General features: G+C 39.0%; 2 protein-coding genes across 2 annotated transcripts in view; one reads left to right on the top strand and one right to left on the bottom strand.

Annotated features, from left to right (window-relative positions):
• LOC123240754 (sodium-dependent phosphate transport protein 3-like) overlaps positions 1–2,831 on the bottom strand; it is a 44,740-nt gene extending 41,909 nt beyond the window's left edge. Inside the window, exon 1 of the mRNA XM_044668465.1 lies at positions 2,734–2,831. The gene's annotated coding sequence lies outside the window, so the exon portion shown is untranslated. The remainder of the gene's footprint in view (positions 1–2,733) is intronic.
• Positions 2,832–13,888: 11,057 nt separating this feature from the next.
• On the top strand, positions 13,889–47,899 carry LOC123243193 (vomeronasal type-2 receptor 26-like). The gene is made up of 6 exons (XM_044671387.1): positions 13,889–14,103; positions 16,720–17,011; positions 22,866–23,663; positions 27,716–27,937; positions 29,063–29,189; positions 46,986–47,899. The coding sequence occupies exons 1-6, from the start codon at positions 13,889–13,891 to the stop codon at positions 47,897–47,899; spliced, it is 2,568 nt and encodes an 855-aa protein (XP_044527322.1).
• The last annotated feature ends 24,190 nt before the right edge of the window (positions 47,900–72,089 follow it).

Raw genomic sequence — 72,089 nt, 5'->3', positions numbered from 1 at the left:
TATTCCTTTGTTTGGTTCTGGGCATTTTCTTTCCCTTTTCTGGAATGGTCTCTCTCCTCATCTCTGCCTATTGGCTTATCTGGTTTACTTTATTTCTCAACAAAAATCATACTTTCTATAGGAAACCATTACCAACCTCCCTCAATTCTAGAGCCTGTCTAGTCTGCTCTTCCCTATTTCCTATTCTTATGGCGAAAACCAGGGGAGTTAACTTAAATACTATATGTGGGTTCAGAAGGGTGAGTAGGAGACAGGAATGACAAAAGATGGGGACTTGACAAGTTAGAAATACTGGGTTTAACTGCTAAGGAAAATGTCTGTTGACAGAAGTGACAGTTAGACCTAACCGTCACCCTGCACCATCTAGTCTAGGGGCTTATGGAAACTAGCAAGTAAAGGACAAGAGTTTGTAACAAATTTAATTAAGGGAACTCTGGTAAAGGATGGGAATAGGGGTTTCTACACTTCCAGACTAAGGGCAAACCACAGGGTCAGGGGAGGGACTTATCTACACTGAACTAAACGTAAAGCAGGACAGGGCTCAGAGAATAGCAGGGCTGAAGTGGGCATCCTCACAGCAGAGTCCAGACTCACTCCAGTGATGTTGCAGCTCCTCCAGGACCACTAGCTGTACTCTCTCAGGTGGGTAGATTCTGGGAGCTGACCCAGCCTAAATTAACCTGCAACTCAGACTGGGATTAATAGTCTCTACCAAAATCTCCCACAAGTAGATGTCAGTCTTCCTTCAGGATCCCAGGGAATCAGGGTACAAACTCCACTTCCTCTGAGGTCTCCCAGGGTCAGTTACAACTTGTCCCAACCACCATGGAGTCTGTCTCAGAGAGAGAGAGCTACACTTCCTCCTTCCTCATTCCATTTGGAATTCTCAAGCCCTTCCTGCTAGGTCTCCTAAATAACAATTAAGTAATCCTCCTCACAACACTACTTATCCTGTTTATAACATCTTTGTACATATTAGCTTGCTATAATAATCTCAATTATTATAATTATATCATATTATAATTCTAAATATATAAATATTATTATAAACATGTAAATATTATTACATAAATTATATATTATTCATATAATATACTACATGAATAATATATAAATATTATTATAAATATAAGATATTATATATAATTATAATAATTATAGTTATAATATATTATAATATCATTATTATAATAACAATTATAATAATAATCTCAAGNGATAGATAGATAGATAGATAGATAGATAGATAGATAGATAGATAGATGGATGGATGGAAGGACAGACAGACAGACAGGCAGGTAGACAGACAGATAGACAGATGGACCAACAGATAGATGTATGGATGGACAGACAGATATATGTATACATACATACACACATACATACATACATACATACACACATACATACATACTAATGTGAAAAATAGTATGCTTTGATCAGCATCCTGACCCCGACAGTTCTTTCTCTGGAGGTGGATGGTATTCTTTGTCATAAGAAGGCAGAACTTCTTAATAAAAAGATGTCTAAATGTCGAACTGGCTACATTTTGAGCTTGCCTTTTTTGTTTTGTTTTTTTGTTTTTTTGTTCCCTACCATTGGAAGAGTTCACACAGAGGTGGGATAGTCATCTATAGGAATGGTGTTGGAAGGAATGTCTAAGAGGTTAGAGTCGCACGAATCTTAGTGTACAATTTAAATTCTAAATATTATTATCATTAATTATTTGGCCATGTGAAAGTAATTCTGAGCCTCAATTTTCTTATTTATAAATTGGGGATACTATTTGAATATTTATGTCACAAAGTTATTTGGGGTATCAAATTATATTATATGTTCTTTGTAGGCATCCCTCGATAATGATATTCATGGTATTAGAACTAATATTAATGGGGGCAGTTTGATGTAGCAGTTAGAGAGCTAGCCTCAAAGGCAAGAAGATGTGGTTTCAATTATTGTCCCTAATATATATTTACTGAATGACCCAAGATAAGTCACTCAACCTCTCAGTGTCCTAGGCAAATCTCTGAGAACAAATGTTGAGAGGAGAAAAGGAGAGAAGAGGAGAGGAGAAGAAAGCAAAGGAGATGAGAGGAGAAGAGAGTAAAGGAGAGGAGAGAAGAGAGTAAAGAAGAGGAGAAGAGAGAAGGGGAGAGGAGAGGAAAAGAGGGGAGAGGAAAGAAAAGGAGAGGAGAGGAGGGAGAGGAGAGAAGAGAAGAAAGAAGAGGAGAGATTGATGTGAATTGGTAAAAAGGAGTTTTCTTACCTGGAAGTTTTTTACCAACAAAACCACAGGTTCAGGCCTTCTCCCTATCTCTAAGTGTTATAAATGACTCAGATATACCCATCAGATTTGAAGATAATACATTGGATGCCACTGGATTCAAAACGACCTTGTCAGAGTAGACAGTTGGGTCAATTAGAACAATATACAAGTTTAATGAAGATAAGTGGTCAGTTACATGAAAAGAAAGCTATTCCCAAATACAAGATCAAAGAGATAAGATTACTCATAGTTCATTTGAAAAAAGGTTTAAATGGAATATAAAAACAACAGGAGTCAATAGGGTGCCATGGCATAGCTAGATATCACAGTAGAGAGCCAGACCTGAATTCTAGAGGACTTCAGTTCAAATCTGGCCTCACCCTTTGATTGGATTAAGAACAAGACCCAAGGCTCTTTGGCATAAGGAGAACCCCTCAAGACTTACTGGCTTCTGGGAAGATACTTGCCTCTTGTCCCATGTGACTCAATAGCTTCCAGAAGACTGGTCTGAGGTCAAGTCTGTCCAACCAGGGAGACCCAGAAAAAGTGAGATCACCAGGAGTATAAGTTAGGGATCAAGGAAGCAGCATATGCTTTCTTTTTGTCTTTTCTGGTGGTTCTTTTCCTAGGAACAGAGACACAAGGTGAGCTCAGAGCTCAGATTAGCTAGACACCCAGCCATGTGATTATGTGTATTTTCTTGAAATCTCCAACCTACTTCCACTATTTAATACATAATTATAAATTAGCATATAGCCTCCAAAGAATTTTCATCTTAACAAGTGCTTTCATCAGGTAGGAAGCTCCTAATGAGAAAAGTCTTGGCAGAAATGCAGATCGACAGTTGTTATGCAATTTCCAGTCTTAAGAGTTGTCTACAGGGTGTTCTGGTGGAAATTACAGAAATAGGAATGAATTTCAGTGTAGTAAAAAGTTGGTTTGCAGAGGCTAGCATGACCACATGCTAGAGAACCTTAGAGAGAGATTCTGGAGGAGCAACTACCAAGTGGGCTCTTCCTGTCTTGGAGCTGAGAGAGGAAGGAGCTGATCCCGCTGATGCTGTTTCACCAAGTCTGTGGGTGAGAGAAGGGAAACCTTCTGATTTCTTTGGGAGTACCTTTCCTCACCAGAAAAAACCATCCTGAAGAAGATCCTACAGACTCTCAACTCTGACAAAGAACATCATGATCCAGAGGCAGTTGATGATGGGAGGGTTGAGGGCCAGCCTCAGACCCAGCCCAGCAGGGCTGAACTCCAACATCCAGAGTTCATCTTTTTCATCCTGAGACCTGTCACATCCTGATAAACCAACCAGGGAGGATGTATAGTGTCAGGAAGAATAGAGAGGGCTTTTGAGGTATTGGCCAGAAGCAGGGAGGTGGCAGATAGCATCAAGATCTCCAAGACTCCACCTTGCAGTGGATTTAGAGGGAAGTGAGAGAACTAGTGATTAGGGCATCCTCAATCCTCAAACCTCCCTCCCTCCCTTTCAATTTATCAATAAACCTGTTAGTTTTTTCCAACAACTATTTGGAAGACTTAGTTGCAGCTGGCCCAACTCCCTTTCCAAAACTCCTCTTATTTTCTAATTCCCTACCCTCTGCACACTCTGTCTGAATACTGTTATCAGTAAAGGATGTAGATTGAATGCCTAATACACATCAGACCCACTTCTAGGCATTCAGTGCCATCCTCTCTTCATAATTCTTCCTGGCTGTCAGGTGTCTCCCTCAATCTCTTCCCCAACCAACTGTGCCCTCCCCAATTCCTTTTCCTCCTTTCCCCATGCCAATCAAAATTCTAGTTTCTAGTGCATTCACTTTGGTTTTGATCTGATTAAAGTAATCCACAGTTGGGACTAATGGCGGTAATTCTCCTAAGAGACCTTGGCCACTTGGGAAGAGAATACTTGGATAATAGGATGATTGTGTTTAAAGCTCAGAGAGACCTTAGCAATCAACTTCAATCCCCTCATTTTACAAACAGGGAAACTGAGATACGGGTTGTTTAAGCTGGTTGCTCAAGGTCACAGAGGTAATAAATATCAGAGCCAGAATTCGAAGTCAAATTCTCTGACTCCAAATCCAAGGCTCTTTTGACTACACCACAATGTCACAAAGGAGCCAATTCACGAAACAAAAGTTTATGCTTTGGAATGAGTGTCAGATATGTTTGTTGGGTTTTTTAAACCCTCACCTTCCGTCTTAGATTTCGTACTGTGTATTGGTTGCAAGGCAGAAGAGCGGTGAGGGCTAGGCAGTGGGCATTAAGTGACTTGCCCAGGGTCTAGGAAGTGTCTGGGGCCGGATTTGGACACCTGAACCTCCCCCATCTCTGGGCCTGACTCTCCATCCACTGAATCACAAAGCTGCTCTGGATATGCTTTTAATCAAGTCATTTTAGATTATCTTCTCTCTCAAACAAGTTCCCTCAATTCTTTTTACTTATTCCCCAAGGAAGGAAAGTACAAGGAATCAGCATGGCACTACTGATCCACCCTCACCTCTCCCAGAGGACCGGTCCAATCCAGGGCTTAGCCAATCTGTCATTAATTTGGAAAGAACATGGGGATGGGAGAACTAAGTTCAGCCATAAAAGATTAAGGACAAACCTAAAAAGACAAAAATAAAAGACAAACCTGAAGGAGAATAAAATGTTGATTCTTGTTCCTTCCACACTGAAGACCTTCTCACCATTATACAGGATTCTAGAGGCAAACAGATAATCAATCATGTGATACCCCAGATTTCATCAGAGATACTTTGGCCTTCATTCTTGAAAGTTAAAACTTTTCATTTTGCTTTGTAGTTAATTTTTAACTTCACTCCAATTCTTTTGACCGATTAACTGAGCTTTCATATTGATGCTTGGACTTTGTTTGGATGGCCATTATATTTCTAAATCATATAATATTTCTAAATATAAATCAATAAATATCTAAAATGAGCATTTTTTCATGTGGTACTATAATAATAAGTAATATTTCTATGGCACTTTCAAGTTTGCAAAGTGCTTATACATTTGCTATCTCAATTTATGCTCACAGCCTGGTGAAATAGGGGCTACCATAATCTCCGATTTGCAGATGAGAAAACTAAAACTGAAAGAGATTGAAATGGATCACTCTACTGGTAAGAGGCTGAGACAGGATCTGAACTCAGGATTCCTAACTCCAAGGCCCCTACTCTATCCACTGAACTACCTAGCTTTAAACTAATTCACAGGGGTGCAGCTGGGTGATCAGTGGATTGAGAGTCAGGGCTAAAAATGGGAGGTCCTAGGTTCAAATCTAGCCTCAAATACTTCCTAGCTGTGTGACCTTGGGCAAGTCACTTAACCCCCCATTGCCTAGACCAGTGATGGGCAAACTTTTTAAAGAGGCCAAAGGAAAGGAAATGCTCATCTGTCAGTCTGTTTCTGAGGCAACTCTTTCAAAGTTTCATTGTATTGTATCCTACTCATTGTATTCGTCAGATTAGGAATAATGTTGGGAGGTCAGATAGAACATTTCAGGGGGCCCCATCTGACCCGCAGGCTTTAGTTTGCCCATCACTGGCCTAGACCTTTCTTCTGCATTAGAACCAATACACAGTATTGATTCAAAGACAGAAGGTAAGAGTTTAAATTTTTTTTAATTAAAAAAATTAAAAACAAAACAAAAACTCATTCACTGCACTCCTTTGCAGTGGTGGTAGAGTCCATCTGGTTTGTCAGTAGGCAATCAAACTTTAATCAGGCCCTTAAACTTGAGATAAGACCACAACAAATTACAAGAGGTTGAGGTGGGCAATGGAAGGAAGACCCATGTGTTCAAAGCCATCCTTTTGGGAACTAGAGATCAGTGATAAGGGAGAAGGAGTTACAGCTGCCGAAGCAGATAGCTAACGTCTTAAGAAAAGAATTCTCAGCTTCGAGGTGGAAAGTATTTACAACAGCCTGAAATATAATTTCTAGAATGACCCAGTAGAAGTGGTCAGAGACAAGTCTTATTCTATGGCTTTATGAAGAAAGATCCTGTTTGTTCCCACCACTTCTAGACCTTCAAGGAAGGTACGTGTGCCCCTGACTGGTGCTCTTATGAGTTCTGAGGAATTGAATCTTGGGCTTTTCTGAGTCCAGATTCTACACTTAATCCCCTGTACCACCTAGCTGACTAGCATGCAATGCTTAATATTGGCGAGCAGCTTCAGCCTCCTCATTCTCCTAGACCTCCAGGGTCGTCTTCTAGGATCGATGGGCACGTAATAGTTTTAGGACATATAAACCTTTTTGTTGAGCTGAAAAAGGAATGCAAGCCCAACTCCCTCATGCTTGATCAGTACTTCCCACTTGATTGGTCAGCAGGGTTAGGTCTAGGAATTCTATGGTTCAGGTACTGGAATGTGGGATCTGGTGCAAAAGGGAACTCAGAGGCAAATTTAAGTTTGATGTCAAGAAGAAGTTTCCTACTATTTAGATTCATTCACAAGTTCCCAAATTATCTTTCTTCCATTTTCCCACTTTAAGCACAAACTAGATGACTCTTTGTCACATATATTATAATTGCAATTCCTTGTTTGGTTGGGTGGCTGCTAAGATGCACTGTTAAGTCTATCCTTTGCTCCTGATTCTGACTCCTGGGGCCAACACAGACCTGATCCATCTTCCATCTGAAAGCCTATCAAAATGCTCATTGCTATCACGTTCTCTTGGAGTCTTGGGTAAGCAGCTGATTCTTTCAACTGATTCAAATAGGTCCTCTCTGACTCTCTGCATATCTCTCCATCTCTCTCTTTATGTCTCCTCCTTCCTTCCTTTCCCTTTCCTTCCCTCCCCAATTTTTCCAGGTTATAGACTTTGGCTTTTACATCATCTTCAGTTTGCAATAGAGCCCTCCCTTCTTTACTTTAGAAGAGTGGCCAACATTTAGAAAGCCTTTACTACACGCCAGATACTTTTTGAAGTGGTTTACAAATATTATTGTATCTGATCCTCACCATAACACTGGGAAGGAACTGTTATTATTACCCCCATTGTTTGCAAATGAGGAAACTGAGGCAAACAGATTATGTGACTTGCCCAGGGTCACATAGTCAGTAAGTGTCGGAGGCTGGATTTGAACTCGGCAAGAGGAGTCTTCTTGATCCCAGGTTATATCAGGCTTCTGTTTCTGGTAAGAATAAAAAAGAACTGGGGCAGCTGAGTAGCTCAGTGGATTGAGAGTCAGGTCCTAGGTTCAAATCCGGCCTCAGACACTTCCCAGCTGTGTGACCCTGGGCAAGTTACTTGACCCCTATTGCCTACCCTTACCACTCTTCCACCAAGGAGCCAATACACAGAAGTTAAGGGTTTAAAAAAAATAAAATAAAGTGTGAAAATTTAAAAAAGAATAAAAAAGAATGAAAAAGAACTGCGACACGTCATCTGAACTTGACAGGATGGGCAATGTTCCAGACTCACTGTCCCTCACTTCTTCAGAGAGAAAGGTGTATTTCCCATTGTGTCCTTGGGGACAAGCCTTGTCTGACCCACTGTATGTGAGCTGCTATGAACATAGTTGCATGTGTGTGCATATAGGCACGTGTGTATGTGTGTCTCTGTGTGTCTATACGTGTGTGTTGCCATATGTCTATATGTCTGTGCATCTATATGTGTATGCATGGCTGTATATGTGTGTCTACATGTATGTCTCTCTGTGTGTATGTATGTCTATATATGTATGTGTGTCTGTATGTCTCTGCGTGTGTGTGTGTGTGTGTGTGTGTGTGTGTGTGTGTGTGTGTGGCTTCTGGATCCCTTTATCTGCTGCCTACGAAGGTCTACAATAAAAATCCCAACTCTGAGTGGTGGCCAGCCATTGCTGCAGTTGCTCAGAGACAGAATCTTCAACTTAAGAGGGGAATTGATGGCATATCATCTTTCTGTGTCCTCTTTCCACACTCCCAGGCAGTGATTAAGAAAACGATTAGCAAACAGTGTTTCAAAAGGTATCAGATCATCTCTTTTAGACATTAAGAGAGAGAAAAGGATATTTGTTATCATTTGATGATGGTTCCTTCCATGGGAAATCACTTTCTTCGATACTGTGGGAAAGTCAAAGTGGATTCACTCAAAGCATGCTACCTTGTAGCCACTCTACTAAAAGGTTAGTTATTGTGGCCATCCCTGTGTCCAGGTAAACACCAGTGGCTGCTGGGAATGTTGCATCATCCTGGTTAAGTGGAAAAGAGAGATCAGTCTTGCATAAGAGTGTTCTAAAAGAAATCCAGCTTAAGATCTCAGAAAGCATTTTTGGCTATCTTCTCCTTAGTCTAAAGTTTTCTCCTCTTGGCCAAATATATTAAGATAACCAACTATAACCTGAGGGGTTGCAGTACAGGCCCCTTACCAGAAAGACTATTGCATAAGGAAAGTAGGTTAAAGGATTATGTGCAAAACAGATTCCGAAATATTGATGCCACTTTACTAGCTGTGAGTGTCCTCGGATGATTCCTAGCTGTGTGACCTTGGACACTTAAAATCTTCTAATCAGTCAACTAGGGATAATAGTAGCACCTACTTCACAGAGCTGCTGGGAATATCAAATAAGAGAGCATATGCAGAATCTTTGGCAAACCTTAAGGTGCTACATGAATGCTAATTATTCTTTTTTTTTTTTAATCCTTAACTTCTGTGTATTGGCTCCTTGGTGGAAGAGTGGTAAGGGTGGGCCATGGGGGGTCAAGTGACTTGCCCAGGGTCACACCGCTGGGAAGTATCTGAGGCCGGATTTGAACCTAGGACCTGACTCTCAATCCACTGAGCTACCCAGCTGCCCCTAATGCTAATTATTCTTGTTGAATGACAATTTAAAAATAAAACTGAGTAGTTGATTGATCAACCGTTTTAGGAAGGACCAAAGGGACTGCCTTCCACGAATTATCAGTGATATGTTTTTGTAGTGTAAACTAGCACAAAAAGAAAACACATTTGAATATTAGTTGGATTGATTCACACACACCAAAAGAATAAAGGTGAGGACTTTTTTTTAATGAAAAATGGATAGAATAAAGAAGGGAAAACTAGTAAGAAGACCGAATAATCCACATGGATGATAATTAGAGTCTATATTTGAACGGTGCCTAGAAAGGAATAGAATGGAAGCTCCAACTCCAATATATGGCAAAGGGGTAGGTGATGTGAGAAATATCCTCAGGCACAGTGGAGAGAGGCAGAGGAGCAGCCCCTTCTGACACCCATGCCATAGATTCACCAAATGGTTCTAGGGCAGTGATGGGCAAACTACGGCCCTCGGACCAGATGTGGCCCCCTGAAATGTTCTATCTGGCTGGGCGACATTATTCCTAATCTGAAGAATACAATGAGTAGGATATAATACAATGAAACTTTGAAAGAGTTACCTGAGAAACATGATGAGCATTTCCTTTCCTTTGGTCCCCTCTCTAAAAAGTTTGCCCATCGCTGCTCTAGGGAGTTGATCAGAACTAAGTGGGGGCAAATCCGAGCATATTCAAGTACCAGAAAAAAAAGTGGGTGGTGGGAAATCATATCTGGAGTCCACGTGGAGAATAAAGCAGATAGTCATTGGGGCTCTACATGGTGTAATGAGGAACTGTCCTAGAGGGATGTTAGATGCTACAACCCACCTAGGAACTCCCCAGGGCCAGTGAAGCACAAAACCTCTTGGCTTATGGAAATAAAGTTTATTTTAAAAAGGAAATAAGGGAAATTGGTAGGTAGGACCCTAGCACTATTCAAACTAACTCCACCGAACTTCTGAGTCTCCTGAGTAAGGAGGGCCTTTTGTTTCTTCTGTGGGACCTGCTTACAGCTCTCTGTTCCACCTAAAAAAAGCCCCAACACTATCTGACTCGATCTCAATCTTTCCACTAGTGATTACCAAAAGAAAGGGAACAGCCTGGGTTTGGCTGCACTAAGTAACCCAAAGTCCAGATGAAAAATCTTTGGATTTCCTTAACCCAAGAGGATTCCTGGCAGATGGACCACTGGCAGATGATCTTTGTACTCAGGGAAAATAGTTTCCTCCAAATAAATCCTCTACATAGAAGTCAAAGATTTCTCCACGAAATCTTGACTCTCCGGGGAAAATCTCTTAGAGCAAAACACTCCTTCAGCTTGGTATAAATTCAGGCAGACAGTCAAAACCTACTTCCAGCTTGGTAAAAACCCAAGAAGGAAGCAATTCAGTTATTTTCAGTTCAGACTCCCACAATTCCTTTTCCTTCCTAGCATCCTCCCCCAGGGCTTGTATCAAAATTCCTTTCTTTTAACTAATCCTAGATACGAGTCTGTCCCTACCTTATATTCCTACAATAGTCCTGCTTTGGACATATGTCTGAGTTTTTGGAAAGACCTGAGAAATATTCCCAGGTTTCCAGTATTTGGAATCCATGTTCATTGGGGAAAGGGAGCCACTGACCAGTTTTTCATCATAGAATGTTTATGTGAACTCATGATCATCATAACCATTCATTTCTCTTTGGTTTTTGCTATAAAAGAAAAGGATGGAGAAGGGCTAGGTGGGGATGTTTCTTCCTATGAAGGCCCTTAAGCCAAACCAGAGAGATATCATGGCGAATATGTAGGTGTGGATGTGTGTGTATGGCAGAAAAGTGGGGAGACAGGAGTTTCCAGTGGAAATCTATCAGTGGCTCTCTGTTATATGTGAGGGGGTACATGTACATACTTTGTGTATTTGCAAAGGAACATCATGCTGTTTTTTTGTGTATATTTGTGTGTAGCATCCATGCAAATTTTCAAGGAGATATCCAAGTGTCTCTCCTTACTATTATACCTCTCTCCCCAACATATCATGTTCATTACCTTCCCCTTTCTATCATTACTTTTCTTTGGTTAAATGGGAAGCTGGGTGGTACAGTAGATAGAGCACCAAGCCTGAGGTCAGGAAGATCTTATTTCAAAATCTGACATCAGACATTAGCTGAGTGACCCTGAGCAAGTCACTTAACCCCTATTTGCCTTAGTTCCTCATCTGCAAGATAGGGGGATATTGGAGAAGAAAACAGCTTCAGTATCTTTGCCATTAGAAACCTCTTGGACTGGTCCACGGGGTCATGTATAGTTGGACATGACTGAATGAATGAACAACAATAACAGATGCATACAGAATAAGAGAATAATAGATTAAGATAGAATAATGAAAAAGAGAGAGTCCTTGCCCTCCAGTGGCTCATTCATTCTTTTGTGGGATAGGTTGTGGTAATGGCGTATATAGCAATAACTATGATAGAAGGCAGGATGCTATAAATGGGTTTTTTTTATTAATTTTATTTTTTCAATTACATCTAGAAACAACCTTTGACAACTGCTTTCTGACACCTTTTGATTCAGACTCTCTCTCTCCCTCCCTCTTCCCCAAGGCGGCAAATAGTCCAACACAGGCCATACCAGTGCCTTTATCCAATACATATTTCCATATCCCCCATGTTGTGAGTGCAAAACATACTTTTAAACTGATTCCATAATTATCTGAATACAAGTCTTTCGGCAGAATGGAGACAGGGGTCTGGAAAGCAGATTAAAAATAACTTCACCATCATATTGGCTAAATTACTAAATTCAGGGTGATGGAAACAAAGAAAAGGAATTTTTTGAAGGTCCAAAAGTACAGGGGTTGACTAGGATGATATAAATGTTGAAAAAAGTTCCAGAAAGAATAAAAGGGTAATGTGACAAAATTGAAAAATAAGAGCTCATATCCAATGAGGTAGAGATGTACTCCTGTTAAAGATAGCACTTGGAATGGATGATAAATTTCAAAAGATGGAGTCACTTACAGACCAGGAGAAGAACATGGGTAAATGTGGGAAGTCAATAAGAGAATAGATAAAAATCTGAGACTCCTCTTTTGACCCCTTTTGTGATCCTTGTGATTTCTTGTTGAAAAGTATTGTGGCCTTATTAAAAGCTTTAAGTTCCTATCAAACCTGAATTTAAAGGGTTAACACTGTTCCCCTTTGACCAGGAATGCTGCAGCCTGGTATAGCCAAGGCCAAAATCTTAGCGGGGGACAATTCGACCCTGAGAGGGATACTCCCCAACTTGGCTTCCTGATAAGAAGCCAGTCAAAATTCAGCCTTGGCCTTGGTCTATTCTGAAGCCAATGTTTTGTGTTTTGATGTGACATAATATATAACTTCTATGCATCTGCAAAGTTTCAGGGGGGTTCTTTTGTGTGAAATGAGTCTTGAAATATATATAATAAACTCCATGCTCCTAGAGCCAGAGCTGGAAGCATGAGGTAAAAGACAACTCCCTTGTCCTGTCCTTATTTCCTTATCAACTAAACTGTCCTTATCAGATTATCAGAGATGATAAAGAGACCTCCACAGGTAAATCCAAAGGGAGTGTAGAAGAGAAACAAGAATAAGGTATATATAGGGCAAAATCTAGTTTTTCTGAAATGGAAAATATGTGAGAGAATCTCATTTGAAGTGGACCTAGAAAGTTGAGTTGAATATTGGCCCTAAATGGCCTTAAATGCCAGTTTGGGAATATATCATTTAATCTATAGGCAATGGGGAGCCAAAGATGATTTTTATCATGATGTTTATGAAATGTCATGTATTTTAACTTTGCTGAAACTAGCTTTTCTTTTTCACCAACAAAAGACACAATGATCAGAATTGGTGTGTAGAGAATGAGTGGAGAGGCACAAACTCTTCTCCCTCAATTATCACTTTAGTTTAGTCAGATTTTTTTTTAATTTTTTGGGGGAGAAAAAAACCATTCACTCCTGGCTCCTTTGTGAATAGTTAGAGCTTGGTGGGCAGTATGTGACCTAATGTGTCACTTACATATCCAAGGACCAGGTTTTGGGAGGAATTATTCTGAAGGTCACCCAAGCTAGGCCCGTGTCTCCCTGATATCCATGCCATCAATTCTGGAGAGGAGGGAGCCACAGGCCTGGGAAATTGTAGTCCCTTTTGGCATTACTTCAATTTCTGACCATTTAACCTCTCATGAACTTCTTTCACCTGTTTCAACATCTGCCGTCCCTGGAATCGAGGTCCCTCAGACTCCTTCCAGACACAACTCCTACCCCACTAACTCAGAAGGACCCCAAGAACAGAGTCCTTTGAGGCATATGCAGGTTCTTCAGGCTGAAGAGGAGTCTCTGAAGGTTCCAGACCTCCCCCCCCCCCCAGACATTGCTAGGAAAAGGGAAAGAGGTACTTAAACATACTTTCTTATTTTTGTTTTTCACTTGTACTCAGAGACCCAGGTGCAGAAGCCTCAGGCAAAGATGACACCCAGAGATCCTCAATGGACAATATCTATGGGGATTGAGAGCTAAAGGGGTGATTTCCCAGAGACTCATTTTTGAGACCTTTTTAAATATCCCTTTGATCCACTAAGATTGTTCTTGACTCTGACACCGACCTGATTCATATCCTCTTAAATTTTCTCATGTATCACAAATAGATCAGACATTAGCAACCTGCACTGGGATCACATACTTTCTTTTTCTATTACAGGGAGAATTTCTTCTGGCATTTCATTAAAATAATTATTATCTTCTGAGCCCTGGTTGTTTTCTCAGCTCTCTGCTGATTCAGGATTTACAACCTGCCTGCCTGTTATTTTTCAAGATCCATTACCATGAGACATTCTCTTCTTTCCATGTTTTTCCTTCCACTTCTGCATCTGCCATTCTCTGTGTTGCAAGCAAAAAAGCTTCCCTGCTTCCAACAAGTCATCCATGATGTCTTCAGAGGTGGGGACCTGATCATTGGGGGATTTTTCCCCCTGTATTCAGTTGAGGCAAACATTTTCACAGGTTTAGAACATCCTCAAAAGGCTTGTAATCATTTTCAGTAAGTGAATATTCTTGTTGTCTTACTTTTAAGGAATTGCTTTTTTCCGGTGAGTCTAAAAGGTGTTGATAGAAAACAGGAGCACCACCATGGTCTGGGGATACCACACTTTGCCTATGATTTTCACTCATTTGGTTTACTTCATCTCACAGTTTCTGGAGCGTGTGCCCAAAAGAAAGACAAACAGAGAAGTAAAAGATATTTAAAGAAAGACAGCTAAACAGAAAGAGAAAAAGGAGATACACAGAGTGAAAGAGGAAGAGATAGAGGGAGGGAGGGAGGGATGGCAGGAGAGAGAGAGAGAGAGAGAGAGAGAGAGAGAGAGAGAGAGAGAGAGAGAGAGAGAGAAGGAAGGAGACTCTCTCCTCAGACCAATACCATCTCTGTAGCTATAAAGGGAGCTATAGAGTATTGACTGAGGGTGGAATTGAGGAGCCTCTGCCACTATTAATTCTGCCTTGCCTTCTACCATATTAAAATGGGTCAATTGAGATCATGAAGATTAGAGGCCACAGGAATGAGGTGGTACCACCTATTTCTCTGCTTCTAAGCAATGTGCCTTCCTTTTACTCATCCCTGTTTGAAGTTAGCACTGCTTTCTGCACTGATGCCAAGTTGGGCACTTCCATATGACACAGATAGAAACAAAAGCCTTATCATATATTCCACATTTCTATGTTTATCAAGGGCGTCTAGCACAATTAGAATGATTTCTCAAGCATCTAGTAGTTATTAAGTATCTACTCTATGCCAATCACTATGCCCAGTCCTGTGGGTACATATAAAGAAATGCTAAAAACATGGTCCTTGCTCTTGAACTCACAATCCACTGGGAGGGAAGGCATGCAAACACCTAAGTGTACCCAAGATATACACAGGACAAATCGAGGATCATTTTAGAGAGAAGTACCAAGATTAAGGAGGGCTGGGAAAGGCCTCTTGCAGAAAAGGAAACTTGAAGGAAACCAGACAAGCCAGGAGGTAGAGCTGAGGAGACAGAAAGCTGCAGGCATGGGACACAGCCAGTGGATATCCTTGGATTGACGAGATGGAGCCTTATGTAAGGAAACCAAGGATGTCAGTGTCACTAGATCCCAGAGGACACGGAGCAAATGAAAGTGTGAGAACATTGGAAAGGTAGAAAGGGCCACTTTACAGAAGTCTCAAAATCCAAAGGCAGGATTTCTTACTTCATTTTAGAAATAGTTGGGAGCCACTGGAGTCTATTAAGCAGAGACATGCCTAGAGTTGCCACTAGGAGAGGACGTAAGGGTTTAAAAAATACATCTGCCTAAAAGCGAGTACAGAGGACTGAGCTCAACATTAGAAATACAAAAGCAACAAAAACAAAATACTCTAAGCCCTTTTCCAAAAGGGCTTACATTCTACCAGAGTGTCTGATATTCTACCAAGTATGGAAAAGAGTTTTGGAATGGAAATCAGGAGGAATGTGGGTTCAAATCCTGCCTCTGATATGAAGTGCTGAGTGACCAAGAACAAGCAAATAACTGCTCTTCTTTGAGTCCCAGTGCCACAATGGTAAAACGAGAATAATACTACATGTGGTACCTGTCTCGTGGGGCTGTTTTAAGACTCATATTAGGCCTTATGTCTGAGGCATCCCATAAATTACTGTGGTTATTATCTTTCTCTGACATTTCTAGAATTGCATTATGGAAGGAAATGGAGACTACCTAACTTTTTGTGTGTGAATTTTTTTTAAACCCTTAACTTCTGTGTATTGGCTCCTAGGTGGAAGAGTGGTAAGGGTAGGCAATGGGAGTCAAGTGACTTGCCCAGGGTCACACAGCTGGGAAGGATCTGAGGCCAGATTTGAACCTAGGACCTCCCGTCTCTAGGCTTGACTCTCAATCCACTGAGCTACCCAGCTGCCCCCTTGTGTGTGAATTCTTAATAACCGCCACCAACATCATTTAACTAAACAAGTGCATTAAACAAATTATGGGCAAAACCACAAACTCCCATTGTTTACAATTTGTTTAAAAATATGTAAATTATATATGTGTGGTAATATAAGCATCCCCTGCTAAAAAAAAAACCAAAATAAAATAAACAGGGGCACGACATAGTCAATCATACTTTAAGAAAACAAATTAGAAAACTGAATAGAGTGTGGGTTGGAGTGAGAAGAGATAAGGGGTGAGCAGACCAATAGGAGACCCTTGTAAATAGCCCAGGTGTGAGGTAATGAGGACCAGAATCAGTATAAAAGGTTGTGGAAATGTCAAAATAAAGAAGGAGGCATAAAGGAGAGATTTTCTGTGGAAGGAGACAACAGGAATTGGCAACTAATACAATATGGGAGTGAAAGAGAATGAGGAGTCGATGACTTCTAAGTTGTGAGGCTGTGTCTGAGAGGATGGGGGCACCATCAAAAGGAATAGGGAAATTAAGAAGAGGGTAGAGTTTTAGGGGAAAGATATCGAGCTATAGTTTGAGTGTTTTGAGTTTCTAATATGTCACATGTGAACTAAACTAATCTGGCCTCTGTACTATTGGCCTTTTAATGCCAACTCTAGGACCTCCATCTGAAACTCATTGTTCTTGGGTGATTTTCCCTTGTTTTCCAACACTCTCTCCTTTTCTTCACTGCAGATGGATGCACAAAAATTACCAACAGGTCTTGGCCCTGGTGTTTGCTGTGGAAAATATCAACCAAGATCTCAACCTGTTACCCAACATTACCTTGGGGTACCAGCTCTTTAACACCTACCACAGTGATGAGAAGACCTTGGAGAGCTCCCTGAGGTGGCTAACTGGCCAAAGTCAGGCCATACCTAATTACAGCTGTTGGGGTCAAGATAAGTCCCCCGCTGTCATTGGAGGGGCAACATCTCCATTAGCTGTCCAGATGGGATCTCTACTAGAGCTCTACAAGTTTCCACAGGTGCAAACTATTAAACTCAGCATCTCAAATCTCTATCCTTCTCAATTTCTTCAAGAAACTGAGAGACCACTAGGGAAGCATAATAATTGTGCAGATTTCCTTTATATATGTGTACAGTAGATAACTTCAGAGGGCTCGTCCTACTTTAAATGCTATGTTTCTGTAAAGCTCAGACAACATGGAAGATAGTAGAACTATTCCTGAACATTTCCAAGATCTTGTGATCAGAACAAAATGAGAATTATTCAATTTTATGAGTTATAAAGACTGGTAGCGGGGGCAACTGGGTGGCTCAGTGGATTGAAAGTCAGGCCCAGAGTCGGGAGGTACTGGGTTCAAATCTGGCCTCAGACACTTCTCAGCTGTGTGACCCTGGGCAAGTCACTTGACTCCCATTGCCCAGCCCTCACCACTCTTCTGCCTTCAAACCAATACCCAGTATTGATTCTAAGACGGAAGGTAAGGGTTTTAAAAAAATAATGGTAGAGATAATTTAGACTAGGACTTCTTAATATTTTCTATATCATGGGCCCTTCTGACAATCTGATATAGCCTCTGGATACTTGAGAATGTTTTAAAGCATAAAATAAGACTCACATAATTGTACTGATAATCAATCATATTAAAATTTTGTCAATTCAAAAGTTCACTGACCCCAGATTTTTAAAAAATCTTGATCTAAACCAATCTCATTGTTTTATATGAGTGGGATGTGATTCAGGTAGAGTAAATCATAGAAACACAGGAGCATTGATTTTTCAACTGAGAGGAACATTAGAGACCATCTAGTTCAACACTGTCATTTGACAAATGAGGAATCAGGTGCAGGAATTTAAGTGAACTGTTCAAATTCCCAGAGAAAATAATTTACTGGGTTTGGGTTCAGATCTAGACTGTCTGTGTCCAAATCCCACACTCTTTCCATTTGCCTATATAAATGACTTATTCAGTCTCCCAATAGGTAGGTTTTAGCAGAAGTGAAGTCAGGATTCAAGCTCCATGAGAGCAAGTCCATTACTCTTCTCATCATACAGGTGTATTCATTCCGGTTTGTTTTTCAGCCTCTACTCTGAAATGAGTTTGTTGTTGTTTGGTAGAAAAATCCATCATTTTTCTTGAAAGAAATATTATGTATAAAATGACAACTTAGCCCTGAAGAGTCTACATAGCCATGGCAAAAATGTACGCGCATAAAAGAAGTGTGGAAGAGTAAGACCAAGGAATTGTGGTTTGGAGGAAACTTTCGCTTCTCAAATGTTTTGGTCTTGAAACATTATCCCTGAAAGATATTACTCTGCTGGCAAAACACTGAGCACAGGACCAAGAATATTGAAGTACCAACTTAGAATAAATTGAAAATGATCATCATAGCATGGGCCACAGAGTCATGCAATTTTCAGAGACAGCAACTTCTGAAGACCATGTACAAGTCAAAGAGGATTGTGAAATGTGTCTAACTTAACAACTATGAAACCTTGAAATAACGGAAATCAAATGGCAAAAAAGCATCCATTTTATCATTAGCAACAAAACTTACAACCGAGTCACGCAGTTTTGTTTTCTCCTGTTCTGTTATGGAAAAATTCCAGTGATACATGAAATCCTAAAGATGATTGTCATTTTCTCGGGCATTTGATTCAATAAATTATTACATTATTAATTCCAACAAGCGTTCCAAATATGACTTCTGTGAGAAGTTAGGCCATGAACTTCTAACCTAGAGACAGGCAGGAATTGTCTTTCTGCATTTCCTTGTATCCTCAGTGCTTGGTATAGTGACCAGCACATAGTAGCCACTTAATAGGGACAACTAGATGGTGCAGAGGAGAGAGTGTTGAGCTCAGAGTCAGGAAGAACTGAGTTCAAATACAGACTCAGACACTAACTAGCTGTGTGATGCTGGACAAATCATTTATCTGTATTTGCTTCAATTTCTTCATCTCTAAAGAAAGAAATGACAAGCCATCCAATATCTTTGCCCATAAAGGATCACAAAGAGTTGGACATGAAAATAACTAAACAACAAAAGGACACTTAAATATTTGTTGTTGACTGAGTGATTTTTTTTAAACCCTTACTTTCCATCTTGGAATCAATACTGTGTATTGGTTCTAAGGCAGAAGAGTGGTGAGGGTGGGCAATGGGGGTTAAGTGACTTGACCAGGGTCACACAGCTAGGAAGCATCTGAGAGTCAGATTGGAACTCAGGACCTCCCATCTCTGGGCCTGGCTCTCAATCCACTGAGCTACCCAGCTGCCCCCTGACTGGGTGATTTTAAGTGGGATTATGAGGTATTTTCAATTGCTTCCTTGGTAATGTCATTGCTTACATACAACATAGCAAAACTTTGTAACAAGGCATGAAGTATCCTTCCTAACCCATAGCTACTAAAGGAACAAGTAGAGGAATATTCTCCAAAAGGGATCATGTAATTCAAAGTTTGATTTTCCACAGTTAAGGGGGAAGGGGGAATTTCAGTAATCCAGAATGATGTTATTCAAGGAATTATTCCAGCTAGATTGCTTAAGAGAGCCCTTGACTACATTAAATAAGCACTTTGTCATTTAAAATTTGTCTTTTTGAAAAACAATATCTTTCTTTTCCAACAAATGTTTCTAACTCTCCCAGTCAGAAAGCCATCCTTTGAAAAAATTATGCCAAATAAAAAGAAAAAAAATCATTTCAGCAAAGTTAAGTAATACATCTACTGAGTCTCAAGTAATGAGTGGTATTTCATGTCTTTAGTCCACCATCTCTGCAAAGAAGAGAGTAAAATTTACTTAGGTAGAGAGCACAGCAGATAGTGTTGGACCTGGAGTCAGGAAGACTTCAGTTCAGCTCCTACCTCACATGCTAGCTTTGTGACCCTGGGCAAGTCACTTAACCTCTCTTAACATGAATTTCCTCACATGTAAAATGAGGATAATAATAGTACCTACTTGCCTAGGTTGTTTTGAGGACCAACTAAGTTAATACATGCAAAGCGCTTTGCAAATCTTAAAGTGCTATAAGAATTCTAGGTATTAGTTATTATCTATCTATATATATTCAAAATACATTAAGATAATTTAAAAGTATTCATTTTGGCAATAGAAGAAGTTCTAACAATTGGAAACGCCATGTATGGATGATGGAAGTTACATCTGCCTAAGTAGAGCCAACAGACAGAGGCGAAGAGGAAGAGCATCAGCAGCATGGAAGAAAGCTTGTGAAATTGCCTAGATATGGAAATCAAAATGTTAATTATTATTTTTGAAATTTAATTTAATCTTCCCTTAATTACATGTAAAAATGGTTTCCAACATTTTAGAAAGAATTTAGATTCTTAAATTCTCTCCCTCTCTCCCCTCCACCCCAACAGCCATGCTGAGGAGGTAAGCAAATTGATATCGAAAACATTTTTCCATATTAATCCTTTTGTGGAAGAAAAATGGAACAAAAAAATTAAGAAAGAGAAAAAAGTTTGCTTTGATCTGGATTCAGACGGTACCAATTCTTTCTCTGGAAGCCAATGGCATTTTTTATAATGTCTTTTGGGATTGGTTTTTTTTATTTATTTTAATTAGTTAATTTAGAATATTTTTCCAAGGTTACATGATTCATGTTCTTTCTCTCCCTTCCTCCCACCCCACTCCCGTAGCCAACATGCAATTCCACTGGGTTTTACATGTGTCATTGATCAAGACCTATTTCAATATTATTAATATTTGCACTAGGGTTTTCATTTAGACTAGAGTCTACATCCCTAATCATATCCCCATCAAACCATGTGATCAAGCAGTTGTTTTTCTTCTGTTTGGGATTGTTTTGCTAAGAATAGCTTAGTTATTCACATCTTATACAGTTCATCATACGGAATTGCTTTCAATGTGTACAGTGTTCTCCTGCTTCTACTTATTTCACTCTGCTTCAGTTCATGTAAGTCTTCCCAGATTTTTCTGAGCTCCTCCTACTTGCCATTTCTTATAGCACAATTATAGTCATATACCACAACTTACTCAGCCATTCCTCAGTTGAAGGGAATCCCCTTATCCAAATCTTTGCTCCCACAAAAAGAACTGCCTTAAATATTTTTGTACATATAGGTCCCTCCTCACTTTTTTGTTTTTTATCTCTTTGGGATAGAAACCTAGTGCTTGATCAAAGGATATGCATTGTTTTATAGCCCTTTGGGCATAGGGTCAAATTCCTTTCCAGAATGGTTTAATCAATTCACAACTCTCCCAACAAAGCATTAGTGTCTCAATTCTTCCATATCCCATCCTAGTTTTGTCATTTTCCTTTTCTGTCATAATTGATATAAGGTGGCATCTCAGAATTATTTTAATTTGCTTCTCTCTGATAATGTTTTGGAGCATTTTTTCACATGACAAAAGATAGTTTTTAAATTTCTTCTTCTGAAAATTGCCTGTTCATATCATCTAACTTTTTGTCAATTGGAGAATGCTTTGTATTCTTATAAATTTGACTCAGTTCTCTATATATTTGCAAAATGAGGCCTTTGCCAGAGACACTTGCTATTGAGATTTTCCCCAGTTTATCATTTTCCTCTCAATCTTGATTGCATTGCTTTATTTTGTGTGCAAAATCTTTCTAACTTAATGTAATCAAAGTTATCCATTTTACATCTTATGATGTTCTCTATGTCTTATTTTGACCTAAATTCTTACCTTATCTATAAGTCTGGCAGGTAAGCTATTTTGTGCTTTCCTGATTTGTTTATGGTATCACCCTTTATTTCTAAATCATGTATCCATTTTATCTTTATCTTGGGATAAGGCATGAGTTATTGGTCTGGACTTGGCTTCTGCCATACCATTTTATAGTTTTCCCACCAGTTTTTGTCAAATAGGGAATTCTTCTTCCATAACCTTAGATCTGTGAATTTGTCAAACACTAGATTACTGTGGTCATTTAACACTGCTAATCTATTCAATTGATCTACCACCCTATTTCTTAACCTATACCAGATTGTTTTGATGGTTGCCACTTTATAATATAGTTTAAGATCCAAGATAGCTAATCCGCCTCTTTCATATTTTTATTAATTCCCTTGATTTTTTAGGTCTTTTGTTCCTCCACATGAATTTTGTTATTATTTTTTCTAGATCTGTGAAATAATTTTTGAGTAGTTTGATTGGTGTGGCACTGAATAAATAAATTAGTTTAGGTAGAATTCTCATTTTTATTATATTGGCTTGGTCTCCCCAAGAGCAATTAATGTTTTTCCCATTGCTTAGATTTGATTTTATTTGTTTGAAAAGGGTTTTGGAGTTGACTAGTCATTGTTTTTGTGGTAGCCATGGAAAATGAGTATTCTTTAATAATAATAATAATAATAGCTAACATTTACGTGCCAGACATTGTGCTGAATGCTCTGTCAGTGTTATCTCATTTGATCCTCATAACAGTCCTGGGAATAAGTAGGCAATATTTCTATCCATATTTTGCATATGATGAAATTAAGGCAACACAGAATAAGTAGTTTTCCCAGGGTCACAAATCTAAGAAGTTTTTAAAACTGAATTTGAATATTCATTTTCTTGATTTCAGGACCAGGGTGCTATCCATTCTACCACCTAGCTTCTCCTCTGGCTGTCTTATTTTGGATAAGACTCAAATATGATTTTAAAATACCTATGTTTCATTTGCTGAAGAAAATTATTATTCACATTTTACAATTTTCTGATTTTTAGCTCACCATCTAAAAAATTATGTATGTGTGTGTGTGTGTGTGTGTGTGTGTGTGTGTGTAATTTTTATATATCCATACGTTCCTCTAATAAATTGCTGGGATCTTACCAGCACCACTTTGATAGAATATAACATAACTCATATTCCTTTACCATTTAGATGACCTATGGCCCATTTGATCCCATCCTGAGTGACAAGATCCAGTTTCCTTCTCTCTATCAGATGACTCCCAGGGATTCCTTTCTATCTGGGGGTATTGTCCAACTACTGTTACATTTTGGATGGACCTGGGTGGGGCTGGTTTCCACAGATGACATGAGAGGAGAAAAATTCCTTTGGGACATTACAAAAAAGATGTCCAGCAACAATATCTGTGTAGCGTTTATAGAAAAGATCCCTGTCAGTGAGAGACGTCATGAAGAATCCCAGGTGGCTTTCATGCCCAGGATTATGGAATCATCAGCCAGAGTGATCATCATCCACGGGGATGCAGATTCACTTATGAGCCTGAGACATTCTCAACCCCTTTTTTTAACAACTCTTAAATTGTGGATCATCACATCTGATTGGGATGTTACTCTGAGACCCCATCCTTTTGGCAGTCATGCTTTTCATGGTGCTCTTGTGTTTAAACATCAGACTAGTGAAGTTCCTGGGTTTTCTCATTTTCTCAAGAGTGTTAACTCTGCTAAATACCCAGGAGATGTTTTTCTGAAGAGCTTTTGGCATTCAGCTTTCAAGTGCTCCAATGAAAACCTGGAGGAAGGGGAATGTTCCCCAAATGCTTCCTTGGAAGATCTACCTTTAGAATATTTTGACATGGCCATGTCTGACTTGAGTTACTACATCTACAATTCTGTGTATGCTGTGGCCAGGGCCCTCCATGAAATGTTTCTGATCAGAACAGAAATGGGATTTGGAGGAGACGGAGAGAGTTTCACACTTCTACCCTGGCAGGTGACGTTCTTTCCAAAAGGGCTGATATCCTTTGTAATCCTTTTGTCTAGCACAGTGCTTTAAAACAATAGGCTCCTATTGTACACAGAAAGTAAAACATTGTGGAAAAATCCAATGGAATGGACTTCGCTACTAATAGCAATGCCACAAGCTGGGACACTCCTGAAGGACTTATGTAAAAGAATGCTATCCACCCAGAGAGAAAGAACTGTGGGAGTAGAAAAGCAAAAGCAAAAAATGACATCACTTATCACATGTATATATGAGTATGCGATTTGGGGTTTAGGCCTTAAAAAAATCACTCTATGGCAAAAATGAATAATATGGAAATAGGTATCAACTGACAACATTTGTACAACCCAGTGGAATTGCTTGTTGGCTCTGGAAAGGGAGAGAGAAGACGGGAGGGAAAGAAATGAATCATGGAAACATGGAAGAATATTTTTCAAAAAATTAATTAATTAGTTAATTTATTAAATAAATAAAATAAAATAGAGCGATAGGTTCCTAAAAGTATATTCAGTTGGTAACTAGTCAGCAGAATGGATAAAGTGTTGTATTTTAAATCAGGAAGACTGAATTCAAATCCAACCTGAGATACATCCTAGCTGTGTGACCCTGGGGAAGTCATTTAACCTCTGTTTGTCTCAGTTTCCTTCTTTGTAAAATGAGAATAATAACACCTCCCTCTCAGAGTTTTTTTGTAAGGCTCAAATGAGAATTGTAAAGCATCTACAAGATGCCTGCCACATAATGTGCTATATAAATTTTATTATAATTATTATAGAATAATGAAGAATGCCAAAGAAAATTTAAAGAAGAGTTGGATATAGAGTAGGAAGAGGAAAACTTCTGTTTGGGACAATTTGAGATGGAGGTGCTAGGATTCAGGAGCATGGGGTTCACTGTCCATCATGGCTAATATTTCCTTTTAGAATTGTCAGAATGATATTTCATCATGAAGCTCTAATAAAAGTCCTATTCATTGTTCGTACACATCTAATAGAGGAATTCAGACACCCACAGTTATTTGATAGGTTGTTTTCAATGAATAGCACACAGTAGGTGCTCAGAAATAAAAAATCTTTTGAGGTTAATTGAAGTGATCCCTATTCACGAGGGGCTCAATTAACCAAATGGTGATGTCAGGGCTGTCCTTTGCTCCAGACATTCTTGCAAATTGACCAAAGTAAAGCTGAAGGAACATTTTTTTTTCATTCAGTTCTGGAATGACCCTCAATGTCTACAGCCAATGACTGTTATAACTAAGAACCAAAAACGTCTAGTTGAAATGTACCTTTGAAATGTGGACATCCTCATTTCCAACCTTCCAGTTCCTTTCACCAAACATGTAACAAACATCTACAGAGACCAAAGCACCAAGGTTGAATACTGCAAAAATAAAACCACCCCTACTCTCAAGAAGCTCATTTACCTCTTTCATGAGTTGTGTTTGTGGGATCAACCTGAAGTAGCTGATGTATATTGAAGGCCATAAGGATAAATTGGTTTTATTTTTTATTTATTTTTATCTTTTCCCCATTATTTATTTATTTGGGGGGGGTATTTATTTATTACTATTTTTTTTTACTAAGAAGGTGAGCTTCCTCTTTTGTTGCAGTCTACATCTGTTAAAATCCTAGAGCAATGGAGGACACTGGATTCAGTTTAGGATCAATTTCAATACATTCATTAAGAAATAGTGACCATTTAGTGGGAGTTTTAACATGTCTCAATCCATGCCTTTCTTTTGCACTCAGTTCACCCCAGAAATGGCTAATTGCACTTTCTTCATCTGATACTCCCTTTCCCAGGTAATAAACTTCAGAAAGTGGCCTTACTGATTGGAACAAAAACCTCACCTGATGACTGGACAAGAGAAGGAAATGAAGCTTTACATTTACCAGGATTTACATTAACCATTTTTTTTCAAAATTAGTGACAAATATAACCAGCCACAGAGCTTTTTTTCTTACAAATCTTATCACCTATTACTTTTTCAACCTCAGGTCTTCATTTTAGAGGTAATAATATCATTGCAATTGTTTTCCAATAACCATTGTCACTCAATCTCTAGCTCTCTCAGGGATTGGATCTAATCTCTGGGGCTCCCTCAAAGGTTTATGTCCTCTTGGGACTGCTATACCCCCCTAAAGAATATACTGAGAAATCTCCAAATATGATTACATCTAGTGAGCCATGAAGTTAACAAGATTCCCAATTCCCAAACAACTAAACAAGGTAACAAATGTATATTATGCAGAGGACAGCTTTTATTTCATCCCTCAGAAACGCAGAAGCTACAGATGATTCACAAGCTCCTTGGACTTTTTTTGTAGTACAAAATACAGCATTCATCCCGTTTTTGTCACTATCTATTTCTGCAAAAGATATAATAGTCAGAATATGAATATCAAACATAACACAAAAGTATTTCATCTAGAATTCATTTTTGTTGATTTATGTAAAAAAAACCAACTTATCTAAAAAGGAAGGGAGAGAGGGAACAATTTTTTTAAATACAATTTTTTAAAGTATTTTTCTATGGTTACATGATTCATGTTCTCTCCCTCCCATCTTCCCTTCCCCCTCCTGGAGCTGACAAGCAATTCCACTGGGTTATACATGTATTATCACTCAAAACCTATTTCCATATTGCTCATTTTTGTAATTGAGGTATCTTTTAAAACCAAAACCCCAAATCCTATACTTATATAAATAAGTGATAAATCATATGTTTTTCTTCTGCATTTCTACTCCCACTGTTCTTTCTTTTGTTGTGGAGACCATTCTTTCTCATAAGTCCCTCAGGATTGTCTTGAATCATTTCATTGCTATTAGTAACAAAGTCAATTACATTTGATCATCCCACAATGTTCTCCTGGTTCTGCTCATTTCACTCCACAGCAGTTCTTGTAGGTCCTTCCAATCTTACAGAAATCAAGTAGTTCACCATTCCTGATAGCACAATAGTATTCCATCACCATCACATATCACAATTTGTTCAGCCAGGGGAAACAATTTTCTGAGATAATTGATTTAATACAATGCCAGCAATTGCAAAAAACCAGTTGGTCTACTGTTGATTCCCAGTTTAGTCAGAGACCCCTAGCTGATTTACAGAGATCTGTTCATAATGAGAAGAAAGAATAATGGTAAGTGATATTTTTTAAATAAAAATAAAGAAGTTGAGGATTTGCAAATTAGATTTTTAAACAAAAACAATTTTGTCCAATAACCATAGTTTATGATACACCAAAGCTGGGTTGGGTGAGCTTTGTTATAAGGTCATAAAATATTGTAGGTGTTGGCAACAGAGAGAGATAAAGTCTTTTCTTAAGGTTTTTGTGGTTGCAGGAGCTGAGCAAGAAGACAGTTTCTAATTTAACCTATTCTTATTATAACAAAATATGTTTCTTGCTTCAAAGTTTACCAAATGATTAGCTAGGTTCTGATTCTATAGTTTACTTAATTTCTAAAATATATCTAGGGTTAGCTCAACTTAGCTGATAAGCCTGACTAGTAGCTATAACTAGCTCTTACTACTACAAAGGAAATAAATTATTTATCAATATTAGTTATATCTAAAGGTAATCTTTTTCATTCACAAAGATGAACCAGATAATTATGTCAAAGGATTATATGATTTAATGTTGCTTCCTTGGACATACTGAAGGTTAAATGGGATAAGCTGTCAGTGTTTGGAATGATAACCATGTGATAACTAACATCTAAAAAATGATTATGAATCCTTGAATCATCCTCCTATAAGTAGCTTATCAGAAACCAGATACACATAAAATATCCTACCTTAAAAGAATATCCTAAATCTCAGCTCATTAGGTTCTGGCAACCTAAAAATATCCATAATTTAGTGAAACACATTATATACAGGATGGAATTTGGTACATTTGTTGAATGAATGAATACATCAGTTATTTAATTTTTTATTTTCTGCACAATTTTGATATCTTAATATTTAGACACCTAGATACCCTCCCAGCCCCACTCTCAGGCAAGGGTGAGTAACTGAAATTTCTCTTCTGATTTAGGTCCACTCTTCTCTTAGGAATCTGCAATTTAACAACAGTGCTGGAGAAGAGATAGTTTTGAATGAACAAAGAAACACAGAGGCTAAATATGATATCATGAATTACTTGGTTTACTACCAAAAACCTGAACTTTTGGTAAAAGTTGGGCAGTTTATTCCCAAGACTCTGCTGGAACATGATTTCACCATATCCAGGAATTCAATAGAATGGGGTAATTCACAGGTCAGTAAAACTTGAGTAGCAATTTCTAATTTCCAATGACGTGAATTAATCTTACCCATTTGGTTTCCTCCACAAGCCACATTAAGTAATGTGAGTTTCCCCTTGAATTTAATTCCTTTCAGGTTACAGCAAAAATCTAGATAAGAAAGGGGGAAAAAAACAATCTTCTAGATGTTTCCAAATATTTTACATCACTTAAAAGCCAAAGCATCCAACTTAACACATACATAAACTCTTTTGCATGCATATATATACATAAATATACATGCATGTATATATAAACCTGAACACATATCTCTTTGGAGTCAAAAATATGAGTCAACTGATTTATTTACTGACCTGAGGAAATTCCCAGATGAATTCCATGAGAGTAGTTTCCAATAGTGTTTATTACACAGTTATTTTCACTCACATTATCAAATTTTCTAAAACTTCCCTTTTTTATGAGTATTGATTGGATGCTTTTTAGGTGTCTCACCTGGCTTTATTTCATCATCCCAAGGAATTACTATATACATTATATACAGTCTTATATCATTTAAGATCTGGAGATCACCTTAGGACTGTGTTGGTGAAGGCATGGCATGGGTGGTAGGGTGGCCCAAAGAGTTTTGCTCCATTCCCCCTCTCTGAAATAACCAAGGACAATTTTTGCATGCCCTGCCCCTCTGTCCAGCCACCCAATGTGAGCATTTCCTCTCTTCCCTGTCTGGGGTAATGCAGGGGTCTCACAGGCAGCTTGAAGTTGCATTTTGGGCATACGATCTCAAAAATAATTGCCAACACTGCCTTAGAATATCTCAAGAGTTTGTCCCCTCATATTTTTTTCTTTCAGTCAAGGAACTCAGGTCCAGGGCACTTAAAAAGCTCAAAGAGATGAAAAATTGTGGTTACAATCTAAGGCTCCAGGTTTTCAAAACAACTGTTATATTCTATTTTCTCATGTAGCCTATGTAGCACTCACTTTTATGAATATGTAGATGAGATATAATTCCACTAACTCATCTTCAACATATTTTCTTAGTTTATACCAAAACCACATTGTTGATCCTCAACGGACAATATAACTTCCTCTCTGCAATGACAAATTACATTCCTGATACCCGCTTTTTCCTTATCACTCAGATTCCTCCAAAGTCTGTGTGTAGTGAGAGCTGTAGCCCCGGATTTAAGAAGATTGTTCAGGAAGGGGTGCCTATCTGCTGTTATAACTGTGCCCAGTGTCCAGAAGGGGAAATTTCTGATCAGAAAGGTCAGTGTCTGCAGATAATTCTGCTTAAGGTCAGTGTCTGCAGATAATTCTGCTTTCTAATCCCCAGGCAACCCTTCTTCACAAGGATGAAGGAAAAGAATATACCTTTGCTAAACACTTGGGGTTACATGTAATTCATGGGCACATTCCTCTGGGACGTATGCTTGTTATATACAAATGAATAATGAATGAGAAAAAATCAGGAATGGAAAATGGGGTAGAAGTGACCCATATCAGCATAGTCTGGGAAATGTGAAGGACAGACCAATGAAAAACACCTTTTGGGGGATCTTTCTATGTTTGTCCGCATCAATCAACATTTATTAAATACCTTTGATTATTGGTAGTAGCCACCTGTTTTTAAACTCTTCTACCTTCTTAGTATCAATTCTAATACAGAAGAACAGCAAGGGCTAGGCAATCCAGGTTAAGTGACTTGCCCAGCGTCACACAGCTAAGGAGTATCTGTGGCCAGATGTGAACTCAATGCTAGTTATTTGTGAATTTTTTCTCATGTTAGATATTGGCCAATATGGGTGCCAAGGTTTTGGAGAAGCCTGTCAATAGTTTGGCTCATGGGTATGCTTGGATAAATGCTAGCTGGGTGGTGAACATGGCTGGTGATTAGTTTTATGTGTTGCATGCTCAGATACATGCATGTATATATATGTGTGTGTGCATGTATACGTGTATATATGTGTGTATGTGTGCATTTATAGGTTGTGCTGCTCTAGGGCAGATCCAGTTTAAACAGCTTCTCATCGAATATGCATTTCAGTGGAATGTTATTCTAAGGCACAGTAACTGGAGCAAGTGCTTCCAATGGAAAGCGCAGAATGATTGTTGAGCTTCATGGACATAAGCTGGGGGACTGAGAAGAGAAGTGGAGTACAGACAAGACCATTTAGGATGAGGGCCTTTGGTCCGAGAGATGCCACTCATCAAAGGGAAGGGGGTCTTTGAGTGGAAGTGGTACAGAATGAATCACTAATTGAGGAAGACAGGAGATGAAAGTAGAATGTGTAAGTGTTGGGTTTTCAACGCAGGGGCACATTCCGGGCTTCTGTATGAGAGGGCAGAGGGACTGAATTATGGTGAATAGAAAGTCAACACTTTTTCACTCTTACTCATTTTTCCATAATATGGCAACAAAGTGGCACACTGGATCCTATCCTATCCTATCGAGGCTCTAGATTTGGATTTAAGAACACTGGAATTCAAATCTGATCTTAGACATCTACTAGTTGGGTGACCCTGGACAAGTCACTTACCCCTGTTTACCTCTGTTTCCTCATTGGTAAAATGAGTTGGAGAAGGAAATGGCAAACCACTCTAGTATCTTTGTCAAGAAAACTGCAAAAAAGGGAAAAAAATAAAATGTTTGCCACCCCCCCCCCCAAAAAAAAGAAAACTGCAAATATGAAAAGTCAGACATGACTGAAGAACAGTACAATGGTAATCACCCTTGAAAATTCTCCTTTGTTTTAGGGAAGCTAGGTGGCACTGTGGAGAAAGGGCCAGGAGTAGAGTCAGGAAGCCCTGAATAGAAATCCAGCCTCAGATACTTAATAGCTGTGTGACCTTGGGCAAGTAATATTACCTAGTTTGCCTCAGTTTCCTCATTTGTAAAATGAGTGGAGAAGGAAATGGCAAACCACTTCAGTATCTTTACAAGAAAACGCACAATGAGGTCATGAAAAATCAGACATGACTGAAATGATCAAACAATAACAACAGATTTCAAATAGGGCAGCAATGTGGCAAAGTGGGTAGTGTAGGGTCTGGAGTCAGAAAGACTCCTTACCATTCCTGAGTTCAAATCTATCCTTATACACTACTAGTTTTGTCATCCTGGGCAAATTACTTTGAGTCCGTCTGCCCGGTTTCCTCATCTGTAAAATGAGGTGGAGAAAGAAATGACAAACCACCCCAGTATCTTTGCCAAGAAAACACCACAGAGTCAGATACAACTTTGGTCACAAAGAGTCAGATACAACTGAAATGACCAAACAACAATAAAAACAACAAGATTTCAACTAGATACTTCCTAAAATTGAACATGGAACCAAAAGTACAACCCAGAGAGCAAGGCTCACTTCATAGAAAAAAAGAAACAGATAGCATGCAGCAATACACATTCTTTTCATTCAAAATTAACTATAAAAATTTATCATTGAGGAGGCAGCTGGGTAGCTCAGTGGATTGAGAGTCAGGCCTAGAGACGGGAGATCCTGGGTTCAAATCTGGCCTCAGACACTTCCCAGCTGTGTGACCCTGGGCAAGTCACTTGACCCCCATTGCCCACTTAGGAGCCAATACACAGAAGTTAAGGGTTAAAAAAAATTTGTCATTGAAACTCGTGGGGCCCAAGTGCAGTCACAAGGTATCTTTGTTTTTTTAAGAGACTAATTCTAGTGAAGGGGCTAAAGTGATAAGAATAAAAACATCATTTTCTATGGAAGACATATTCTTACTTGAATCCCTCAGGAATCAGTATCTGGATCAAATGAAATTAAGTTTTTGATATAGCAACTTGAAAAGAGGGATGTTGAAATGAATTCTGAAAGGTCTATAATATACGAAGATTGTATAGTAACTTAGATGCCTGATCAGTGGGCATAGGCTTTAGAAAGATTTGAATTAATGGGCTGGAAGTAACCTTTTGGGACATCTGGGGAGAGATACAGGGTATTAGACTTGTTTAAAAATTAATTTCCTAAATGCAAAACTGAGAAGAATTGATAAGACAAGAATTAGATCCAAAGGGTTTAAGTGGATAACAAACTCAATAGGGGTCACAGTGGGAAATGTGTGTTTGGAATTCAGGGAGATGCCATTTAAAAGTATCTTACAAACTTCCTGTGGACATGTGGGGAACTTTGAGACTACATTTCCCGTGATCCAATGGGTTTCCAGTTTCTGACGTGATTACGTCAGAGAACGGGAACCAACGTATAGCGCAGCTTAAATTCGGAGGGCAGGCTTGAGATGGCCTCTTTGCTCCCTGAGTGGGCTCCTGGGGGACTGAGAGGAGTAGGGAAGTTATGGAAGAAAATGGCGGAGGCAGCAATTTGAATTTTTTACAGGCGCGTGGTCGATTATTTTTATCAACATGGCTTTAATATTTTTCAACATGGCCATGGTAATTAAAATATTAATTTCTCTAGTAATATCAGCCTTTATCATTTTTAATCATTACACATGACAAGAGAAGAAAGAAAATGTGATCTGAGTAAATATGGAGAAGTTCATCTTCCAAGAATGATGAAGTGCTTCTCTCACTTTACTTTGCCCTGGTTGGGCCATATCTCGGTAAAGGAGCTGGTCCTCAAAAACACGTTACTGGAAAACGTGTAACCCTTGTTTCTAGGGATTTTATCACCTAGGAAGATGCCATTACTGTACTTTTGAGATCAAATAGAATGTTGGAGAATATCATCATTATAAGTCATAATTTAAACAATGTTTAATGTGAAACACATCTTTGCGTGGATTCAGTGTTTATTTGGGATCTATCTTGAACTATGGAGAATTTGTGCTATCTGTGCTTTTCCATATAGAATCAGGGGAAAAATGTGTGTTTTTGACATATATCTATCTTTAAGAATCTACTGACTAAATTGTACAGAGAGACTACAAAAGGTGTTAGAAGAGAAGGTGAAGAGATATCTACTGTAACTGATATAGAGAAGCCAAGTAAGACACAGAGTAGAGGGATAAAAAGATTTTCCAAGGAAGTTATTTTCAATTTTATCTTATGAATGCTACCTAAGAGAAGACATATATTGAGAAGCACAGAATGAAAATAATATTAAGTTTTCAGACAAGTGAAGTGGAGTCAACTCCTGATATGTTAACGTAACTTTGGTGGTAATACTGGAGGGAAGGGAGGGAGGGAGGGAGGAAGGAAGGAAGGAAGGAAGGAAGGAAGGAAGGAAGGAAGGAAGGGAAGAAGGGAGGGAGGAAGGAAGGAAGGAAATAAGGAAATAAGGAGGGAAGGAAGGAGGGAGACCAGTTTCTGTACTGTAACATTTTTGTTTAAATACATAAATTTTACTATTAATTTCCTGAGTCTTTCACAAGTGTGCACCATATGGACATTGTCTTTCTATTCTATTGGTGACTAACAATGCAGCTGGAGCTATGAAGAGGACTAGTAATTAAATAATAAGATCTAGCATTTATGTAGTTTTTTTAAAGTCTGCAAAGCACTTTTCAAATACTATCTCATTTTATCTTTGCAACAACCCTGGGAAGTAGGTGCTATTATTCCTCCTTTACCTATGATGAAACTGAGGTAGACAGAGATTGACTAACTTGTCCAGTCATATAGCTAATAAGTGCCCAAGGCTGTATTTGAACTTAGGTCTTCCAGACTCCGGGTATAGTACTCTATCCACTGTGCTATCTAGCTTCTATAAAAGAGTTAAAGGAGTTCCACATGATTTGAGAGCCAAGGATATTAAAGGCATTTTGTAAGTTACTATTGATACCCAGAGGAGATGTGAAGTGCTCACTAGTTAATAGAAGAGAATAAACTCTAGTTATTTTTTCTCTATTTATATAATATAACATCAACTAATATTTTCTATATAATTTATGTATTATACAATTATTATTTTATTATATTGAACATATATAATATACTTATTATGCAAAATTAATAATAAATTAATTATAAGAACTAATAAAATATGTAATAATATATATTTATTAAGTAATATAAATATATTAAATGTGAATATATTAAATAAATTATATAAAATTTATATAATTACATAAGATATAAATATTATATATAATAAATTAATCATAACAACAATACAAAAATAAATATATGATAAATATATTTATTTATATGATAGAAGAGAATAAAAATAAATGCCCTTTCCTGTGAATTTATTGATAATGTGGGAACTCATCAAATTCTTAGCAAGATAAGAGTTTTAGAAATAATCGGAACCTGGTTTCCAGGCTTCTCATGAAGAATGAGAGTATATTATTTAGTATTAAAACTCTGTTAACAATAAAAGTATCTGCAGACAATTTTTTTTTATGTTTAAAAGTGAAAGAATTTAATAAAAGAGAAAAGTTGACATTTAAAGGCAATTAACAATTGCAGTTATTTTCCATTCACAGAATGGTTTAAAATATCAACTATTTGGGGGCAGCTGGGTAGCTCAGTGGATTGAGAGTCAGGCCTACAGACGGGAGGTCCTAGGTTCAAATCCGACCTCAGATACTTCCTAGCTGTGTGACCCTGGGCAAGTCATTTGACCCCCATTGCCCACCCTTACCACTCTTCCACCTAGGAGCCAATATACAGAAGTTAAGGGTTTAAAATATATATATACATATATATATATACATATATATCAACTATTTAAATGAGTAATCACAAAGATTAGTATAGCAGGATCAGTTTACAACAGAAGATTGAATTAGCCATTGAAATTAGTCAACTGAAGAATGCTATTCCACATTAAATTTAGAAAGTTAATTGGAGAGAGGACAAGAGAAAATTATATTTTAGAGCAGGATAGTCTAAGAATAGCGAATAAGCTCTGCTCTAAAAATGATCATCCTACATATTAAGACATTCCTATTATCACAATCTATCTGAAAGCTATAGACAAATTACTGTGACTGACCTGGAAGAACAAGACACCCCACACCATTAACTGTGTACACTGATAAAATTCCAGACTTGCCAGAATATGGAACCATGAACTTAGATTTAGCCTTTTCTTAGGAAAGGACCTATGACAAATAGGTAGCATAGTAATGGTGCAGCATTGGTGAACCTTTTAGAGATTGCATGCCCAAACTGCACCTTCAATCTGCCTGTGAGCTCGCCCTCATTACTCCAGAGAGTGGAGAGAGAAAGTGCTTGTATTGGGCTGCTGGATATTGGGGCTGGGCGTGCAAAAAATGTCCTTGGGCCAGGTAGATGGGAGGAACAGAGCAGCTGCCTCTGGCACAGCAGGGCACACATGCTACATCTTTGCCAACATAGGCTAGAGCAAGGGTCCTAGAGTCAGGAAGACTTGAGTTCATATGCAGCTGCATGACCCTGGCAAAGTAACTTAACTTCCGTCCATCTCAGTTTCTTCAAAATGGGGAAAATAATAGCTCTTACCTTCTTGGGTGGTCGTGAGGATCAAGTAAAATAATTCCTATAAAGTACTTAGCATAGTATCTGACATATAGTAGATGCTTAATAAATACTTGTCTCCTTCCTTTGTTCATCCCTCCCTCCCTTCTTTGCTTCCTATGACCCCTGGGGAAGAATTATAAGATATTTGGATAATAAATAAGGCTGAAGCAATACCATACTGGCAAGTAACTGAAATGGACAGAAAGAGTGGAATGCTAAAAAAAAGGCATTAAGGACATTTTTTATATTATAGTCTGAAAAAAAGCAAAACTTGAAATTACAGGGAGGAGAGGATGTTTGCAGAGAGCAGAAAGGCAATTGGATGGTGGGAAGACACCATGGCCAGTATATGCCAAATTCATTCAGTGTAAAGGGGAAAGATGCTTCAAGTCTCTCATTCTGATGGAAAATCAACCATAGAGACCGATAGGCAAAGGCACAATGAAGATGGGCATAGCAGCTGCCCTTCTGGAGAAGTCAGACGAACACAAGTGAACAGGAGCTGAAAGAAAATGATCCCAGAGAGGTGCTGCACACCTAAAAGGACTGATCATAAATAGTAATAAATAATCATAGCAATTAGCATGGGTATCGTAGTTACTGTATGCCTGGCACTGTGTGAAGTGCCTTACAAATAGCATCACACTTAATTCTTACAACATCCCTGGGAGGTAGAGGCTATTATTATCACCCTGATTTTGAGGAAATGAATAAAGGCATGTTAAACTAGCTGGAAAGATGCAGCCATGCCAGATGATGCTTTTATAAGGCACAGATTGGCCCCTTGAGCGAATTAGAACAAGAGTACTGTGATGGGCTGAGCAATGGTCATCTATACCCCAAGGTGACCTCCAAAAGTCAGTCCAGGTAAAAGTCATCCTTAAAAAAATAAACCTCCAATGACACATGTAAAACCCAGTGGGATTGTGCACTGGCTTTGGGAGGGAAGAGAAAGAACATAAATCATGTAACCATAGCAAAATAGCCTTAATTAATTAATTAATTAAATTTTGAAATAAAAATAAGCTTCCAGCACCTGATGAATGTACAGACTGCACATGGAATTGGTATAAGAAAAATTGTGAAAATATGCATTAAGCCAGGAGAGCAGAAACCCAGGAAACTGCAGGTGCCATAGAGAGCAGATGATGGATGATGCTTCTGGACTTTTCCTCTCACTAATGGAATGAAGCAGGGCTATGTGCTTCCCCCCCCCCCATGTTTTTTTTTAATTCAAAGATATTGGGGGAAGCTGGGTGGCTCAGTGGATTCAGAGCCAGTTTCATGGATGGGAGATCCTGGGTTCAAATCTGGGCTCAGACCCTTCCCAGCTGAGTCACCCTGGGCAAGCCACTTTACCTTCATTGCCTAGCCCTTACCTCTCTTCTGCCTTAGAACCAATACACAGCATTAATTCTAAGATGGAAGGTGAGGACTTTTTCAAAAAATTCAAAGATATTTTGTTTTTCCAATTACACGTAATAATAATTTTCAACGTACATTTTCCAAAATTATAAGATCTAAACCATCTCCCTCCTTCCCTTCCCTCCTCCCACCTGGAAACAGTAAACAATTTGATCTGAGCCATACATGCATTACCCCATACAACCTACCTCCATATTGCTCATTGTTGTAAGAGCACATTCGAATAAAACCAAAACTCCAAAATAAAGCCATAAATACACAGATGTGAAAGGTAGTATGCTTTGATCCACCTCCACACTTTTTTAAAAAAATCCTTACCTTCCATCTTAGAATCAATACTATATAATTGATTGGTTCCAAGGCAGAAAAGTGGTAAGGTTTTGGCAATAGGTGTTAAGTGACTCGCTCAGGGTCACACAGTTATGAAGTGTCTGAGGCCAGTTTTGAACCTAGGACTTCTTGTATATAGGCTTGACTCTCAGTCCACTGAGCCACCAAGGTGCCCCCATTATTTTTAAAGCCTTCCCTTCCATCTTAGAATCAATACTAAGCATTGGCTCCAAGGCAGAAGAATGATTAAGGGCTAGGCAATTGGGGTTAAATGACTTGCCCAGGGTCACACAGTCAGGAGTCATTTGAGGCCAGATTTGAACCCAATACCTCCCAAATCTAAGTCTGTCTCTCTATCCACTGAGCCACCTAGCTGCCCCTACCCCCATGCTTTTTAGCTGATGTTTTTAATTATCTTGTTGGGTGACTGCAATAAGGACAAAAAAAATGCAACAAAGTCAGCTTCCACATTGATGGCAAATTATATAATTTGAAAAGTCTATAAGCCAAGAGCAAAATGGAGGGAGAGTTGGTGTACAACTTGCTGTTCACAGATGATCGTGCTCTCAGTTCAGCCTCTGAAACGGAGACACGATAGAGCATGGATTGATGCTCTGCCTCTTTTGCTAATTTTGGCCTGAGAGTTAGTGTGAAGAAAACATTCTCCACCAATGAGGAGCACCACAGCATCCATCCACGGAGCCATGGATTTTGTCAAATGGAGAAATTTTGAATGTTACGGATAAGTTCATTTATGTTGGCAGTATACTTTCCAGGGGGAAAGTACCTAGAGATGATGAGGTTAATGCCCAGGTTGCCAATGCTAGTTCAGGGCTCAGGAGGCTTAGAAGGAAAGTGTGGGAGAGGAGAGGTATTGGGCAGCCTACCAACCTGAAGATCTACAGGGCCATCTGCTGACCTCCCTGTTGTATGCCTATAAAACCTGAACAGTCTCCTAGCTCCATGCCAGGGAACTGAATGACTTCCATTTGAATTGTTTTAGGAAGATTCTGAAGACTGTCTGGCAAGATAAGTCAAGAAAAGGACACTGAATGTCTTTCTTGAGTTGAACTGTGTTATATTGAATCTCTGGGAGCTTGAAGATCACCTTTGATTGACAAATAAATCAGTTGGATGGAATATTCCCAGGGAAGTCATGCAAAAGGCAGGAGGAGGGCAGTTGAGAACCCTGAAGAAGTTCTGGGTCTTTGACCTGTGCTGAGGCTAGAGATCGCTGGATCCTGGTCTTGGAGTGAGAGGGTGCAAACATCTTTCTGCAAGCTCTTCCTGTACTTGAGATACCGTTCCAACCTGTACCTGACCACCACCTTGGTGTCTACTGCCCCTAGATATTAGGAATTACATCATCTAGATATCTAGGTTTCCCAGGGCCCGGGAGGGATCCGGGAAGTGGGCAGGAGATGAAGAAGAGGTTGGAAAGGGTGGAAATAACTCAACTGTAAGGCTGAAGATCTATGGAAGAAGAAGTCAAAGATATCCCAGCAGTTTACCTACTCTGGTTTAGTCCTGGCCAGGCTGAACCAGAGGGAAGCTACATTGATTCTTCATTTGCTAGCAGCTGAGATTTCATTAGTAACCATAGGATAGGGTCTCCTATACCACAATCCTTTACCCTTATCCTTCTTGTTTAATATAAAGTTTAAAGTACCTTCCTAAAGCAGTGTCAAAGCTTGTTTTGGGAAGGGAGAAATCGCAGTCAGAATACAAGGCTTTATCCTAGCTAAAGAGCCCAAATCAACATATCAATTAACCCCAGGTGGGTCCTGAAGGGATCTACCTCTTAGACCTGAAGGATGCTGCCTGGGCAACTGTTATAAGGGAGAAGGGTCATCTTAATTCTCTCTGTACATCAATTTACCATCTCAAATAGATCAAGAGACCTCCCATAATTATAACAGTTTTTGGCATAGACAGGCTTTGGACCTGTTGATTTCAAAGAAGGATAATGGGAATTGTAAGGATGACATTTATCCTGAGCACTCTGGCAATGTTTGTCTACTCATTCACCCAGGGAGTGATGAGGCTCTGGTGTTATACTATACCGGAATATCTAGTGAAATTAGTAAAGATATATGACACCTATAGATATCTAACTATTTCACTGGTAGAGTTTCTATCCTACCTGCCAACAGTGGTTGTAGCTTTGGTGGCTTTCCTGCAGACAATTTTGGCTTTAAAGAAAATTTATACTTGGGTTAATGGCAGAGCAAGAACAGATACTGAGAATGTCATGTCTTTAATGAGGGATCAGTTGAAGATGATGATTGAGATTAACAATAAAATCAGACTTGGACAGGAATTGGACAAACACACCATCTTACAATTAGAACTAATACAAAACATGTATCTTCCTAAAGAAAATAAGGCTAAGAAGAAGACAATGGTTGACATGAGCATACAGACTGAAAATGAAGCTGAAACAGAGACTGGTGTGGCTACTCAGACTGAGGAGGGGGCAATGGCATCAGCTACTGTGACATTGTTTCCCATTGTGTACCAAACTCAGTTTAGGGCAGATGGTGAAGCTGTAAATATGAAAACGTATAAGGCTTTTACAGCACAAGATTTGGAGGTGCTGAGGAAAAGATTTCCCAAGTTTTTTCTCTCACCTTACAAGGCGGCTAAAGAGTTAAAAAGGACATTCAGTCTTTTTAACCCATTGTATCAGGATGTTGAATTTGTATTGGAGGAATTCTTTACGCCCAGTGAAAAAGCCAGGTTTATTGAGGAAACAATATCAAATCCTGTATTAATGGACTGGCCTAGAGACCATTCTGGCATTGATTTAAGTTCACCAGAAAGCATGAGGACACTAGTAAAATGTAGATCTGACCTGTTAGAAGCTGTAAAAATTCATGCAAAGAAACCTAATGGTTGGTGTAAATTTGAGAAGACGAGGCAGTCTGAGGAGGAACATCCTAGCTTATTTTTAGACAGACTGATGGAGAATTCTGAAAACTTATTGGGATTTAATAGAGATAGAGCAGATGAGGCTGTACCACATATCAAAAGGCAATTCATAAAAGGTGCAAGTATCCCAATACAGGTATATTTCAGGCAGAGCTGTCCTCAGTGGGAAGAGTTATCCTTAGAGGAAATCAGGAAACATGCAACCTACATACATGAGTCAAGACTAAAAGAAAACCAAATAAAACAGGAATTAGATTCTGAAAAGGATAGGACCATCAGAGATTTGAAACGTGAACTCAAAGAATCTGGTAGAGAGAGACAGAGATGAATTTCGCAATTTTGCATTGCAAATTGCTAGGGATAGAGAATCTAAACCTAGATCCACCTACTACAAGCAAAAGAGGTCAAACAAACAAATTCCCAAATGCTATCTTTGTAACAAGGCAGGTCACCTTTTGAGGGAATGCAGATTTAGGAAGCAGATTGATTTTTCCAGAGATAAGACAGATTCATACAAGAAACCATATACTAACAATAGTTGGGCAAGCAAAGTACAAAAATCTCAAACTTGTTGCCAACATGATTGCAAAAGAACAGATAAACCATCATTAGAAGAAATGGAAAAATTTTTAAAGATGGGAAGCAGACCAAAAGTAGTTTCTTTATGAAGGTTAATTAATAAAACAGATCATAGAGAAAAGGAATATTTAGAGAAAAAGAAGTGTAGAGGCATGAATGAGGCTAATGTGTTAGTGATGGAAAATATTGAGGATAATCAATATACTGTATTTGAAAAAAGGAGGAAATCAATACATGATTTAGAAGTGCAAAATGCTGTACAGGATATGTATAAGGACATTTATGGCAAAGAGCTTTCTCTCGTGGAAAACACAAATCCACAGAAGTTAGTGGAGAATTTTGACAGAAATCTAGTGTCAAATGGGTTAAAATTTGAGCTAGAAGGTCAAGAATACATTATTGCGAATAACAGATCAGAAGTTATGCCGAATAATAAAAGTAGACATGGGGATCACTTGGAAAGAGTTTCCAGGCCCATCAACTTGTGTTTTGCCGGAGAGAACAATAATGTCTCCATAAAAGTAATTCCTGAAACCAAGATGGAGGACGAGGGAGTAACAAAGTTACAGGCTCAGTTCTCAAATCAAAAAAGCCCTTTAGCACCTGTGGAAGAGATAATTTTCTGTCTGAACCCCGAAGCTGAAAGTTTTGAACCTAAATACAAAGTAACTAGTGATTTGCCAGATCATCAGGCAGCCTGCAGAGGAAAAAACTGTGGCAGGTTTAAAATGAGGCTTGAACATATAGGACCACTCGAGACTGTTAACAACTTAGATTTTAACACTCAAACAGGGTTGTTGTTGCACAACAACAATGACCAGAAAGATCCTTTAATCACCATCCAGATTAATGGAGAATACATCAGTGGTAGATACAATTCGCAAAAGCTGGATAGCAATAGGGGTGACTACAGAAGCAAAAAGAGTGTGTGATGAATGTTTCATATGTCAACAATACAAGGCTGTAATTAAAACAAGAGCCTTTGGAGGAAAACCTTTAGCATTCACACCATTTGAGTGTCTACAGATAGACTATGTCACAATGCCTAAATGTCAACAGTATAGGTACATTCTTGTGATAGTGGACAAGCTGACCAAATGGCCAGAAGCGTTCCCGGCTAAAAGAAACAATGCAGCTTTTGTAGCAAAAGTGTTATTAAAGGAGATAGTTCCAAGGTTCTCTATACCATCAGTAATTTCATCTGACTCTGGTAGTCATTTTGCAAATTCAATTTTAAAGCAAATCTACCAGGTGTTAGGGATCAAAAGACACTTGTGTTCTATATATAGACCGCAGTTGTCAGGGGCTGTGGAACGGACTAACCAATCTCTAAAATCAGTGATTGGAAAGTTATGTACAGAGAGTCATCTTAAATGGCCAGATGTTTTACCTATGGCATTTTTCTATTTGAGAAGCCAACCAAATAGTCAAACTCATTTGTCACCGTTTGAACTATTATATGGTCAACAGCCATGCATGGGAAAAGCTCCACAAGACACCGATTACCTATCACATTTAGGGATTGAGTGCAAAATCTATGAGTATGTCACATTGTTAAAGGAGAGATTGGATGAATTACAAAAGTTATCTCTGATACAACAAAGAGTACCTCTTGACTTCAGTCTTCATGATTATCAACCTGGAGATAAAGTGTATATTAGAAATTTCGCAAGAAAATCAGTATTACAACCAAAATGGTTAGGTCCTCATGAAATAATCTTGGTAACACCATCTTCAGTAAATATTAAGAGCAAAGATTCCTGGTATCACTACACACACCTAAAGAAAGACCTCAGAGAAACAAAGTCCTCATCAAGAAGTCAGTCTGAAATGCAAGAAACAGAGTCTCAGCTAAATAAGCAGTCTCACTCACAAGATACAGAATCTGATATAGAAATAGAACCTCAAAGTTAGAAATTATACTTGAAAAAGCCTCAAACAAGAAAACATCAAGAAACACATAAATATCAAGAACTTGACAATCTAATCACTGATTTAGATCAAGCAAAGTCCTCATTCATGTACAAAGATCAACACTTAAATCTATTAGAAAGTAGTAATGCAGAAGGAGAAACAGAATATTAGGTTAAACATTATATATTTGCATCTAAGACGAGTGAAAGCATAAAGTCTCATGAAGGAATCTTGTGGCAACACAAAATTCTAACATAACATCATACAGTCATGCATTGGTTCCTGATCCAGGGATTCTTCAATCAAGTCGACGACAGACAAGATGGGTTTCCAGCAAAGGAGAAGAGAGATGAAATCCCGAAGAGATCCAGAGTTCCAGAGACATTAGGACATCAGGACCAGTGCAAGGACAAGAGGAGACATTGTACTGACAGACTGTACAAGGACCTGAACTTTGACAACACTGTGACTTGGACATCATCACTGAGAGACTCACAAGAAGAGAAGATCAGCAGATGAAGATTAGGTTTGAATAAGTGCAAGGTTTTCACACTCAGACACTAATCATAAGGGAAATGCACATATAGAATGCATGCAACAGAACATAAGCTGATTGTCAGAAGAATTCTGAAGAAGATGAGTATAAATCCAAACAGGATATGATAGGTCATGAGTTCAACACATAGTCACAATAGAGTCACTTCACATGTACATAATGTATAAAGTTGAAGAAACTACAATGACCCAAAAGAGCAAGGGAGATAAGGTTCCTTGCAAATATTTCATGAGAACATCACATGGAAAACCTTGTACATATGTAATATTGTTACTAACATATATTGCATAAGTCTACTAACCCGTAGGGAAAGAGTAGAGTAGGGATATTCAAAATTTAGTTAGTATAGGGTCAGTGGAAAATAGTTATGAATGTTCAAATAGAGTTGATAGAATGTTAAGTAGACAGTGTGTAGAGTAGGTTAGTTAGAAATGAATACTAATTGACTAACACATTAACTCTAGTATAAGAATTACTGACAGACTAATCTTTCTAACTATAGATTAGGGAATAGAAATGTTAGGGTTTAATATGAGTTAGGAATGTTATTTGAAGTTAGTATTAGTAATATAGACAGCGTTATTGCAAAATTTTCTTTGTCTAAGGTTAGGAAACAACATAGATGATTGTTTTAAATGTTATGATTATGTTCATATGTTATGTTGATGTTCAACTGATGTGTTCATGAAACTATTGTATTCAAATCCCACACTTTCCCACAGAGAAACCTATCCTAAACCCTTGTCATTAGCTTTAGGCTAGTTAGTTAGTTAAGGCATTAGATAAGGTAGGATTTATTATTTTGGGAAGGGATAGTTAATGGGATAGGAACACATAGTTAAGATTAGAATAAGTGTAGACATCATCCATGAACAAGAACATCTGGAAATTTACAGGTTGAAATTTCCAAAAACAAAATGGCATTCATGTTATATTGAATCTCTGGGAGCTTGAAGATCACCTTTGATTAACAAATAAGTCAGTTGGATGGAATGTTCCCAGGGAAGTCATGCGAAAGGCAGGAGGAGGGGCAGTTGAGAACCCTGAAGAAGTTCTGGGTCTTTGACCTGTGCTGAGGCTAGAGATCGCTGGATCCTGGTCTTGGAGTGAGAGGGTGCAAACATCTCTCTGCAAACTCTTCCTGTACTTGAGATACCGTTCCAACCTGTACCTGACCACCACCTTGGTGTCTACTGCCCCTAGATATTAGGAGTTTCATCATCTAGATATCTAGGTTTCCCAGGGCCCGGGAGGGATCCGGGAAGTGGGCAGGAGATGAAGAAGAGGGTGGAAAGGGTGGAAATAACTCAACTGTAAGGCTGAAGATCTATGGAAGAAGAAGTCAAAGATATCCCAGCAGTTTACCTACTCTGGTTTAGCCCTGGCCAGGCTGAACCAGAGGGAAACTACATTGATTCTTCATCTGCTAGCAATTGAGATTTCATTAGTAACCATTAGAATAGGGTCTCCTATACCACAATCCTTTACCCTTATCCTTCTCGTTTAATATAAAGTTTAAAGTACCTTCCTAAAGCAGTGTCAAAGCTTGTTTTGGGAAGAGAGAAATCGCAGTCAGAATACAAGGTGTTATCCTAGCTAAAGAGCCCAAATCAACATATCAATTAACCCCAGGTGGGTCCTGAAGGGATATACCTCTTAGACCTGAAGGATCCTGCCTGGTCAACTGTTATAAGGGAGAAGGGTCATCTTATTTCTCTCTGTACATCAATTTACCATCTCAAATAGATCAAGAGACCTCCCATAATTATAACAACTGCCAAGCATTCAGACTCTCCTACAGAGAGTGCAGCTCCAAAAGGCTGGCCACATTGTTCCGATGCCAAATCTGTTTCCCCAAAAGATGATTTTATAGAGAACAAGTACAAGGAAAGTGCTCCCACCAAGGTCAGAAGAAACGATGCAAGGATGTTCTCGAGGTCTCCCTGAAGGACTTTACTATTGATGTTGAGACATGGGAGACATCGGCACAGGACTGTCCAGCAGGTGTGCCCACATCAGAGAAGGCGCTGTGCTCAGTGAGCAGAGAATTGCAGAAGCTCAAAAGAAAAGTGATCAATGAAAATTTAGAGACATCTTCCACCCAAATGTTCGTACCAGCTATTTGTGAATGACCTGTGATAGAGCCTTCTGGACTTACATTGGTCCAAGCAGCCACACTCGGACCCACTGTACACTATACACACTGTCCACTGACCCTGACATAGTGATATAATTTTGGTCCTCTTTGAGCACAAGGGACAACAACCAACCATTTCTTCCTTTGGGTCCTTTCATGGTAGCCTAGAGTCCTTCATTTTGGGCATTGGGAAAATTCCATTTTTGGTTAAGTGTTTACTTTTTCTAAATTAAAAAAAACCAACAACTTGCATTTTCTTAACTGGATATACAAGTAGCAAGGTGGAGCAGTGGAGAGAGTGCTGAGGCTGGAGTCAGGAAGATTCTTTTTCCTGTGTTTGACTCTGGCTTCAGATACCTAATAGCTATGTCACCCTAGACAAGTCACTTACCCCTGTCTGCCTCATTTTCCTCATCTGTAAAATGAGCTGGGGTAGGAAATGGCAAACTACTCAGTGCCAAGAAGACCCCAAATGGGGTCATGAAAAGTCAGACACAATGGAAAAATGACTGAAAGACTGTATTTGCTTATTAGGAAGGTAGATGGCGAGACAATTGAAGTGAAAAAATAATGGTGGGGAGAGAAAAAGAAAAAGAAAAGAGTATTTTGATAGAACATTTGCCTCTGACTAGGAACTTGGAGCTCAAAAAGATAGAGAAAATTAAATATCATTCAAAAAGACTTCCTAGAGCATATAAAATATTACATACTGGGAAACACATATAGTCCATGAGTTAATGGTTAGGGAAAGGAAGGGGAACTAGAACTTGTCAAACTACCCTACTCACTAACCTACCCTACCACTGCTGTAGACAATATTTTACTTCAGTTATGGGCAATGAATTTAGTCAGTCAGCAACATTCATTGGGCATCTGTCATATGCTAGAGACTGCTATTTATTATGGTGATGTCAACTCAGGTATGACAGATAACTCCAACATTGCCGTGTATAATCAGAAATCTTGAACCCTTGGACTCCATTTCCCAGAATTCTTTTTTATTACCAAGTATCCCTTTCCTTTTCACTCCCAAATAGCGGGCTTACGTTGTTTGTATATAGTTGTGGGTAAGTCCACTCTCTCTCTTTTTTCCACATGCATGGCTGGGAAAGGTGACTTTACTCAGGCTTTTTACTTTTGTCTTTTTATTTCTTTTTCTTAAAATAATTATTAATAAATCTTGTTAATATAATATTTGGAGTATTTGTTTTTAATCTTACAGCCAAGTCTTAGATTAAAAAAAATACAATGTAAAGTGATTATCAACTAATGGTATTTGCATTGGTATTATCAGCTGAAATTCTCGAAACTAGACCAATGGTTTCATTGTGAAATGCTCCCAAATACTCCAAAAGTGATTGTGACTTGTTTGACCCCATTACAAAGACTGTTGGGAAAATATAGAATATGGGACATGATTTAATCTCAGTAATAATCTTTGATTATTGGCAACTTCTCTTACTGCTGCATGATATTGAAATACTGAAAAGAGACATTAAAGTAGTTCTAAAGGAGTATTTTTTCAATCTGGAAAGATGTAGATTTTGAGAAGAAAGATGTTCTAAGTCTACCCAACTGGGATACAGTTGAGAAATGGAAAAAATTTATTCTTCATGGTGCATACTGGTAGCGCTATATCTCAGTATAGCAGGAAAGGTATTTTGTACTTTGGAACTGGTAGGATTGTTTTGACATGATGTTACTATTTTCCTGGTATGAGACCAGAGAGATATTAACCACAAAATATTGAACCATTATGCTTTGCAGATATGGACCACTGCATAAAATGCCCGGAAGATCAGTATCCAAATAAAGACAGAGATCATTGTTTCCCAAGGACTGTAACCTTTCTCTCTTTTAAAGAGCCCTTGGGGTTGGCTTTGACTTGTATAGCTCTTTCCTTTTCTTTCCTCACAGTTCTGATTCTTGGGATATTTGTGAAATTTCAAAACACTCCCATAGTCAAAGCCAATAATAGGATTCTCAGTTACGTACTCCTCGTATCCCTCACTTTGTGTTTCCTCTGCTCCATCCTCTTCATTGGCTATCCCACATCAGCAAGATGCCTCCTACAACAAACTGTATTTGGAATTGTGTTCACTGTGGCTGTTTCTTCTATTTTGGCTAAAACCGTCACTGTGGTTCTGGCCTTCAAAGCCACAAGACCAGGAAGCAAGATGAAAAGGTGGATGCAACCTAGAGTTTCTGGTTTTGTTGTCTTTATCTGCTCCATGATCCAACTGGCTCTCTGTGGCACCTGGCTGGGCACATCTCCACCTTTTCCAGGACTAGACACCCACTCTGAATCTGATCAGATAATCATTATTTGTGAGATGGGCTCTGTCATCACCTTCTATAGCATCCTGGGCTACATGGGCTTCCTAGCACTGGGGAGTTTTACAGTGGCTTTTCTGGCCAGAAATCTTCCTGATACCTTCAATGAAGCCAAGTTTATCACGTTCAGTATGCTGATCTTTTGTAGTGTGTGGATGTCATTCATTCCTGCCTATCAGAATCCCAAAGGAAAGGCTGTGGTGACTATAGAGATCTTCTGTATTTTGGCATCCAGTGCTGGGTTATTAGGTTGTATCTTTATTCCCAAGTGTTATGTGATCCTTCTGAGGCCAGAGAGGAATACACTGGAACGGTTAAGGCAGAAAGCAGATTCTGGAAGGTGTTAGTCTAAAATTCTCATCCATCTGACCCTTGGAAAAAATAATTCTCATTGTTCTTAAAAATCTGCAGTTGGTGATATTCGAATCTTTATTTAGTTCTTCACTGAACATGTCAATCTTTTCCTGTTAATTGTTCTCAAAAAAAACATCAATGTTTTAAAACTTTTATGATAAGGGGAAGAAATTGCAGTTATTTTGAATGCTTGACAATCATGATTCTAGTCTTATTCCTCATCCTCCACTACCTAATCCATTATTGGCATTCTCCTCTACCCAAACAAAGATCCTAGATGCTATATAAATGTTTACTTCTTCCTTTCTTTCCTCCCTCCCTTTCTCCCTTCCTTCCTTTTCCATTCTAAAGTTACCCCCACACTGTGGTACAATCAAACATAACGGACTTCTCTACTAGCAGCAATGCAAGGATCCAGAGCAAGGCTGAGGGACTTATGAGAAAGAAAACTAGCCACATCCAGAGGAAGAACTGTGGGAGGAGAAACACAGAAGAAGAAAAAAAACTGCTTGAACACATGGGCTGTTGGCGATATTATTAGGGATGTAGACACTAAATGATAACTCTAGTCCAAATATGAATAATATGGAATTAGGTCTTGATCAGTGATACATATAAAACCCAGTGGAATTATGTGTTGGCTAAGGGGGGTGGGAGGGTTTGGGGAGAGGGAAAGAACATGAAACATGTAACTAGGGGAAAATGTTCAAAATTAAAATTAAAAAATTAAAAATTAAAATAAACAAAATAAAGTTACCCCTACTGTGCTCTCTGTAATGCTCTTTAAAATGAAAATAAAATTACTCTCATGTTAAATCTTTTCCTTTCCCATTACTTCCATTTTCTGCCTCCCGTGTCTCCCTTTTCAGAGATGACTGGCCTTTCACTGATTCTTCCCAAGTCACTGGTTGAGGTGAGGGAGGTAGACTACACCTTGTTCATCATCACTACTTCTAGGTTCTATTTATACCATCACCATTAAGTGATGTATCTCCTTTGAAGTACATTCAACCTATATCTACCAACTAATCAAACTTTGTAGGCATTTCCTACTGATCTTTAGAACACTTTCTTTCCTCAATGAGTTCAAGGCTAAGATCCAAATATTCCTTTCCTCCTCAACTCCTACTACTATATTAGGAGTTTTCATCATCCATAATGATATTCCTTCAATTTCTCTAATGACTCAGTTCTGCAGTTTACTTCCCATGACCTACTCCTCCACCCCACCTCAGCCATACACCAAGATGGTCATGCCTCTATCTTGTCATCAGTATTACTCCATGCTGAGCCCCCTTCCTCTGACCTCAGACATTTATTAACTGTGTGACCCTAGGCTTGTCACTTAACCCTGTTTGCCTCAACTTTCTTATTTGTAAAATGAGCTGGAGAAAGAAATGGCAACCAATCCAGTATCTTTGCCAAGAAAACCCAAAATCACGTCATGAGGAGTTGGACATTATTGAACAATAATAACAAATCAAAAACTTACAATTTATAATAACTGTAATAATATAATATTATTGAATATATTATAAAATATATAATAACTGTGAGAAAGATCCCAGCCAGAGTTGCTTCTATCCTTTACTGCAACTACAAATGATTTTGCATTACTTCTGGAAATGCATTTCCACCATTTATTTTGCTCAAAGTACCCCCCCCCAAAAAATGTGTCCTTTCAGGAATTATCTTCATCTTCATAATATAATGATTTAAAAGTTCCCATCAAGAAATAAACTTCTTCTTTTTTCTCTATCTCCTCTAGATTCTATAAACTTCAATCCACTCAAAAATCTAGGTCACAGTCTCCCCCTAATGGATAGTGTTTGTGAGAAAGAATGGGAACACACTTATCGAAAGAAATCTAGCAGGGACTAAGTACATGACTGAAGAAACTCAAGGTACAAGTTAATCCAAAACTCTGCAATGAATATCTTGATATCTTTAGTTACGTCAGAAACCATAAAACCATTTCCTTTCTAATTGCCCCCTTCTCCCTGCATCTGGCATTCATTACTCTCCTGCTGGGAAAATTGGCTCATCTTGTACTTAGATAGACAGATAGGCAAATAGCCAGACAGACAGAGAGAGAATTTTTAAGTACTTGTTTTCTGTTAGAGAATATGTTTTGTGATTAGATGTCCTTAAGCCAGAGAACTGCAAAGTTTCTCAGGTTAGATCTCTATGAAGCATGATCAACTCAGCCAGCTCTTCACTCCACAAGCTTCTACTTGGTCCAATCCTCCTTCAGTCTGCCAAGCCTCTTCCTGATGGAAAGTATATTCTAAATTTCTCTTTTCAGTTCTGTTTCTCCTCAAAACAACAACAACAACAACAACAACAACAACAACAAAAAACAAACAGAGGGCAGTAGAGAGCAACCACAGGACAGCTAGGTGGCATAGTGAATAGGGAGAACTAGACTTGTATTCAGAAAAACCTGATTTCCAAGCCAGTCTTAGACACTTGAAATTTACTATCTGTGTAACTCTGGACAAGTCACTCAACCCTTTTGGCCTCAGTTTCCTATTGTTGTAAGGAAATAAAGGTAACTAAAAGCTCCAGAGGATAGTGAACTGGGCTAGAGTCAGGGATACTTGAGTTCAGATCTGGCCTAGTTTATATCCATCTACAGAGAAAGAACTGACAAATAGAAATAAGTGAGACATAATTTCATATATACATATATCTTTTTTGTCAAATGACGCCTTCTCTAATGGAAGGACAGGAGAAAGGGAAGGAGCTAATTGGATATTTTAATGTAACAAACAAATAAATAAATTTAAAATTTTTTAAATGCCAGCATCAACTACCATATCCTGGCTCACAGACAATCATTCTGACTTTTTTCTTGCAACTAGATTTAGATGACTGGAAGAGAGAGTGAAACTCAAAACTTTGTGCAACTCCACCTCACTTAATTGACATGCAAATCAAGACACCATACTGTGATATCATTGGTCCTCTTCAAAAATGAAAGATGAACAACAAAAATCCAAGAAATCAAACTTTCTGTCAGAGAAGAGCCCAAAAGTCTCTAATCTTCCCATAGCATCCAGTTATTTCACTTACAATTCCATTGATTATTACCTTTAAATCACTGGGGAAAAGACACATGCAAGTGAACTGATGGACTGGTGTCCAGCAACCATCTTTATCTTAGCCATTTCTCTACTTTCAAAAGGGACCTCTTAATATTCTCATTTAAGAGGCAGATCTCTGGTCCTACCCAAGGTATATGTGTGTGTGTGTGTGTATATATATATATATATACACATATATATATATGCATGTATATATCCTTGACATTTTGTTTGAAAAACTGAACTTCTCTGGAATACTACATCATGCCATAGGAACCTCCTCATGCTATAAGAGTAATTTAGCTTTGGAAATCATGTCTTAGAAGTATCCTTGGCCCTGGAGGTCCTCCTTCTGATTGGATGGTAGAAGGCTCCTCCCAAAACCTACTTTTAAGGAGGGCGCACAAGCCAGCCACTTCTTCATTTCCCTCCAGGCTGCATTTTTCTGGACTTCTCCATTATGCCCTTCCTCCTCTGTTTTTGACTTTCTTTTTCAGATTGATTTCCCCATTAGAATGGAATGTCCTTGGCAGAGTCAAGATAGTGGAATACATAGATCATTCTAGTTTAGCCCTCCCAATATTCCCCACTAAACAACTTTAAAATAGTATATCGAGCATCATATCCAATAAAATAATACATCAAGTAAAGTAAAAATAAAATATCAAATCAAATAAACATTTCAAAAAATTCCAAAGTGGCATAACCAACAACAGGTCAGGGTGAGGCATGTTCCAGCTGGTTAGGAGGACAGGTCTGTGGCACTGGGATTGAGGCTGGCCAGGAACACTGGGCAGGACAGCGGCAAAACCAGCTGTGGGCCTTTGAGCAGGGGCAGCAACAGCAGCAGCAGCTTGATAGGGAGAACATACCACCGAGAGGCAATGAGGGGATTGAACTCCTGTTCAGAAAGAGATTCCAGGGAATCCTGTGCTAGCACTGTGTGTAGGTCTAGGTGCCATTTGGCAACTCTACTGGCCATTACCCATTCTAGGCCACAGTGCCAGGATATAGAAAGGTGCTTGTGGTTGCAAGGCAGAAGGACCTTTGTTCAAAGTTGCAGTTCTGAAGAGGAAAGGAACTGTTTTCTCAAAGGAACAGGGGCCCTACCTTGATTAAAGCAAACAAACAAACAAACAAAAAACAGAACAGGGACCAGGAAATGGTGACCATGCCTCTTGGGCATCACACCACCTTAGAGACATCAAAATTTACAGACACCCCCCCCCAGAACTGAGTGTGAAAATAGCAGGACAAAAAAGCCTAAAATCTGGGCTAGTGACACCATCACCACTAGACATACAAGTGAGGGCAGCTCAACTTTTACATCAAGCCCAAAGAAAGTAGAGAGACAGAAAATAAGCAAACAAAAAGCTGCTGATTGCTTTGTGAAATGAGTGAGTAAAGAGTAAAGAATAACTCATAGGTTGTGAAATCTAAGTAACTGGAAGAAAACTGAGGCAGATAGTAAGTGACCTATGCAGAGTCACTAAGCGACACTAAGTGTCTGAGGCTGGATTTGAACACAGGAAAATGAATCCAATGAGTCCAATACTTTCTCCACTGCACTGGGCTTCCACTCCTGAGAAGGACTTTTTTAAAAAACCTCAGGAGGAAGGAAAGTAATTCAGAATATCAACAAATCAGATTGATAGTAATGTGCGGGGTTCCAGACCCATTCTTGGTCCCTCACCTCTTTAAAGAGGAAGGTACATCTTTAAAGAGGTTTAAAGAGGACAAGTTTGGTCCGACCCACTTCACATGAGTTTCTGTGAACCCATCTGTTGTATTTGTTTCTGAGTGGCTTCTGGATCTCCTTACCTGCTGCCTATGAAGGTCTACTGTGGGAATCCCAGCTTGAAGTGGTGATTGACCAGTGCTGCAGCTCCTTATAGATGGAACCTTGGGTGAATTTCCCAATGAGGAAGGCAATTAAAAGGCATATCCTTTCCATGACTTCTGTCCATCCTCCCCACCCTGAAGGATTGAAAATAGGATATTAAATCACCTCTTCCAGAAATCAAAGGAGAAAAGGTTATCTCCTATTGTTTGGTTACAGTTCTTTCAATACAGGAAATTATTCTTTTTGATACTTGGTGAAAGCCAAAATGGATTAGTTCAAAACATCCTGCTATATCTCCACTGTTCTAAAAAGTTAGTCCTCCTCCTAGCTATATGACTCTAGGCAAGTCACTTAACCTCTATTGTCTAGCCCCAGATGCTCTTCTGTCTTAGAATTAATACGAAGACAGTGGGCAGCTGGGTGGCTCAGTAGATTGAGAGATGGTAGGTCCTAGGTTCAAATCTGGCCTCAGACACTTCCTAGCTGTGTGACCCTGGGCAAGTCACTTAACCCCCATTGTCTAGCCCTTACCCCCTTCTGCCTTGGAAACTATATACAGTATTGATTCTAAGATGGAAGTTAAGGGTTTAAAAAAAAAAAGAAAAAATTTTTACAAAAACAGAAGGTAAGGATTAAACAAATAGATAAAGGAAAAGTTAGTTACTGTTACCATCCCTTTGCCTAGATAAACACCAGTGGCTACAGAGTTAAAGATAGAATTTTTGCATCATGGTGATGAGGTGGAAAAGATCCTTGCATAAGAATATTTTCTTTTTTTTTATAAGAATATTTTTAAAAATCCAGCTAAGTTATCTTGGAGAACACATTTGACTGTCTTCTCATCCATGTAAGGTTTCACAATCCCAGTATAGTAAGGTAATGAAGAATAATCTGAGAGACTGTAACATAAGTCCTTTCTGAAAGACTTGTATAAGAAAAATAGATTAAAGGTTCATGTGAAAAATGGATTTTAAAATATTGATGACATTTTACTAGCTTTGTCTGACCTCAAACACTTTCTAGCTATGTGACCTGTTGTGGGGAAGATTATTACTTAGTTATTAGCTTAGTATTAGTATTAGACTTAGCAGGAAGGACTGGAGAATTCCACATGGAATGGGGAAGCAGGAAGTGGCTCTTGATCTCTGAGGAGGACTCCATGGTGGTTGGGACAGGCAGTAACTGATTCCCTGGGAGACCTCAGAGCTTGTGGAGTTGCACCCTGATTCCCTAGGATCCTGGAGTGTGGTGAAGGTTGGAAGCAGAGGACGTCTATCCTGCACAACAGCACTGAGTAGGGAGTGATCTGGGATCTGGTGGACAGCTTGCAGACTCCTCTCCCTACTGGGCTGCTTTGGACCATCAGTTCTGGAGGAGTTAGTTCCTGGCATCCTGAAAACATCTCCGGACTCTACTGTGAGGATTCCCACTCCAGTCCTGTTATTCTCTGGGCCCTGCCTGGCTTAGGTCTTAGATTAGTGTAGTCCCTCCCTTGACCCTGTGGTTTGCCCTTAGCTTGTTAGTGTAGAATCCCTTATTCCCATCCTTTATTATTCTTTCCCTCAATTAAACTGTTATAAACCTTGCCTTTACTTGCTGGCTTCCATAGGTCTAGTCTTGATACTGCAGAGTGGCAGTTGGGCCCAACTGCTACCTCACTAATAGTCACCTCCTTGGCAGTAAAACCTGGTCTCCCTACCTTGTTTTTGTCTTGTCATCTGTCATTCCTGTCTCTCTCACCCCAGTGTGAACCCACAAATAATAATAGTTAACACCCCTGGTAACCCTCCATTACAGACCCTGGGCAAGTCACTTAATCTCTCTATCCTTAGTTTCTTCATTTGCAAATGAGAGATGATAACAGCATCTATTTCATGGAGTTCCTTTGAGTATCATGAGATAACATATGTTTTTGACTCAGGCTTCCTCCCTCCACTACACTGAGAAAAATTATGCCCTGAACTCAATCTTGAACTTCCTAACACTGTTTCCTAGAAGCAAGAAGGTCATGTATCTTGCTGAAATTTGCAAAAATTAAGTTTGTGCTTTTGGAATAAGCATTCACTATTTGACAAAAAAAATTGAGAAAAATTGAAAACTGGTAGAGCAGAGAATAGAGATAGACCAACATCTCACACTATATACTGTGAAAGAGAATTCTTTACTCTATTATCTATCCTGAGTTAACACTAACTTTAGTACCATGAGAATTAAAATGAATATATGTCTAAATATTATATTTTATAAAGTTTATTAATAATAACTAAAGTAAAAAAGCTAGAGTAAGAAGGTTGCTAACCCAGCCATGCATGCTGAAAAAAGGAGCGAGAGGCAGTTATAGCCAACTATATACAAAACGTGACCACGCAATATGGTGGAGGAATTAAAATGAATGTTGGAAAATACTAAGGAATTCTGGGGAATGTAGTTCAAAAGTACAAAATTATTTACTTATACAGTACCCCTACTTAGTACCTCACTAGACTGAAGATGGGATTAACTCCCACTTATCTACTTTTGAATTAAATCAGCAAAAGATTAAATACCCTACTTAGTACTAGGTAAGAAGCTAGTAAGGTACTTAGAGAATTCACACCCTTAGAAATTCAATCAGGGGACAGCTGGGTAGCTCAGTGGATTGAGAGCCAGGCCTAGAGATGGGAGGTCCTAGGTTCAAATCTGACCTCAGACACTTCCCAGCTGTGTGACCCTGGGCAAGTCACTTGACCCCCATTGCCTACCATTACCCCTCTTCTGCCTTGGAACCACACAGTATTGACTCCAAGATGGAAGGTAAGGGTTTAAAAAAAAGAAAAAGAAAAGAAATTCAATCAGCCAGGAATATGTGAATCTTTTTGATTAGAACTTAACCTTCAGAAGGTAAGAAGTTGATCCTACAGACACTGCTCCCTGGGCAGTGCTAGACAATTTGGAAACTGTGATTAGCCCCTGTGAAGAGGGGAAGGGACAAGGTGTCACCATAAAAAGCAAGCCCCAAACTCCTTCAGAGCATATTATTTTTGAGAAATAGTCTGAAAAGATTGTCTTCTGGAGATAGTCTTAGATAGTCTTTGAAGGGGCTTTGCTGGAGACTATAGCTTGGATCATGGGCTCGGAGCTCAGCTGCCACTTGAACTCTGACAATTAGATTACTTGGTTGGGTGAGTAAAAGGCTGAACCCTTTCCTAGCTTCTGGAGAGACTAGCTTCCTCTTGAGGAAGTTGCATAGTTACTCACCACCAGCCTTCCTCATTGAGAGCTAATTAATCTCTGCCTGGATTAAGCAGACCTGGAGCAAAATATTTAGGTTGATAGGATAGATAACTTTTGTCCTCCTCACATTTCTCTTATTTATTGTTTCCTCTCTATTTGTAAATAAATTTCTGTCTCAAGATATAATAAATACTGGTGACCACATAATTTCATATAATCACCGTCCAACCATTAATTTGAACCTTTACAATACTAAGATAAAGTCAACATAAGCACATGATTTAGACCTAAAGAGTGATGCTATAAGCAAATTAGAGAATAATGGAAGTTTACCTGGAGTATCTATGGATAAGGGAAGAATTTATGTCCAAGCAAAATATATAAAATATTGTGTGACATAAATGGATACGTTTGGTTGTATTAAATATAAAAGGTTTTATACAGACAAAAAAAAATGCAACCAAGATTAGAAGGAAAGCAGAAAGCTAGAATGGGGTGTGTGGGTGTGGGTGTGGAATTTTACAGCAAATATCTCCAACAAAAGTCTCATTTTTCAAATACATAGAGAATAGATTCAAATTTATAAAAATTCAGGGGCAGCTGGATGGCTCAGTGGATTGAGAGCCAGGCCTAGAGACAGGAGGTCCTAGGTTCAAATCTGGCCTCAGACACTTCCCAGCTGTGTGACCCTGGGCAAGTCACTTAACCCCCATTGCCTAGCCCTATAACAAATAAAAAAATTAATACAGAAGGATATATATATATATATATAAAAGATATTAGGGTTTAAAAAAAGAGAATTATAAAAATTCACCAATTAATACATGTTCAAAGGCTATAAATAGGCACTGAAAACAGTGCTATAACCTATATATATAATCTGGGATACAAACATGGCCACTATGGCAGGTAAATATGAGAGAAAATCTTCCATTGTAAATGCTAGGTACTTATAAGCATCATATGTAGTCAAAATCTTTATGAAGTAATCAGGAATTATATGGAACCAGAGCCGAATAATGCCTTGTGTGAATGAATAAATGAACAGAGATATGGTGGTTATAATAAAGGTAGCCCTTGCTAACCCCATCTTGTTTCCTATTCCCCTTGTTTACCAGGTTCTTTGACTTATGGCTTTACCAAAAACTGTTAAAAGAATGGAGGTAGGGATATGTGTGTGTGTGTGTGTGTGTGTGTGTGTGTGTGTGTGTGTGTAATGATAATGAATGAATGTGTATATATATGTATATATATATGTATGTATGTATGTATGTATGTTCTGATCCCTTGCTCTATGATCAGATCTTTGTTTCTTTCTTTCTATGCCTCCTCAACTGCAGTTGGTAGGGAGAAACACCTATTCCTCTTACACTGGCTGCTGCTGTAAATTATCCCTCTTCTCCCTGACAGGTTTGCTTGATTAAACTGCCAGTGATTCTTTAACAGCTGCCCAAGTGAGGACCCTTGAGAGGTTAGGTGGATGGTTAACCTCTCTAGGCCCAATCTGGGGTTGGGTTGATTGGTAATGGGCTATTGATTAGCTTTGGATAATGATTAGGATCTGACTGCATAATTGATCTCCCTTCCTAAGGGCTGTGATAGAATGACCACTCAGGAAGGTACTTGCTATTAAACACTATTTATCTATTGATAGGGAAAGGATAACAAGGTACAGGATTGGGGATTAAAAACCCTATTGCCCTATTGACTATTAAGCTAATCATTGATCAGGACTGGAGACTGCTAGGCTGGTAGAGGCTTGAGGTCTTCACTCTCTCTCTATCTCTGACCAGACCTGGCCACAACCAAGCCAGAAAATAGGGAAGGCTATTGATGTAGATAGATATTGGTGGTCTTTGTATTCTCTCAGCTCTCCTACCAATAGTATTGATGGTTCACTAGTTTTCACAGTCTAGCAAGGAAATAGGTTCAGGCTTTGGCCTACCCTCTTCTTCTTCAACCACCCTTCAACCACCCTTTGCCCAGTTTTATCCACAGAGGTTTGCTCAAGTCTCAACTCAGAGATCTGAGATCTCCAGTTCTGAGCCTCTGAGTCCAGAGACTTCCCCCACTGTAGCTGAAAGGGGGTATACATATAGGGTGGGGGCTAACCAACATTTGCACCTGGCTCATGGCACCTGGGAACATTCTGAATCTCTCAACTGCCATCCCTGTCAGTCAAGGAAGCATCCATCTTATCCCAGGTTAATGATTATAATACAGACTATTTACTGCCTTGGGTTGGAAGAAAAAGAAGGAGGGAGGGAGAGAGGCTGAGAAGAAATGGTCACTTCTTCCAAACTAATTTCTCGTTGACTTCCTATCAAGCACTATGCTAAAACAAATTGATTGCTTTTCATTAATATTCAGATTGCATCAACAGAACAATCCTCACTCAGTCATATCTGGACTTCTGTTTTCTTGTCTATAAAAGATGAGGGTCAGAGCAAAACACTCATAAGTTCTCTTGCAGGAATGGATCTGTAATCTCATGATAATAGGATAAATCCTGGGGAAATGCCTTGGGATTTCTTATCTCTATGCTTTGGTTTATTCCATTCCTTCTATCTTTATTTCCTTCTTTGTCATTTCTTCTTACTGAAATCCTACCCATTCTTCTCGGTCCAACTCAGTGTACATATTCTCCCTGAAACCATATATTTTTCCTTTTACCAGATGCTGCTGCTTTCTCCTCTGAAATCATATTGAGTTTTGTCTCATTGCTCTGGCACTTGGTGCAGAGGGCCATCATGCCTTGTGGTTGTGTGGTTTATCTGACGTATGTTATAAACTAGAGTCCAAAGTTCAACTTTGCCTTGTTCATAGTTTGTCTTTTACCATAGCTGTCACAGAGACTCCAATGTGGTAAGTGTTCAACATTTGTTATTGTTTGATTGTTCAGCTATTTCCAACTCTTTGAGATCCCATATAAAAGTTTCTTGGCAAAGCTGCTGGAGTAGTTTACCATTTTCTTCTCCAATGGATTAAGATAAACAGAGGTTAAGTGACTTTCCCAAGGTCATAAAGCTAGTGTGTCCGAGGCCAGATTTATTCAATTGTGGGAACTATGAGAAAACTTTATTGCATTGTTTCAACCAATACCACATGGCAGGGAAACTGAACCATCTCTCCTTGCTGTTTAGAGAGCCTTAACTAAGGACCTAAGTTACATTGACCAGAAATGCAGTCAAATTCTAAGATTGATGCAAGGATTTTTTTGATAATTGTACATGTCAAGCAACCCAGATGCCTTATCTGAAAACAACCCATTTTGATCAATTAATAATTAGGTCCATGTTCCTCTGATTGGTAAGAGACTTGGATTGAAAAATTTTATTTAATTAATTGATTTTGAATATTCTTCCACGGCTATAAGATTCATGTTCTTTTCCTCCTCTCTGTCCTTCCCCCCACCCCCAGCCCCAGTCAACAAGTAATTCCACTGGCTTTGGTAAGAGACTTGGGAAGAGCAAGACAACTATTTTTCTGAATTCAGAGAATCACACCTCTTCACTCTCCCTTCCAACACAGAAAATCTCTAATCTTTTATCCCATTAGAAATCAGATTACCTAATGTATCATTTCCTCATAGTTATTTGGTCTTATTTGATTAAATGTTTTCAATGTATAAAAGTCTTATCTCCTCCTGTGTTCAGGGTCCAGCCTTGAGCTGATGAAAGGTTGTGGTCCTGACTTGTTGGGCAATTGGTTATGCATTGCTTAATAAATCAATATACTTGAACAATATGGAAATATGTTTTGTGTGATAATATTGAATTGCTTGCCAGTTCCAGAAGGGGGGAAAGAAGAAGGGAGAGAGACAATTTAGATCAGAAAACTTGTAGAGAAATTTGTCATTACATGTAATTGGTGTGAATGAATATTCTTGGAAGATAGAACTTTTATTTCCTCAGGTATTTCATCTTTCACTCACCACAATCCCTCCAGTACTTGTTATTTTCCTTTTCTTCCATTTTATCTAATCTGATGAGTAGAAGGTAGTACCTCACAGTTTTAATTTGCTTTTCTCTAATTATTAGTGAATTAAAGCATTTTTTCATATGGCTATGGGTAGTTTTGATTTCTTCCTCTGAAAACTGTTAATAATTTTTTACCTTTTGTAAGCTGGGGAATGGTTCTTATCATTGTAAATTCGGCTTGGTTCCCTATATGTTTTAGAAATGAGATTTTCATCAGGGAAATTTACCACAGAATTTTCCTTCTTCTTTTTTTCTCATGTTAGTTGCAGTGGTTTTGTTTGTGAAAAGAATCTTTTTAATTTTATATCAGAAAAAAATTGACTTTATCTCCTGTGAACCTCTTCATCTCTTTTTTGGTCATGAACTCTTCCTCTATCCAAAGATCTGATAGGTAATTTCTTCCTAATTTACTTTTATCACCCTTTATGTCTAAATCATGTACTGATTTTGAATTAATTTTGTTATAGGCCGAGATGCTCATCTATGCTTACTTTTGTGATAATGAGATTAAATCTACCCTGCCCATCTTTAGATTTAATCACCAAAGGTGAAAACATCTCCACTTAACTCACAATTTGGGAGATCTGTAACCCACAAGTGTGCTAGAGTGATGAGATTAAATCTACCCTGCCCATCTTTAGATTTAATCTCATTATCACACTTTCTGACAAACTACTTTCAATTTTTCCCAAGAGTTTTTGTCAAATATTAAGTTCTTGCCCCACTAGCTGTGATCTTTGGGTTTAAGCAAATACTAAGTTACTATGTTCAATTGCTTCTGTATATTATTTCCCTAATCTGTTCCATTGATCAGCTACTGTATTTCTGACCCAGTACCAAATGAAAAAATGCCTGCTAAAAAAAGCAGCTTGCATTATAATGGGAGAAACAAGAACATATTTAAAATTCAGCATAATTGTAAAGTGAATAAATACAAATGTGTATGAAGTAGTAAATACAAGCTAGTTTAGGAAGGAGAATGCTAGTAAAAGGAAATATTAGGAAAGGTTTCACATGCAAAATAGTATTGAGCTATATTTTAAAGGTAGAGATGTACTATAAAAGGCAGAAGTGAGGATAAATTGCATTCCAGACATGTGGGTCCATCATGGACATGGGATATAGAATGTCACGTGTTAGGATCAGAAGAAAGTCAATTTGGCTGAACCACAAAATTCATGAAAGGAAATGGGAAAATAAATTTGAATCATTCTGAATTATTTTAAAAGCTGAACAGAGAAGTTTCATACTAGAGTCCACAGAAAGCAATTTGAATTTCAGTAGAGAAAAACATGGTCAGACATGCTCAAAAGGGAAATTATTCTGGCAGCAGTGGGCAGAATAGATTGCAACAGGGTGAAACTTGAGAAGGGAGAAAGATTAGGAGACTGGTGCAGTAACCAAGGGGAGAGTCTAGAAAGTCTTGAGCTAAGATAACAGCTGTGTGCTATTCTTAGAGGTGGAGTGAAATGTTAGATGTGTTGTGAAATTATAAATGTATATTTGATCATATTTAAAGTGGTCCTTTTATTTCCTAGAATTTAGTATATTATCACTATACTTTACCAAAAGTTCTTTTCTGTATTTATTCATATAATCATGTGGTCTGGGATTTTTTTTTAATCAGTTGCATTCATGGTTTTCCTAATGTACTATTCTTTCAGTCTTTGTATAAATCCACTTTGGTGCTGATTAATATTTTTCAATACATTTAGATTTTAAAATACATGTGTAGGGGAAGGGAAGAAACAGAGGGAGACAATTTGGATCATTCAGATTTGGAAAACTTATGTGGAAATTTATTACATATAATTGGTAAAATAAAATATCTTAAAATAAAAATAAATAAAATATGTGTACTTAATGTGGAAGCAAAGTAACTGAGAAGGAATACAAAAGCATGATTTGTTCTTGGAAGAACTTAAGGTTTTGAGTGGTAAAACTCAGAATAAGTACTAAATAATATTTTTTATAAGTACTAAAGTTCCTTAGGCACTTCAGGTAGTGGTGATACAATGTTAAAAACAAAACCCTAAAAATCTCTTTATTCTGTTGGGAGAAAATAACAGATACAAAGATAAGTAGGTGAAAACATATCCAAAATAATTACAAAGTGTTTATTTTGGAGACAGAGCAAGTTCAAACAATTGAAATAATTAATAAAGATACAAACTAGGAGTCAATAGAAGATGAACCTTGAATGAGGCTTTTCAAGAGACAAAAGTGAAAAAGGAAGCAATTTCCGTCCATGGGGAGAATCTATGGAAAGACATAGAGATGGAGGTTAGAATTCCTTATATGGAGAAGATTCGGTTAGAAAATAGAGTATATAAAGAGGGGATGTGTGTATTAAAACTGGAAAGTTATGAAACCAGCTTATAAAAGGCTCTACATGCCCAACAGAAGAACTTTTACTTGATTCTAGTAGAAATAGGACTCTATGCTCCTCCCCCCCCTCTACAGGGGTGCTTCAGGGCCGGGATGTGAACAGAACATGAGATCCCCAGCATAGGGACATAGGATTATGGTTGTGGGCTCCCCAGGGGTGGAACTACTCTTTTTTTGACTAGGGGTAAAGCTCCACGGCTTTCCACTTTACTCCTTGGAGGCCATGTGCATTATGGGGTCTACTACACAGTGGCTATAACTGTACTTATTGTCATACCAAGAAATGAGCTTGGCAAAATGGTCATTGAGGGCAATGCCAGCTCCAGCATTGAAGGTAGAAGAGTGGATGTCACTGTTAAAGTCACAGGATACAACCTGGTCCTCTGTGGCCCAAGATGCCCTTCAAGGATCCTTCTGCAGCTTGCTTCACCATCTTCTTAATATCATTATATTTGGCAGCTTTCTCCAGGTGGCAAGTCAGATCCACCACAAACACATTGGGAATAGGAACACGGAAGGCCATGCCTGTGAGCTTCCCATGCAGCTCAGGTATGAACTTGCCCACAGCCTTGGCAGCACCAGTGGAAGCAGGGATGATATTCTGGACAACACCATGCCCATCAAGTCACAGCTTGCCAGAGGGGCCATCTACTCTCTTCTGGACAGCAGTAATGGCATGGACTGTGGTCATGAGTCCTTCCACAATGCCGAAGTTATCATGAATGACCTTGGCCAAGGGGGCCAAGCAGTTTGTAATACAGGAGGCATTACTGACAATCTTGAGGGAATTATCGTATTTCTCGTGGTTCACCCCCATTGCAAACATTAGGGCATCAGCAAAAGGGGCAGAGATAATGACTCACTTGGCTCCACCCTTCAAGTGAGCCCCCGCCTTTTCCATAGTGGTAAAGATGCCAGTGGACTCCACAATGTACTTGGCTCCAGCATCTCCCCACATAATTAGGTGGGATCCTGCTCCTGGAAGATAGTAATGGATTTTCCATTGATCATCAGCTTTCCATTCTCTGCCTTTACAGTGCCCTTGAATTTGCCATGGGTAGAATCATATTGGAACATGTCAGCCATGTAGTTGAAGTCAATGAAGGGGTCATTGATGTCCACAACTTCTACTCCACTGCAGTAGAATGCTGCTCTGGTCACCAGGCATTCAATACCACCAAATGCATTGACTCTGACCTTCACCATCTTGTCTAAGGGATGCGACTGCAGCAGAGGATCCTGGCAGCGAGCTTGGGAGAAGAGCTGAGAGCCTTCACCCCTCTTTATGGTGATAGGATGGGATCCCTAAAAAACTAGGCAAATTATGTTACTTCTGTGTATTGGCTCATAGGTAGAAGAGTGGTAAGGGTGGGCAATAGGGGTCAAGTGACTTGCCCAGGGTCACACAGCTGGGAAGTGTCTGAGGCCAGATTATCATTTTTCTTTAAGGTAAGTAATGGCACACAAGTCTTCTAACTCAAAACAAAACAAAACAAAATGCTGCTAATGTAACTTTATGAAACAGTGGAATTATATCCTGCTTTAGATGGCCCTGAATCATTGCCTAATTGTACCACTCTGGGATATTGGAAGGATTTTTAATAATTAGTGACAGATAATAAAGCCAAATACATATCTATTTAATTGTGTCCAGGGCTACAAAAATTATAATTTCAAGTTGAATAACTTATTTTGTTACATACTAATAACAAATATTTTTCAACCTTAGACTGTTGGATAAAGATTTAATACAGTGTTTATATATTTCACTGATCAACTGCCCTGATTGAAGAGAGTTGTTACAAGAGGAAGAAGAAGGACATGGTTACAAGGGGGAATGACCCTTGCCTGATGTAAATTCCAGGCAAGAGTCATAGAAACAGTTAATTGCATTGACAAAAAATTCTATCAGACTCAGAATCAGCCTGCTTAAAACATTTTCAATTTAAGATGTGATCAAGGCAAGGGAGGCTTATATTTGCCCATGTAGAGAGTTACTTCCCCAGTTTTTAACACCATCTGCTGATATATCACCCCTGTTAGGCTGTTGGCATTAGGATTCATTACTTCATATTTTTTAAAACCCTTACCTTCTGTCTCAGGATCAATACTGCGTATTGGTTCCAAGGCAGAAGAGTGGTAAGGACTAGGCAATGGAGGTCAAGTGACCTGCCCAGGGTCACACAGCTAGGAAGTGTGAGGCCAGATTTGAACCTAGGACCTCCCATCTCTAGGCCTGGCTCTCAATCCACTGAACTATCCAGCTGCCCCCAGAATTCATTACTTTAACAGGATATCCTGATGAGTATACCTGGAATCAGACTCAGCCTAATAACAATTACTGTCCCATAAGATTTCACTTCAAATAGCTAGTTTCAACAACTATAGTTTAGGGCTAAATGATTTCTCACCTGGTATTGCAATAATAAAGTTTACTAGTTCTTAAAATCTGATTTACATCTTCTCTTAGAGCCTAAACTCATCCTGACTGCATTTTGGAATCCCATATAAATAGGGACTATATGACAGTTTTCTCAAAATTTTAGGAAAAATATAAGCTAATTACTATAAATCTCCAGATAACTCCATTTTAGGAACACGTCTATAATGTACAATTAAATAGTTCTATAAAATAAATAAATGCTTAATTACAGCCCCCTCTGATACTTACTCTCCCTCTAATCAAGGAGTAGTTATAATGAGGGAAAGGTGATAAGAATTTGAACTGATGTTATATATTTTAAGCAAATAAGGAGATTTAGATGGATCACTTCAATTTTCTCCTTTAAAAATAATAACTTTAACAAATTAATTCATTTCTATAAATAGCCATGAATAACTTCAGAATAATACTTAATGCTTCAGATGTAGAATTTAGAACCAGAATTAGAATTAAAATTCAGAACAATGCATTTAGAATATAACATCACAACTTTTCCAAATATGTAAAAATACATATATGTAAATTTTCTTCCAAGAGTTCATAGTTTAAGAATACCTAAATTAGGAGGGAGCTGGGTAGCTCAGTGGATTGAGAGCCAGACCTAGACATGGGAAGTCCTAGGTTCAAATCTAGCCTTGGACACTTCCTAGCTTTGTGACCCTGGGCAAGTCATTTAGCTCCCTATTGCCTAGCCCTTACCACTCTTTTGCCTTGGAACCAATACATAGTATTGATTCCAAGATGGAAGGCAAGGGTTTTAAAAAAATTAAATTAAATTAAAATAAAATAAAAAGAATGTCTAAATTAGAGAGAAATAATTTTAACATTTTATCTTTAAAATAGTTTACCATATTATATCTTATCATAAATAGTACTTAAGAATTTAAAATATGAAACAAAAATTATTACTAAATTTTCAAACAATCTTACAGAGAATTTCTTTATCCCATTTGAAACCCTGTATAAAATTATCCAATATCAAATAATTACATTCCAATAAAATAATTAGGTTTCATTAAAGAAATAATAATAAGCAGTATATTTATCATTATTATTACTATTTACATTAAGTCTTGATTCAATACAATTATTACCTAATAAGTGAACTCACTTTCAATACTCAATTTGAACATTCCAGCTCCCTCTTCTTTCAAAAAGCTGGATTAGTCTTTTGTTCACTACATAAAGATCAATCAGTTCTTTTGTCCTTTCAACCAATCCTGAAAGGCTCTCTGACTTGTATCGAACTCAAGTCCCTTTTCCTCTTTCTCCTTTCTTAAAGCTTACCTCACAAACACACACACCAAACAAACAAACTTCGAGTAGTACAAAATTGTGACTAACTTGATAGACTTCACCTGCTTTTCAAGACTTTTCTTGAGAGCTAAACCTCACACAGAGATTTCCACATGGCTTTATTCACTCCACTCAGGGGATTCAAGGCATCCTGGGCACTTCCAGCTTCTGGTTGGCCCCCCACTTCTCAAGGACCTATTTTTCTTGAAAAGTTAAATCTTACACAGAGACTTCCACATAGAGCCCCAATTTAAAACCCATCATTTCACAGAACTACTTCCTCCAGTAAACTGCTCCATCCATTTCTCTTGGTTAGTTGATCCTAGGGTTCTCAATGCTAACACACAAGACATACAAACATAGAAAAGGATACAGTTCACACACAATCACAAAAGACATACATTTAACACACATACACACAAAAAGCATAATTCTTACCCATAAAAGATCTCATTATCAGGAATCAGAAAAAAACTTTCTACTACCTTTTACTCATCAGAAAAGTAATTACTCTGGAAGAAAACTTCCCATGGGGCTCCAGTGTTGGAGTGAAACTTTTTCTGGCAAGCAAAAGGATTCAGTAGTCCTTTCATGGTCAGCCAAAATTGTTACAACTAAAATGATCTTGAGAAACTGATTTTGGAGTAAGAATGTAAGTTTATTGATTATAAAAAGTTTATTAGTTAGGCCAGGATTATAGCCAATAAAATAATATAGGTTTCCATGGCTCTCTCACAACCAGCGTTATATTTAAAATTAATATCTTCCATGTTCTTATTTTCTATAAAGTTTACTAATAATCACTTGAAATAAAAAGGATAGATAAGCATAGATTAAATTCCCTTAGTCTAAGTCTGACCACATGTACTCATTTTGCAGGATCCTCCATTCATCTGTCCTCTTGCTTGCTCCGGGGAGTAGTGAGCCCAAAGACCCCCTGCACTACGCCCACACCCTTTTATCTATGATTCTGGACATAGTGCTGGCATGCAAAAAATGGGATGAACAGGTTGGCAGTCCATTATTCAGTCCATCCCTTGAACATCCCAAGACATCTTTTTTAGCTAATTAAGAAATTGTCCATCAATCTATCTACCCCTCCCCATCTCCACAGGTCACATAAGCCAGAAAAGTACCCTTCTCTCCTTCACCTATTAACCAAATTCTGTTAAAAAGGAAGATATTCCTTGGGATTCCCAAGGTCAAAGAAAAAGCTCGTGTTGTCACCTTCCTTGGGAGACCCACCTATCTCCTTTTTGGAGCTGAAGTCTCTGAGTCTACCTTCTCTCTCATAATAACCAACAATGGGGACTGGCAGGAGAGGTCCTAAGATTGAGCTGTCAGGCCAATCAAAAAGAGGACACAGCTTCCTTTATATGCAAGAGGGAGGACTTACTTGCTCTCTTTTCACTTAGGAGGCCAGTGAGAGAGCCATTCTTTGTTAACAGACAGCATGTATCTGGAAGTAAACACAGTCATTCCTGGAGAAATGACCTTGTATCCTTTATTGGTTTAAAAGTCAAACACAACAGTTTAATTTGCAATACTTTTTTTTTAAAAAAAAAACTCTTACCTTCCATCTTGGAGTCAATACTGTGTATTGGCTCCAAGACAGAAGAGTGGTAAGGGTAGGCAATGGGGATCAAGTGACTTGCCCAGGATCACACAGCTAGGAAGTGTCTGAGGCCAGATTTTAACCTAGGATCTCCTGTCTCTAAGCCTGGCTCTCAATCCACTGAGCCACCCAGCTGCCCCAATCCTTTTTTTTTTTTTAATAAGTTGTAAATTCATGGAAATATTCATTTGGGGATTGTGAGTGTGGAAGGCCAGGATTTTTTTAATATTAAAAATAAATATTGCGCTCAAAGGAATAATAAACTGGAGGAATTCTATATGAACTGGAAAGACCTCCAGAAATTGATGCAGAGGGAAAGGAGCAGAGCCAGAAGAACATTGTACACAGAGACTGATACACTGTGGTAAAATAGAATGTAATGGATTTCTATACTAGCAGCATTGCAATTACCCAGGAAAATTCTGAGGGATTTATGGAAAAGAACGCTACCCACATTCAGAGGAAGAACTTCAGGAGTGGAAACACAGAAGAAAAAGAACTGCTTGAACGCATGGGTTGAGGAGGACATGATTGGGGATGTAGACTTGAGGCTACCACACCAATGCAACTATCAACAATTTGGAAATAGGTCTTGATCAATGACACGTTAAAACCAGGGGAAATACGCATTGGCTGGGGGGGGGGGGAGGTGAAGGGGAAAGTAAGAGCATGAATCATGTAACCATGTTAACTTTTCTAAAAAATAAATATTATGAAATGTTAAAAAAAAGAAAAAGAAAGAAATTAAAAATAAATAGAAATGACTCAAATAGTTGGGGTTTCTTGTTCCTTTGGTGTTTTTCCTAGCCCCTTCCTTGCAGCTAGACGGTGCAGTGGGTAGAGTGCTGGGCCTGGAGTCCAAAAGACCACAGTTCAAACACAGTTTTTGACACAAACTGTGTGATCCTGGACAAGTCATCTAACTTGTTTGCCTCCGTTTCCTCATTTGTAAAATGAGGGTAACAGTAGCATCTACCTCCCAAGATGCTTGTGAGGATCAAATGAGACATTCGTAAAACACTTAGCCCAGTGCTTGTCATGGAGTAGTAGATGTTTAATAAATGCTCGTTTCCTTCAGGACTGGTCCTTGAGAAAGGAAGGAAAACGAGGCTCTCCAACCAGTGATGCTGTTGCCATGGAGGCAGATTCCCTTAGAAAATGATGGGCAGGCACTTTTCTAAGTGTTCCTCCCTGCCCCCTCCAAACCCAAAAAGCTTTTCTGGGCTGGAGCTTCACAGTTCGTAAGTGCAGAGACAAGGAAGCCAGGACGCAAGCTCCCCAACATGCTGCTGGCTTCAGAACTTTATATCCATTTTAGCGTTGTTCATCCAGGTTGGGTTACAGTCATCTTCCTGGCACCTGTGGCTTCCCAGACTACACATAGCCCGGAGTCCGGGGGAGGAGGGGGATGATCGTTGTTATACGTTTTTTTCCTTACTAAAAGTTCAAACTCAAAGGGAAAAAAAAAAGTGGAGAGGCAAAACATTTGCTGGAGAATCAAGTAAACTAGCAGGAGATCAGAAAACTGTGGAGCGCACAGCCTTCTGGGAATTGTAGTCCAGTCCATGACCACGTTCAAGGACCAAATAGCAAGTTGTTACTGACTGGCCATCTGATTTGCCTCTTGGCTTGGGGAGGGAGCAGTCTCTGGACAGTCGGAGCCCAGCCCCAAGATGAGACTTGCTACACTGGGTGCGTCTGCCTTGAAGGAAAGAGAGAGGAAGCTTGCTCCGCCCCCCAACCCCACCCCGCAGGGAAAACTGCCCACCAAGAGACTCCACCCAACCAGATCCTGCCCTCCAAGACTCCACACGAACGGCCCCGCCCACCAAGAGACTCCACCCAAACAGATCCTGCCCTCCAAGACTCCACACGAACGACCCCGCCCACCAAGAGACTTCACCCAACCAGATCCTGCCCTCCAAGACTCTACGCAGACCCCGCCCACCAAGAGACTCCACCCAAACAGGCTCCATCCACCAGAGGATTCTACTTCCCCTGACACCCCTGGGGACCTTGAGAATATGAATAAATAAAGCATTTATTAAGCGCTTACTATATACAAAGGACTGTGTGAAATAAATAGAAAATCAAGGTAGTTCCTGCCTTCAAGGAGCCATACTCTAAAGAGGGAGAACACACAGAGGGAAGATTTCAGCACCAAGCCGGACGGAAAGCTCCCGCGGTCCTGCCTCTCTTGAGCTCCTAGGTGGCACTGTCTTTATTGGAGGTGGGATCATAAAGGAGAGTGCTACTCCTTCCCTCCTCTGAACGAGGAATCCTGGAATTATCATCTTAAACCTGGAAGGCACATAAAAGACTGCTAATTCAGTCCACCTATTTTACAGATGAGGAGACCAAGGTCCAGGGAGAGCCCACTGCTTGCCCAAGGTCACCGCTGATAAGTGCCAGACTTTGGCCCTGAACCCAGAGCCTAGGACTACAAATCTGGCATTCATCCCACTGGGCTTCTAGGGCATTTTTAGGATTGCAAAATGCTTTTGATGTGGACATAGTGAAATTAGGGTCTGATCCAAAGAACTGATAGTTCAGGCTGACTCCGTGACAAGGGAACGAGCTTTATTATAGGATGTTATAGCAATAGTGTAAAGACAGTTAGTGGAGAGAAAAGAAGGAAGAAAGGAAGGGAGGGAGGGAGGGAAGGAGAGAAGCAGGGAGAGAAGGAAGGAGGGAGAGAAGTGGGTACGACTTCTCAGGATGGTTTTTGTTTTTTTTTTTTAATCTTGCTTAGTTATGAAGGAAAGAGTCATTTGTATGGGCAATTGTTGCCCTGTGTCTCCAGGGAATTGATACCACTTTTCCCATGGTCCACTTTGGTCTGGGTGGCTTTACCCTTCATTCACTCTGTCCTGGAGGGGCAGGGAGGGAGGAGGAAACCACAATGTAAATGGGATACTAGTGGTAGGTTAAACACTCTGGGACAAGTTTCCATTAAATGTTGCTCTTTCTGGGCAGGCTCTAAGGAAGGCAGTGATTATGAAGACTGAGCATTACTTGAACCTTGTCCTGTGTGACTGGAAAACTGAACTCCCTTAACCCCTCCCATCTCTAGGCCTAGCTCTCAATCCACTGAGCTCCCCAGTTGCAGGGTTGTGGGACACTTCAGCCCACATCACTTTCCTCACATTTGCTCTATAAGGTTTGATACTGTTCAAATATTATTGTGCCCATTTTACAGATGAGGAAACTGAGAACCTAAGTTTTGGCCCAACACCCTGGAGCTTATGTATCAATGCACTTCCTCTAGACCCACTCTAAGTCCTCAGGACCTGTGGTTTTACAGGCTTAGAGAACTGCCTCTACCAACGCAGAGCAGCACCTCCTTGTGACATGGTTTTAGACAGTTGTCCAAGGCCCTGAGAGGTTGCACTAAATGACTTGTCCAGGATCACACACCCAGCATGAGTTAGAGGCAGGACCTGCTCTAGGACTTTCTGCCTCTCAGACCTGCTCTCTGTCCACAATACCCCCTGCTTCTTTTTACTCTAATAAGAGACTTGTAATTATTTCTATGGGCTCTCTTCAAGAGTTCCCTCTAACCTCAGAACCATGGATTATGAAAACATCCATTAGAACATAAGTTCTTGTGGGGCAGCTAGGAGGCCCAGTGGATAAAGTGCCAGACCTAGAGATGGGAGGTCTTGAGTTCAAATATGACCTAAGACACTTCCTAGTTGTCACTTAACCCCTGTTGCCTCGCACTTGATGCCTCTTTTGCCTTGGAACCAACACATGATATTGATTCTAAAGGAAGGTAAGAACTTAAAAAAATTTTTTTAAGAATGTTAGCTCTTTAAGGGCAAGATAGTCTTCATTTTTATTTATATCCTTAATTCCGTCTTTTAGAACAATCCCTAGTCATAGTAAGGGCTTAATAGAGTAGCTAGGTGGCACAGTGGATAGGGCACCAGACCTAGAATCAGAAAGACCCAAGTTCAAATCTGGCTCAGACATTTACTAGATATGTGACTGAGGGCAAATCACTTTACTTTGCCTCAGTTTCCTTATCTGTCAAATGAGCTGGAGAAGTGAATAGCAAAATCCTTCAAGATCTTTGCCAAGAAAACCCTAAATGGGGTCACAAAGAGTCAAATATGACTGAAATGACTAAAGAACAACAAAAGAATTTAATAAACACTTGTTGCTTGTTTGTCTGCCACAGGCTCAGATTCAATATAGCTCCTATGCAGGGGATCCGAATTGTCAAAGAAGTTGACAAAACTTCTCATTGAGTCAGTTTTACTGCTAGTCTTGCTCTCTAAACTTGGTACCCAAGTTCCTGGACACATGTATCTTTC

This window comes from Gracilinanus agilis, chromosome 3 (assembly GCF_016433145.1).
Source record: "Gracilinanus agilis isolate LMUSP501 chromosome 3, AgileGrace, whole genome shotgun sequence".
NCBI classification, from domain to species: Eukaryota; Metazoa; Chordata; class Mammalia; order Didelphimorphia; family Didelphidae; genus Gracilinanus; species Gracilinanus agilis.
This window is presented reverse-complemented; position numbering and strand designations above follow the sequence as displayed.

Excerpts from the sequence above, each read along its gene's own strand:
- LOC123243193 (XM_044671387.1), top strand. The coding sequence starts at position 13,889 with ATGAGACATTCTCTTCTTTCCATGTTTTTCCTTCCACTTCTGCATCTG. Across the intron at positions 14,104-16,719 it reads AAGGCTTGTAATCATTTTCA|ATGGATGCACAAAAATTACC; the intron begins GTAAGTGAATAT and ends TCTTCACTGCAG. Across the intron at positions 23,664-27,715 it reads TCACACTTCTACCCTGGCAG|GTCCACTCTTCTCTTAGGAA; the intron begins GTGACGTTCTTT and ends CTTCTGATTTAG.